Here is a 72,089-nt window from a genome sequence, read left to right on the forward strand (position 1 = left end):
ATTTATAGTCGCAGCACGGTTCGGTTCGTGTGGTCTTCATTTGGAGTTAAAGATTTCTTGTCACGTTTGAGCCGCCTGATTACAACACCATATACGACTTTATTTATACGCGAGAGTGTATGTGTTTTCTTGTACATGACTTCTGCTATTTCACTTTGGCTAATTCAGTTTTGCTTTTGAGCTTGTTTCACATGTATGTATCACTGAGAAATCTCACTAAGACATTTTTCAATGTTCTGAACCTGTGAGTACCAGCAGACACTTCTGTTATGGTATAACACAGTTTATAGCCGTGTTCTATAGAGCTTCAGCTTCATTTAGGTTTTACGCTTTTTTCGTTGATGACATAAACATTGTAACAGGTTTTATACTTCTGGGTATACGCATGTTTAAAAGTGCCTGAGATAATGTATGTTTAACAAATACTGGGGCATATTATCTAGGGATTTATCTCCGCTTTTTTGGCTTTAAAAGCCAAGAAAGTGGAGATAAAATTATCTCCCTATCAGCAACAGGGTGCTAACACGCAAATTCGCATGTTAGCACCCTTTTTCTCTACGCTTCCCCTTGCATCTCTAATGAGATGCAAAGGGGGCCTTCCAGAGAAAAATAATAGGAGAAATGTTGTTAAGCGACATTTCTCCTATTATCAAGGATTTCGCTATCCCTGTTAGTGATAAAAAAGCAGCGCTAACCGCGGTTAGCACTGCTTTTTTTACACCAGGTATTTTCCTGACTTAGGGGGTCATTAGGATCGCGGACTGACTTGAGGTCGTCCGCGACCCCAGAGTAGGAGGGAACATCTGCATGGGCTGCAGCGTTCCCTCCGTGCAGATTAGGATGTGACCGCCAGGGTGGCGGTCACATCCTCTATCTTTAACATTGCGGCGGGTGCAGCTTCAAGCTGCACCCACCGCAGTGTTAAAAATGCATCCACCGCATTTACATGCACAGAGCGGCAGGCACCGCGCGGTGCCTGCCGCGTGCACCCCCCACCCCCCCCTCACCCAGGGGGCCCGCAACGTGCCCCCTAAGTGAAGGTCCGTATGCTTTTCCACGGCGGAAAAGCTGCAGCGGAAATGCATACATTTTACACCATCCTAATATGGCTGGCGGTGTCCGATAGACACCGCCAGCCATGTTAAAGCTTTTCCACCGCGGTCGGAAGGCGACCGCGGCGGAAAGGCTGCGGACGGATTTCAAGACCCACCGCCATCCTAATATGGCAGTGGGCCTTTCGAGGCTCCGCAGCGGTTTTCCTGCATCCTCCGGGCCGGCGGTGTCTTCCGCCGGCCCGGAGGATGCGGGAAAACCGCTATCATAATCGGCCCCTTAGTCATGATATTCTATGGAAGGTGGATATCATGACTAGGTTTGTGAGCCCCTATTATCAAGCTAACACCAAACTTCGAGAGATTATCGTTGGTTTTCCAGCGATAATCTTTCATTTGGCAGTTAGCGTGAGGATTTTTATCACTTCTAAGATAAACCTTGCTAATAGCAAGTTATCTCTGCAATAATTTCCGGCAATGCTTAGCGTTAAAAAATTTGTTGCTAAGCATCGTTAGCGATAAATATCGCTAAACGTTGGTAATATGCCCCATTGTTCTTAGAGAAGGCGGATGGCTGTTATTCGTTTTAATCCTCGTTTACATTTTTTCCAGATTGTTTATCCTCTGACGAAGGGCTATACCAGTCCGAAATTCATTGGGATTGGATGAAAAATTACAATTCAATGTTTCATATTCTGGAAATTTGTGATATGGATAACTTTGAATGCAAATTTGGTGGGATGAAGATTACCCAATACCACCATTGAAAAATAAATACAGATTGATCTTTGATCAATGACTCATGATTTACAGTAATGAACTCAATACAATCCCTTTTATAGGGACACAAGGCAGTGCAATAGGGGACGAACCCCAGTGGGGGAACGCAATTTTCTTCCATGCCATGAGATGGAGATTTCCAGAAAGGATCCAGAAGTAAAGTCGTGGTATAGCGAGGAATGATTAGAATATCTGTGAACATCTTTGAAAGAGACAGAGACAACATTTTGGATGGCCATAACAAAAATGTGCTTGACCACTTGATCTTAGACTGACAATGAGAGATAATTAGGAATGCAGGTAGGGCAGAGGGTGGACACTGGTCTGGGTTGTAGGACATATCTCACAAGAGCTAGTGGGTCAGCTGGAGATTACTGGAAGTTGGTCAGTCACTTTGGAGGCAAAAAGGACCATTGAAAAAAGACCCCATTGCTCCTGTATGGTAGAGAAGACTGACATAAGAGGTTTCCAATCACTGGAATCTGTTTTGTGATGGGAATACCAAACTGTCTCCTTGTTAAGCTCATCATGATGATACTCCCTCACAATGATATCTCATGACAAATGTAATATTCCAGAAATTGCTTGGGTAGATTTTCGAAAACCTTTGGACAAGTATTCTCCCACCCACTTATATAATATTTTTCACCATTATGAGGTTGCCCATTTTTTACTAGCACTGGAAAACAGACACACTTTTGTGAAAATCTGAATCGCAAAAGGGCCTGTGTTAGACCTGGCTTTTCCAGTGGGTTTATCACCAGACTTTTTGCTTTTAGGCCCCCCTCTTTTTGGACCCTGTTTTTGTTGTTGATCAGTGCTAACGTGCTTATGCTCTCCCTGTAAATTGTGTTTATGGATTCAAACTCGCCACCCAAAAACTGATCCACGCCACCAAGAAAACTGCATTCAAGGAACGACTGGACAACAACGCACACAACAGCAAGGAACTCTTCAACATCGTTAAAGAGCTCTCCAACCCCAACGCCGGAAACAACAACATCAACCCTTCACAAGACCTCTGCAATTCACTCGCCTCCTACTTCCACAACAAGATCGCAGACATAGACAACAGCTTCAGCACTCAACCGACGCACGCCACGACTGAACCACCGCCCCCCACCTCCACCCTCCGCGCCTGGACCCCGATCAGCACCGAATACACCGTCCGCACGATGAACTCCATCCACTCCGGATCTCCGACCGACCCCTGCCCCCACCACGTCTTCAACAAGGCCGACGCTGTCATCGCACCCCACCTGCGGGACATCATCAACACCTCCTTCGACACCGCTACCTTCCCGGAGAGCTGGAAGCACGCTGAACTCAGCGCTCTACTAAAGAAGCCATCAGCCGACCCCACCGACCTCAAGAACTACAGCCCCATCTCACTGCTCCCGTATCCTGCAAAAGTCATCGAGAAGACCGTCAACAAGCAGCTGGCCGCCTTCCTCAAGTCGAACGAATCCCTCGACCTCTCGCAGTCTGGCTTCCGGGCCAACCACAGCACCGAGACCGCCCTGATCGCAGCCACCGATGACATCCGAGCCCTGCTCGACAACGGAGAAACAGCGGCCCTCATCCTCCTAGACCTCTCCGCGGCCTTCGACACTGTCTGCCACCGTACCCTAGTGCAGCGCCTCAGCAACGTCAGAATCCAGGAGTAGGCACTGGAATGGATCATCTCGTTTCTCGCCGGAAGGACACAGAGAGTCCGCCTCCCCCCGTTCAGATCAGAAGCCACCGAAGTCATCTGCGGCGTTCCTCAGGGCTCCTCGCTCAGCCCAACCCTCTTTCATTTCATTTCATTTTGGAATTTTGTAAAGCGCTTGGTAACGCACACCGGCGTGTCCCCGCTCTTCAACGTCTACATGAGCCCCCTCGCAGCCATCGCACGCCAGCACAACCTCAACATCATCTCCTATGCCGATGACACCCAGCTGATCCTCTCCCTCACCAACGACCCCGCCACCGCCAGAGCCAACCTACACGAAGGGATGACAGACGTAGCCAAGTGGATGATGAACAGCCGCCTGAAACTGAACTCGGACAAGACGGAAGTCCTCATCCTGGGATACTCACCCTCCGCCTGGGACGACTCCTGGTGGCCCCGCGCCCTGGGCAGCGCACCCAAACCAACAGACCACGCACGCAACCTGGACTTCATCCTGGACTTATCCCTCTCCATGACCAGACAAGTCAACGCCGTCTCCTCGTCGTGCTTCAACATCCTGCGCATGCTACGTAAGATCTTCCGGTGGATCCCCACCGAGACCAGGAAGACGGTCACCCAGGCCCTCGTCACCAGCCGTCTGGACTACGGCAACTCCCTCTACGCCGGAACCACCGCCAAACTCCAGAAGAGACTCCAGCGGATTCAGAACGCCTCAATACGACTCATCCTGGACATCCCCCGTCGCAGCCACATCTCCAGACACCTGAGAGATCTGCACTGGCTCCCGGTCAACAAGAGAATCACCTTCCGTCTCCTCACCCACGCACACAAAGCCCTACACAACCAAGGCCCAGGATACCCCAACAGCTGCCTCAACTTCTACGCTCCCACACGCCAGCTTCGATCGACCAGCCACGCCCTCGCCACCGTCCCCCCCATCCGAAGAGCCACCAAAGGAGGAAGGTCCTTCTCCTACCTGGCAGCCAAGACTTGGAACTCCCTCCCGACCCACCTCCGCCTGACCCAGGTTCACCTTGCCTTCAGGAAACAGCTCAAGACCTGGCTCTTCAAGCAGTAGCAGACCCCCCCTCCCCTAGCGCCTTGAGACCCTCCGGGTGAGTAGTGCGCTATATAAATGCTTTGATTGATTGATTGATTGATGGATTGGTGATTCCATGATTGGCATATTTGTTTTATGGTTAAGTCTCTGATACAGTGCATTGTGTGTGCCTAGGGCCTGTAAACCAAACGCTGCTGGTAGGCTTGCAGCACTGATTGTGCAATGCACACAAGCAGCCTTGCTAAGGGGTCTCGGGCCTGCCATTGCAGTGTCTGTGAGCAAGCTAGTACTGCCATGCCAACCTGGCAAGTGCACCCACTTGCCAGGCCCTAACCTTCCCTTTTCTTACATGTGAGTCATCCATAAGGTGGGCTCAAGGCAACCCTGTGGGCAGGGTGCAGGTTGCAGGGAATGCGAAAGGTAGGACATGCCCTGGTGTGTGTGACATGTCCTGATAGTGAAATTCTGCCAGGTTCGTTTTTCATTATTGAAAGGCTATCTGTCTCATAGGATAGAATGGGGAGTTTACTTATAACATCTTTTAAGTATAACTGCCCAATGGAACAAGATAGGAGATTAAGTTTAGTAGGCCTGAACTCAGAATCTAAAGCTGCATCTTTTAGTAAGGATGATTTTTAATTCTGGGTTTGAAAATACACCTATTAGAAAGTAGGTATTTCCTTGTTACCCATCCAGAGTGCCTCTGATAGGTTTGTTGATTTACTGTCTGGTTGTAGAGTGAAGGAAGCTGGGGATGTGCATTCTGTTCAGACACCCACTTTGGGGGTGGGGGAATGAGGGGTGCCCTGCCTTTCCAAGGTGAGTCAGGGCTGGGCTGAATAGACCAGGACTGCATTTAGATTGGGGGAAGGAGATTTTCTGTACGCCTGAATGGGCCTGGTCTGCCTTGGACAATGCTGTCTCCACCTCCTGCCCGAGAGCTGCACCAGAGAGGACAGAAATGGTTTCTGCTGAGCATAGACACTCTCTGCCTCCAGAGATTAAAGGATTTTGTTCTATAAAAAGTCGGGCTTAGACCGCTGAACTTTAGATTACTTCTGGAATTCAAGAGGAACTTTTGCCAAGGAGAAGAGCTGGAGAAACTGAAGGAGAAGTACTGCCCCTTTGCTCGGTGCTGTCTGGGGTTGGCCTGCAGTGGTTGTTTCTTCCAAGGAAAAGGCAAGGACTTTGCTGTCTGCTGGCTGCTGTGTCCTCGCTTAAGGAAGTAGAGCTTGTCTCATGTTTTGAAGTCTCAAGGATACAAAGGCTTCACCTCCAGCTCCTCTGAACTTCCTTGCAGGGAGTTCTAACCTTCCAGGAGGTGCTTGTTGCTGAATTGGGCCTTTGGAGGTTGTTCCTGATGTTTGGGAGCTGGAAAAGAAACGCAACTTCAAGAAGTGCGACGCATCCGCACCTGTTTCTGATGCATCGGCAAAGAAACCAACACAGCGCCTACCCGCTGTTCAAGAAATCACCGCAGGTCGCATCGAGTGCACCATTCTACAAAGTCCAAGACCATCTCACCAATTCCGATGCAGCCCCTACTGTGCATCTGCAAGAACCAACGCATCATGGGACCGTGGCTGACTAAACCAACATAGCGCCGTTGCTGCCGTCGCGTCAAGAACCAACACATCCCTGATCCTCAAGCATTGCACATGGGTGCCAACTCTATGAGAACACTGGGGTCGCATTAAGAAACCACTGCATCACCACCCCACACAATAAGAAATTGACGTATCACCTCCCCTTGTAGTTCCATAGTTTGAGGGTCTGAGGTTCGGTAGTTCCGAACCAGTTCAATAAAGGTCATCGGAAAATAGACGATTTTGGTGTCAGCGGACCGCAAATCACGAGTGCGGTGTGTACAAGTGTTTTTGTCTTAATCGATCAATGAGAACACTACGTATTCAAGGATTTAGTTTGAACCCTCGGGTTCCATTTTGTGGACGGAAGCCATTTTGTGTGGTTGCCCTGACATAGGCCGATGACTGCGGCCGAGCGAGTCCTTGGGACACGTACACCTTAGCTGACTCCTGAATGACCTGGCCGAACTGACTCCCTTGCCCGAGGCTGACCTTGCTGAGCCAGTTCCTTGTTAAGCAGCTGGTCAGATAAAGATCAAAGAGCAGGACATTGCCGAATTTACAGTACACTGCACCCACCCTTCTATCTTGCTTCCAAACTGTTTCTGCTCCTTGCTTTACGACATAATCACTGATTTGGGTTAAGGTTTTATGATGGGTTTGTCCGGCCTGATCGAACAGGAATTGGAATTTGCTTGGTCATTTCTGGTGGGCTGGACAACGGAAAATGGGATTGTCGTCATGCGCTACTTTTGAAATGTCACATTGTCATTGGTCAGTTTGTGCGTAACCGATGCTACTTTGGAATGTGATTTTTGGCATAAAAGACCATGCTCCGCTCATTGAAATTGTGCAGTCTCTAGCGAACCACCTGTGTTGTGCTTCATAGATCTCTGTTCCTGGTTGCAGCCAATAAACTTTGGTCTTTGACGTCATCGAGAAGTGTCCTGTGTCCCTGTTTGCCGAGGCAGGGGAATGTGAAGACTTTGAGCGTTTTCCCTGGCGCTGCTGGGTTCTAAAACCCGGTTCTTCAGTTGGCGCCCAACCTGGGGCGACTTCAGCGGTACCGGTCCAAGCCCGAAGATCGTGGAGAGCTTTGTGTGGAAATTCTGGAGGAAGGCCTGCCACTTCATCAACCCCTGTATGTCGTCGTGGTCCGAAGAGTCTTTGCTGCGAGGTTCGCCGCCTTCCGACTGCTACGAAGGACTGCTGCCCTGACTGTCTTCCTGTCTTGGAGCCATAGATGATTTGTAGAGCGAGACGATAGACGGGTCTTCTGGTGACGCCATCGACATTTCAGTTAAGTATGAGTAGAGCGTCTCCCAATCCTTAATTTGTTTTGGTATCCCTTCGTGGATCGCTTTGATTTGGTACCTGCAGGCCCCAAAGCCAAGGGACTCGTGTATTCGCGAGACTATCGTTTTTGAGATTTCCCTTGAAGTTTAAATGCTAGGCTAGTGAGCGAAGATGCCTGGTCTTAGCAGACTTGGAAAGATATTTGGTTGTGGTTGTTCTAAGGATTCCCGGTTGGAGGATTCGTGTCCGGTTCCTCCGATTGGAACTCTGGCCTATGAGCTTTACGTAAAACATGGAGTGGGCCCCATTGGTTATAATGACATCTGGGTAAAATATATGAAGAAAGACGGTGTCCTACAGTGGCCCCGTTACGGTAGTTTTGAAACAGAGATTCTAGACAATCTCGAAGTTAAACTGTTTAAAAAGAAAGCCCGGCCGCCAGTGTTTGACTCTTTCCGCATGTGGCGCAAAGAAGCCAAACAGAAAGAAATTAAATTAGCGAAGAAGAATAAACGAGAACGAGGTTTGTCAATGGTGCAAGCTGCTATAGCGTTTAGGGATAATGAGGAAAAGCAAGAGAACAAACAGATGCTTAGGGTTAAGAAGTTAGCGGTAGATAAGTGCTACCCAGCTTTGCCACCTACAGAGCAGGAAGAAAAGAAAGACCTTGGGAAAGATCCTTTAATGTCGCATCTATTGAGTTCGCCACCTCCTTATGCGCAGAATGCTACAGCACCACCGCCACCAGTTGTAGTTGCGCAACCTCCGGTTGCCTTGCCACCTGCGATTCCTCTACAGCCAGCTCCTCTTCCGTTGGCTGCTATTCCTTTGGCGCAGCCTCCTCAGGGGCCGCCAACTTTGCCTCCCCCTTCATCTGCTACTCCTACGCCTATCTATAATACTCCTTCTGTTCTGATTTTCGTTTCTTCTACTATTGTTCTGTCTTCTCTTATTCTGACACCTTCTCCTTCTACTAGACAGAGAATGACTGTTGCAGTTTCTAGTTTCTTTTCTCCTTTGTTGGGACCATTGGGTATGTCTCCTGTTGTAGAGCGTAGGCAATCACGTAGTCAGTTGCCTGATGCTAACGAGCGTACAGTTTTGGATCACATGGCGCGTAAATGGGTTACGTATGCTACACAGAATGATCTTGAGGGTATTATGGATGTTTTCCTTCAATGGGACGCACCAAAGCAACGGTACGTCTTTGAGATGATGTGTGTGTTCCTTCATGAACAGTGGATTGACGTAGCGGGTCAAGCCCCTTCTGAGTTGTATCGAGTACGTTTCGAATTTGCGAAAGGTACCGTTGTGAGTCCTCATGATGTTGAGAAAGCAGTTGCGACCTTATTGTCATTTCGTAGTGACACTCCTTCTGAGCGATTGTTTGAGCCTGATTCGTCAGTTAGGAGAGCAGCGCGTCAGTATCGGATGCGTGAGGTTCCTCCAGTCTGGAGACCTGGCGATGCAGCTGCTAATCCAGCTGTTCCGCCGTACTTTCAGCGTGTTTGGGTACATGTTCCTCGGAAGCGTGTTGAAGTCCTAGCCATTAAGAAGTCTTTGCCTGATCCGCTCAAAAATCCAGCAGGATACTATAAAGAGCTCACTCAGACTGTGGGTTCGTGTATCATGAATTTGGCAGACATTGACATGTTGTTTGGGAATGTTGTTCCACAGCCTCTTTGGAGTTAAATTCTTCATACGGATCACACAGAAGAATTAGGTGACACTTGGGTTAATCTCAGAGATGCCGATAATAGACAAGTAGGTGGCGCTAAGCCTGAGGATATGATTGCTGAACTCCCTGGTAAGATTATTACTTATATGAAGACTTTAATGCCTGAAGTGCGTGTCAATTGGGACAAGTTGTCTGCGTGCAAGCAGAAGAAAGACGAAACGGTGTCTGACTTTTTCACGCGGTTTGAAGAGACTTTTGTAGACCACAGTGGTCAGGATATGGCTACTGAGGGTGGCCAGAGATTGTTCGTTGACAAATTTGTACATAATTTGCTTCCCGAGTTGTGCAATAAATTGAAAGATTCTGAGAGCGCTTGGGCTGTTTCCACGTCAGCGCAGATTTTAGCTACAGCCCAGTACTATGAAAATAGGCACAAAGATAAGGTAGAGAAAGCGGATAAGAAGACTAAGGAATTGAAGACTAAAGTTCTTCTACAACAAGCTTATCCACCCGTACTAATAATCAACGCGATTATCAGCAGAATCAGCAATATTCGAGAAACTCGCAAAGGAACGAATCTTCTCAACAACGTTTTCCGTATGGGCCTAATCAATGTGCGTATTGCAAAGAAGAGGGTCATTTTAAGAATAATTGTCCGGTTTTGTTACAGCGCACGAATGGTACTTCTGGTGTGAGAGGTCGAGGTGCTCAACAAGCGCCTAGAGGTAGAGGTCGTGGACAGAATGGGCGTTCTTTGCCTCCACAGAACTCAATGAATAGCTTTGATCAGCAGAATGGTTCATCTGGTAGGACCACTCAGTACTATACGGACGATTATTACGTCGAAGGTGAGGAAGTGGATGGTAATGATTGCTAGGACAGCCATAGGCAAAAAGAGGGAGTTGTTTCAGTTCCAGTAGATCAGAGTGGACCCTATGTTGAAGTGATTGCATCAGGTATGTCAGAGCCTTTTCTGTTGGATACTGGTGCTGCGAAGAGTTCTATTATGCACTCTAAACTCCCTGGCGCACCTTTGTCTGGCTTTGAGAATGTTTCTGTAAGTTTTTCTGGCGCCCCGGTTACGAATCCGATTTCTACTCCGTTGCCTCTTTCTGTTGGACCTCGTAGATTTGAAGCACCCCTCATTTTGACGACAGGTTGTGGTGAGAACTTGTTGGGATTGGACTTGTTGAAAAGATTGTATGCGACGCTGTATTGTTCTCCGTCAGGAGTACATCTTACGTTGGTGTGAGAGATTGATTTCTCCGATGTATATATCTAAAGATGGACTTCCACCGGAATTGTCTTCTTTACCCGATTCATTGTGGGCTACTAGTCCGAATGATGTAGGCCTCTTGGAGATTCCACCATATGTGGGGACACTGAAGGCGAATGCTACGTTACCGCGTATTCCACAGTACCGTATCTCGAGTGATGGTAAGCGAGCACATTTAGCGATCATTATCTGATCAAAAAGGGTGTGATTGAGGAAACGAGAGGTAATGTGTGCAATAGTCCGGTTTTGCCTGTTTTGAAGAGAACTGATTCTTCACAGCCTCCTGTATGTAGGTTTGTGATTGATCTTCGCGAGGTGAACAAGATTGTTGTTCCTCAATATCCTGTTATATCTGATATCATCGCTTTGTTGACTTTGATCCCGGCTACAGCCACATGGTTTTCGGTGATTGACTTGAAGAATGCTTTCTTCAGCATCCCGATTGCCGTGGAAAGTAGAGATATCTTTGGATTCTCTTTAGGAGGACGAAGTTTCCGCTTTAAGCGCGCTCCTCAAGGCTATTGCGAGAGTCTATCGATCTATAGTCAAGCTTTGAAAACACAACTTGATCTGTTGGTTTTACCAGATGGTGCTGCCCATATTCAATATGTTGACGACGTGCTAGTTGCTGCTGACAATGAAGAAATTTGTAGAGAAGCTACTTTGTCGCTGTTACGCCACTTATCTGATTTTCATCACAAAGTTTCTCTCTCCAAGTTGCAATATTGTCGACAAGAAGTAACCTACTTAGGTCACCTCTTATCGAAGGAGGGAAGGAAACTGACCCCAGAAAGAATTCAAGCTATTGCGAAAATTATTGTTCCTACGACACAGAGAGAAGTGAGTGCGTTTCTGGGTATTACGTCGTACTGTAGACAGTGGATCCCTAATTTTTCTCTGTTAACGAAGCCTTTGATAGCTCTTACTGTTAAGGATACTCCAAATCCTATTCCTTGGACTGACGAATGTCAGAAGAGCTTTTCCGAATTACGCAACGCGTTGTGTTCGGCTCCTGTGTTGGGTACCCCCGACTACAGTAAGCCTTTCACGTTGTATGTCCATGAGAGAGAGGGATGTGCATTGTCAGTGTTGACTCAACAGTTCGGCGATAAGCAACGTCCATGTGCTTATTTTTCGTCGACTTTAGATACGGTAGCTAGAGCGTTGCCGTGTTGTTTAAAAGCTACAGCAGCAGCGGCTGTTTCTATTCGACAGTCTGCTGGTTTAGTTATGGACAATACACTGATTGTAATGGTTCCACATGCAGTGGATACCTTGTTGAATCGTACCAAGACACAGCACTTAACTAGTGCTCGGTTGTCGGGTTACGAATTGACCTTGTTAGCGAGTCACGTGCACATAAAGAGATGCAACACGTTGAATCCAGCCACGTTGTTGCCGATTTCAGCTGAGACAGATAATGTTGAAGAACAGCATGATTGTTTTCTTAGAACTGAGGAAGAAACTAAAGGGAGGATAGACCTTAGGGATACTCCTCTTCCAGAGTGTGATGGTACTTTTGTGGGTTGATGGTTCGTGCTTTAAGCTGCCGAATGGTGATACAACTGCAGCATATGCTGTTAAGACTTTGCATACGATTGTTGAAGCTGCACGTATCCCACATAATTCAGCGCAAGCAGCAGAGTTGATTGCATTAACGAGAGCATGTGTGTTGGCAAAAGGAAAACGAGTGAATGTGTACACTCACAGTTTTGGACGTTTGTGGCGTGAAAGTGGGTTTTTGACTCCGCATGGGACGAAGATCCAGCATGGGCAGTTGGTGAATGAACTTCTTGAATCACTTACATTGCCGTTACAAGTAGCGATTGTGAAATGCAGTGCCCATAAGAAAGTTACAGATGATGTTGGTCGCGGAAATGCGTTTGCGGACGAAGTTGCGAAAGAAACTGCGAGAAATGTGATGAGCCGAATGTATGTTGCAGGTCCGGCGAGATGGGTTCCAGAGAAAAGTATGTGTGAAGATACGATTGAGAGTGTGAAATCCATCCAAGCTGAAGCTACAGAGAAAGAGTTGAATGAATGGAGAGAAAGTAAGGGTAGATTGGATTCGAATGGTTGTTGGACTGATTTGTCTGAGCATCAAAGATGGTTGTTGCCCGACGCGTATGTGCTTCCAGTTGTTACGATGGCTCATGGGATGGCACATATTAGCGTGAAAGGGATTTGCAAGTTGTTGGCTCCAGTTTGGCAGAATGCGGGAATCCCCAAATGTGCAGAGAATCTGGTTAAGAACTGTATGGTGTGTTTGATGTACAATCCTGGTAAGGGAACTCCAACACCAGCTGGTCATTTTGCTCCTCCTACGTAACCGTTCGAGGCTTTGCAGCTAGATTCCATCCACATGGAGAGGTGCAACAACCTGAAATATGTTTTGGTGGTTGGATGCACCTTTTCTAGATGGGTGGAAGCTTACCCTTTGAAGGACAATACTGCCTTGTCCACAGCGAAAGCCCTTACCAAAGAGTTTTTCCCGAGATTTGAATTGCCGAGAATTATCTGGAGTGACAATGGGAGTGAATTTGTGGGTAAGTGATGAAGAGAGTATGTGAGGGATTAGCTATCCGGCAGAAGTTCCATGCTGCAAATCACCCCCAATCAGCTGGTTTAGTCAAGTGCTATAATGGCACCTTGAAATTATAATTGGCCAAGATTCAAGCGAGCTCTGGTTTGCAATGGCCAGATGCTTTGCCTTTAGCACTTTTGTCCACAAGAATGATTATGCATTCACGAATGGGTTTGAGTCCGTATGAGGTTGTGTTTGGTCGCCCGGCGAACATTTGGGGCGTACCAAGACCAACAAAGTTCAGTGAGCTCGAATACCCTGTGTTACTTGATTACTTGTACGAACTGACGGCTAAACTGCGTGTCTTACACCAACAGGTTCACGATAGTCTACCACAGGCTTCTGAAGATCCAGGTCACACCATTAAACCCGGTGATTGATTTTCGTGATGAATTTTCAGCGGAGCAAGAACGAGCAGCCCCGCTGGGCAGGACCGCACCTGGTCCTCCTGTCTACACGTTCTGCAGTTCAAGTGCAAGGCAAAAAACACTGGATCCACGGCGTACACTGTAAACGGGCTCCGTTGCTCTTACCGTACGACCGGTGGGTCCAGAAGGGACTTCCAGACTCTGAAACAGAAACTGTGCCATGTTTTTTGCCATTCAGCGATGCCCGTTTGATTGGAACGAACACTGAGAAAGAAAGTGAGGATCTTCTGCAAGAAGCTGTGCCTCCTTTGAATCGATTGAACACTACTGAGCCTGAACTCCTGTTTAGGGAACAGACATTGCCTGGCAAAGATCGTTATAATTTGCGACCAAGAGTCGTGGGACTAATAAAAAAAAAATGAAGTTTTTATGATTTTTCTGTTTACAGGTTAACTCTCCTCCGAGGAACTACTTATTTTTGTTTTTCGAACCGCCATCCGGGTTCAGCTGTAGGGTCGCGGTAGACAAGTCTTTGGAGTGCAAGCCCGAGACAATAGGTCGATGGTTCTGGTTGGCCTAAGGGAGTTGCCCTGGGTTGACAGAGGCACTCCGTAGCATAGAACACCCTACCACCGCGAGCAGCATATTTAGTGAGGATGGATTTCTTCGAGTTGGAGAGACCTGAAGAGACAATGAGTTTTAAAAATAAGATACACAAACTGATAATACGGAAAAGATTTTTAATACTGTGCTTATTTATGTTACTGAGTTTAATGATATTTTTAATTGGTTATGTGACATTCTCTTTTAAAGTGACGTTTATTCCCACTGTGCAACCTACACCTCCACCTACTATTTCTTCACATTCTTTTCACCCTCTGCCCGAACATGAAGTCGTTAGAAGGCTGGAATTTGCCAATAATTCCTTTATTCAACTTTTGCACTAACACCAGTTAGTTATGAACACAACAAATTGTTGGATTTGTGGCCTAATGCCCCATACGACCGATAAAGGTATTCCTTACTTGGTTTTGCCTTTCAGCTATAATGGTTCTATTTGGGCATACAGAACGATGTTCATTTACGCTCATATTGTCTATCCCCAACGTTCAGCGAGAGATAATCCAAAGAATAGTGCTCTGGTCAAGGGTATAGTCGATATGATTAGGGGAATTAGTTTGTATGAGACTATCCCGAGAGATGAGACACAAGCATACATTGGTTGGAACGTTACTGGATATGGAGTTAGTCTGAGAGTTAACCAGCGAGCGAAAAGTTCTCCACCGATTTGGATAGTGCCCCATCAGGGTCACTATTGTCTGCAGGGTAATGGCAAGAATCCGAAAGCTCAGCTAGGGAAGAGTGTCTGCACTGAGACTTATGTATTCACGTCTCAGACTTCCCCAGCATTTCTAGCCGCTAAGGGTACTTATTTTGTTTGCTATGACAAAGCCTATACATGTTGCCCCCTGACTTTTCAGGCACATATTTTGTTTCTTTCCTGTTGCCCCCCACTTTTACAGCTGCGGCAGATTACCATAAGACGAGAGTTGCTAGAGGTGTCTTCAGTCGGGAGGATTCCGCTGGGCAAGAGTTGGGAGATTTCTTTAAGGGTTTTCTGCCATTCTGGGGACCGATGGCTAACAGCAGGAACATTCGCCAGTTGACGAGAGTGGTTGAGTCCACCATAGTCGAAACTGCTGGTGCCCTTAGTAACTTGACTGCTGAGCTCCAGTCGGATAGACTTATGACACTTCAGAATAGAGTTGCTCTTGACGTCATACTTGCAGACCGAGGTGAAGTATGTAAACTGATTCAATCGAGCTGCTGCGTTTTCATTCCAGACAATACTCCGTCAGTCTTCCAGGCCATTTCCAAGTTACATAAGATATCCGATTCTGTCCATATAGACAAAGGAGATTGGTCGTTAATGGGATGGTTTTGGGGATTGATATCCACTTGGGGATGGAAAATTCTGATGGTCCTTGGAATGATTTTAGCTATCCTTTTCCTGTTCCGTCTCTGTGTACAGTGTGCTCCTGCTATTTGTGGCCTTTGTGCTACTTTGTGTGCGAGGAGACCTGTCCAGAGAGAGGTACTAAGTACTAGGATGATGCTACAGCAACATATCGATGATCTGATGAAAATAGACCTAGATTCAGACTGATATGGGTTTGGGTTTATTGCCTATGTAAGGGCAAAAGGAGGGTCTGTAGTTGCATAGTTTGAGGGTCTGAGGTTCGGTGGTTCCGAACCCGTTCAATAAAGGTCGTCGAAAATAGACGATTTTGGTGTCAGGGGACTGCAAATCACGAGTGCGGTGTGTACGAGTGTTTTCGTCTTAATCGATCAATGAGAACACTACGTATTCAAGGATTTCGTTTGAACCCTCGGGTTCCATTTTGTGGACGGCAGCCATTTTGTGTGGTTGCCCTCACATAGGCCGATGACTGCGGCCGAGCGAGTCCTTGGGACACGTACACCTTAGCTGACTCCTGAATGACCTGGCCGAACTGACTCCCTTGCCCGAGGCTGACCTCGCTGAGCCAGTTCCTTGTTAAAGCGGGAGGGACTAATGATTAGAATCATTATAATCGTGAAGATTGAAAGAACCGGGAGCCAAATACAGCCTTGCCTGACCTTAAAATGGCGCCCAAATCGGACATGATACTCGTGGAATCAACAATATCCCTGATAAGATGAACCAATCGTTCGTTTTACTCAACTCCTGGAGTACAATCAGTAATCAATAAAAGTCATACCCTGACTAGTGCATATAAAGTACACTGGCACTGCCTGGGAACAACCATCAGTGAAATAGAACCAGTCGTCCAGGGAAGAGGGACTAACTCGGAGAAGTGGAAAGAGAGAAAGTCTTCTCTGCCCATGGAAGAACCAGCATAACAGCAGCCATCTTACAATGACTGTTTACTAGAGTGCACAACCCAGAGCCACATCTACTAAGAGACAACCAGAGAACTAAGAGATTTCCAATTGCTACAATCAGGAATCACAACTACTAAAAGTAAGCCGAAGAATATTTAGGTGACAGAGAAAATTACCACTACTCAGCAAATCTTTAGCTATACACGCCTAGATTTGGAAAGGTAGTACAGAACTTGAACAAAGCAACACCAGCAGCCCTTCTACCCTGAGTCAAGCAGAGAAAGAGGCACCTTAAGACATTCTACACGGAGCTAATATGAGCAGGCGATACCTAGAGACGGTAGGCTCGAAAGCCCAGAATATAAAATACCCACCTAATTTATCCAAAAATGCAGCTAAAAAGTTCAAACACGACACCCTGAGAAAAAAACAGGACATACTATTTACGGACCTATATTTCAATATAACTAAAGGCACGTCAATGAATTACCTCATATTCTACACAAATAAAACAGCTAAATGGCGCAATGCCTTCTCAAGGATGCTTGCCATAAAAGCGACGATAAACATCCCTCATGGCACAAAAATGATGACCTCACCATCAAAAAGATGCAGAGCAGAACTAAGTATCACCATATATAAATCTGGAATTGTGCTGATACAAGCAGCAAACCGAGAACTGGAGAAATTTGCCAAGATATTCCAAACAATAAAAGATTCATTAGAAGACCCAAGACACCAACTACACCAGTCCTCACCAGGAGACACTCCCGACTCCAATCATATCACCAGAGGCGCCATGAGAAACAGGGGACACCATGCTCAAAACTCTAAACCGGAAGATAGACTTGGAATAGCAATCTCAGAACCTGTGAACGCGACAGAAAGAACAGAGAGGTCTACCAATCAGGCAAACAAAGAACAAGTCCGGCCCCAAAGAGAAGAGGCGCTCTCGCCTACAAACGAAGAGACCTTCCTTGTAGAGCATACATCGGCTCCGAGAGTAATACTTTATGACATCCAGGAATTGGACGAGGGAGAAGATATCAACCCTCCTATACCTCTCTCGAGTACAACTCCAGCGTCATGCAGACTCTCTCCCACGAACGCTCTCACAGCAACACAGAACTCAGCTAGCACTGACGACATCTCCAATATAAACGGAAGAGACAATCAAACATGGGTTACAAAGGAAAAGGATGCGGAACTAGGAACAGATCCAAAACGGAGAAGAGCAGGATACAAATCCCGGATAAACAGATCAGTCCTCCCTAAGAAATCACGTCAGAACAAGAAAGATATTAATGAGCTTCTGAAGCTAGTGAGCGAGTTGGCACAAGTCGCTATAAATACCCTACAGGCGATTGAAAAAATCCAGGAGAAGACGACGAGCATCCACTCTAAGGTCACGCACATCCAAAACCTCGTACACTCCTCAAAAAGAAAGTGTAACTAGACGGACAGGCAGTTAAGAAATAGAGACAACCGACCGGATAGGACAAAACCATTATCAAAGGAGGAAACTCTGGCACTAATCCGAACATATGAAAATCTGGACCGCGAGAGAGAGGAAAGAATCAAAACAGTACCACTCGACTCGAACAGAACATCGAGGAAGAATGATAGAACTTCCAACCCTTACAATTTAGAACACGTACAACTTACAACAACAGAAGCCAAGAACGGAAATGTTAGTAACAAAGAAAAGCCTCTGACGTGCCTACTACTCAACTGTCGGTCGGCTACCAAACATGCATCGGACATAGCGGACCTCATCATCAACAAGGACATTGATGTGGCAGTCCTTACTGAAACATGGCTTACGGAATCCTCATCGCCAACCATGGATCTCTTAGTACCACCCCAATATAACATTTTGAGACTTGATAGACTCAGAAAGTTAGGGGGAGGTATAGCCTGCATTCACAGATCAGTTATAGAGGTCAAACAAATCCAAGCCGACCCTCTAGAATCCTGCGAATACCTGGATCTTAATATAAGAGCAACTAACAACCAAAGATGCAACCTGCATACTTTTTACCACCCACCAAGAGACAACGCAAAGTTTACAGAGGAGTTAATGGAGATCTTAACGGCCAACTCTAACAACGGCGTCAATAACATATTTCTTGGCGATTTCAACCTACACTGGGAGGACTGCAACGACAAACTGGTCAACTCGCTTAAAGATTTCATCGAGGAACTGAACCTCACCCAAGTGTGCACACAACCCACACACTCGAAAGGAGGGACGTTAGACTGGATTATTTCTCGAAACAAAGATACAACAATCCCCTCCATAACGCCATGTGACTGGTCTGATCATCATGCCATAACATTCGCGATACCCTTAATGGAAAAAGGCAGGACCAGGCAATCCCTCAAGTCTAAAAAATGGATCCGAGACACAAGAGAAGCAAACTTGGAGCTACTGGTTGAAAGCTGTGAAAGAGACCTAAAACCTCCTAACAGCCTGCAGAATGTCAACGAGCTGACCGACCATTACATAACAACGGTCTAAAATATTGTTAATAACACCATGCCACTAAAACTGAAAAGAATCTCGGAGAAGACAAAAAATCCTTGGTTTACTGAAGCATTAAATGAAGAAAGGCGCAAACTGAGAATGGCCGAAAGAAAATGGAGACAACACCCTTCATCCCCTGAGCTGAAAGCCCTCAGAAAAATCAGAAAACAATATAACAAAAAAAGAATTTATAAGATCAGAACTGGATAATGCCAAAAACAGACCTCGTAAACTCTTCGAAATTCTAAAGCAACAATCAAACAAACTAGCCAAGTCCGTTCATGAGAAATCAAAAACACCCCTAAATTGTGAAGAATTTTCCACATTCTTCACAGAGAAGGCGAAATCACTTGAAATAGAGCTCAAAAACGCCATGGCGAACCTTCCCACCGAACCAATGCCTAGGAGCGATACCGTCGCTACAACGGAGAGTACCAAGGCAAAAAATGAGGCAAATTGGGATACGTTCGAACTATATGACCAGCACAATATCGCCAAAACTCTCTCTGAAATCAAACCAAACAACCACTACAAGATCCCCTTCCCGCAAAATGTTTAAAAGAAATCAATCACGTTTTGGTTCCAATATGGACCGAAATTATAAATGCCTCACTTTCACAAGGGACCCTCCCTGACTGCCTAAAAACAGGTCAAGTTGCTCCCATAATCAAAAAACCCTCAGCAGATACATCAGACCCAAACAACTTTCGCCCAGTGACCAACATTCCGGTACTGGCCAAGCTAATTGAGAAATGCGTACAGAACCAACTGAGCCAACACATCACCAGGTTCTCATTGCTTGATGAATGCCAATCAGGATTCAGAGCAGGGCATAGCACCGAAACAGCGATCCTCCATATAGTTGATGATGCACTACAGGCCCTTGACCAAAACCAAGCATGCTTACTGATTCTCCTTGATCTGTCTTCGGCTTTCGACACGGTAAATCACGAAGCATTACTGACTAGGCTGCGGGACAGGATGGGATTGTCAGGAACTGTGCTGAAATGGTTCGACTCTTTTCTACAGAACAGGACGCAGCGATTCCTGGTCAACCAGTCAATCTCACTTCCATCCCCTATTTCAATAGGAGTCCCTCAAGGATCGACGTTATCCCCAGATCTCTTTAACCTATACGTCGAACCGCTTACAGAAATTCTCCAAAAGTCACAGATATCCTATCACATGTACGCAGACGACACGCAAATATACTTAAAGATCGCATCCCTAAAAGACATTGAACTAATGAACAAGTCATTAAAAACGGCTCTACAATAGTTAACTACCAATCAGCTGAAGCTAAATGCTCACAAAACAGAGTTCCTACTAATCGCACCAGCTAGGAGCCATACGGAAATAAAGGAATGGACGAAAGTCGTGACTGCGCTAAACTGCACCCCAACACTAATCAAGTCAGCGAAATCGCTAGGAATCACACTGGACGAGAATCTGGACATGAAAGCCCACATTAACTCAATGGCAAAAAATGCACGATTCCACCTGAATTACTTAAGAAAACTGAAACCTTTCATCTCAGAGGCGGATCTCAAATTGGCAATCCAATCTTTAGTCATCTCGAGGATTGAATATGGCTGCACCACCTTAGCTGGATTACCAAAAACGTCCACAGCGCCACTGAAAGCCTGCCTTAACGCTGCGGCAAGAATTATCACCGGATCTAGGAAATACGATCACATATCCCCACACTTGAAAGCTTTAAACTGGCTACCTTATGAAGCCAGAATCCAAATGAAGATAGCATGTATCACCCATAAAGCGCTACACCACAACACCCCAAGTTACCTAGCGAAGAAAATACAGCTGTCGGGGGGTAATAGACCAGCTAGGAGTGCTGAGGAGTTGCTGTTACGGCCATCCTTTTTTCGTAAGAAGAAAACGTATGACAGAGCGTTCTCAGGAGCTGCCCCCAGAATCTGGAACTCACTCCCTCCTAACATTAGGAAGACCCAGAATGTGGCAACATTCAAACGAGAAGTGAAGAGCTTTCTGATGAAGAAATACTCTACTTAGAGTAGAACTTTCATGAACTTATAACGACCTACCTCATACTTGTCTCCTTATATTACTTGGGATAGAAGTTTAGTCCAACAGACTATTAACGCTAACTACTCATGTGTTTTGAATATATATCATCTATCTCCTTTATGTTATTCGTATTACCGTTTGATATATTTGTTTATCTCCTATGTCTTCTATGTAAAGCGCTCTGATACCCACGGGTCTTGTTCGCGCTATATAAAACTTTATAATAAATAAATAAATAAATAAATAAATAAATAAATAAGCAGCTGGTCAGATAAAGATCAAAGAACAGGACATTGCCGAATTTACAGTACACTGCACCCACCCTTCTATCTTGCTTCCAATATGTTTCTGCTCCTTCCTTTACGACATAATCACTGATTTGGGTTAAGGTTTTATGATGGGTTTGTCCGGCCTGATCGAACAGGAATTGGAATTTGCTTGGTCATTTCTGGTGGGCTGGACAACGGAAAATGGGATTGTCGTCATGCGCTACTTTTGTAATGTCACATTGTCATTGGTCAGTTTGTGTGTAACCGATGCTACTTTGGAATGTGATTTTTGGCATAAAAGACCATGCTCCGCTCATTGAAATTGTGCAGTCTCTAGCGAACCACCTGTGTTGTGCTTCGTAGATCTCTGTTCCTGGTTGCAGCCAATAAACTTTGGTCTTGGACGTCATCGAGAAGTGTCCCGTGTCTCTGTTTGCCGAGGCGGGGGAATCCGAAGACTTCGAGCGTTTTCCCTGGCGCTGCTGGGTTCTAAAACCTGGTTCTTCACCCTGAAGTAAGGAACCGACGAATCACATTCCCTGGGCGTTAGGAACCGATGCATCAACTTCCCTGCGGCTGCTTTTGTTTACGATTTTGACGCATCCAAGGTACTTTGTGATGAAAGTGTCTCAACTATAGTTTGCTATGGACAGACGGTTTCTACCTTGTAACCCGTACCGTGCTCCCGTCGGCCAACGGCCGTCACGAGCACTACCTCGCTGGTGCTGCGCATGTCCGATGCAGCCCCGCCCACTCATTAATTCTCCCGCACTGCAGGAGAATTTTCTTCGGGGTTAAGCGGTTAAAAGTCATATTTTGATTACTGTATTGTGGATTTTTTGATTTTTGTCTTGTTTGGTTTAGATCAAGATGACGTATTTTTCTAAACTGGTGTGGTGTCCATTTGTAGTGTTTTCACTGTGTTACTTTATGCATGCACAAATGCTTTACACACTGCCTCTCAGATAAGCCTGTCTGCTCATGCCAAGCTACAAAGGGGGTGAGCAGGGGCTATTTTAGAAGTGTATCCCCCGCACCCTGACTAGGAAGAAGGGTCCCTACTTGGACAAAGGTGCAAACCATTGCCAACAAGAGACCCCCATTTCTATTAGCCTGCAAAAAGCTCTAAACAGTTTTTGAGGATAGAAGACTCACCACCAGACTCACCACCAGTTGAGAAATTTAGGCAGTAATTACCCCTCCAAACATGCTTCTAACTAACATGGATGTCAGTTAGGGGCTGCCATGGGTCACAGCTGTGGCCCCTGGTGTGCTCCTTGTGACACTTGGCACTACCTTTGCGACCCCGGGCATTGGAGGTGGCAACATTAGTGCCAGGAACATATGTGCAGCTCTTCCTTATGGACCTTAGTTAGGACTCCACTCTCTTTGTTTTCTGTCAATTTCTATGGCACTAATAGTGAGTAATATTGAGATATTCGCTATTAGCGTAATAAAGAATAAATTACAATTAGCTGGAATATGACCCTCCTTGACACCTGATGTAAGTAAAAAATGCTTTTAAATGTATGTTGTGTGAGTACTTGTGGGTGGGTGTTTAAGTGAGAGCAAATGTGTGTATGTGTGGATGTGATACCATGCATCTCTCCGTGAAATTAAAGATTACATGGCATGTGATGTCACTTCCACTCCCCTGACATTTTGGTGAGTTGAAGTTCATGGTGACTAGCTCTGAAAGAGATCAGGGGTGGAACTAAAAATGGATCTTCTGTTCCAGGTGTGGAGGTGATACAACCTACACACAGTGGGCCATATTTATGAGGCTGTGCGTCACTTTTTCGCCGCCGGTGGCCTGAAAAATGCGCCTTGTTGCGCCATATTTACAGAGTGACGCATCTAGGTAGATGCGTCACTTTGTAAACCCCTGCGCAACATTATACCTGCGCCAGGTATAATGTATGCAAGGGGGGCGTATTGACGCAAGGAAGGGTCGTAGAAGTGACGCAGTGAAATCTATGAGATTTTACTGCGTCACTTCTAGGACTCAAATGAGTCCTAGAAGTGGGATTTCTTATATTAGATTGAGCAAAGGTATCAACTGATTTATTACAAAGCCCAAGATCTCCAAACTGGAGGCAGAAGTTTGAAGACAGGTCAAGAGACCAGTTCTGTTTTATTTTTTTGTCTCACTTGTCTTTATTGTTAAGTGTGAACGAAGAACCAAACAACGTGCAGTAGATTAACATATCAAGACAAAATAGATATATGATGCTGAACAGCTTAACGTCAAACACAATGGGGGGAATAGAGGAGGGATGAGGAGGTATTTTGGTGGTGGGTGTACTCACAAGAGTGAATAATGCCCCAAAGGGTGAAGGTAGCACCGAACATCAGTGTAGCGTGACAGAGTCCAGATCTCAAAGAGGTCCCTTGATGAATATAAGCATATATTATCGGTTTTTCATAAAGTTCTTAGTCAAGGGAGAAACATTGAAGAAACTACAGTGCATAAACAAGAAGTATCCACATGAAATGTCAGAAAAGTATGAGTGAGTGTGCCATAGTTTATCTGAACATTAACAGAGAAGGAATAGCAAGCAATTTTCATAACATCCTGATGTAAACTCTGTAAACATCAGTCAGAGGGGCATATGTACAAGAATGCTAGTTAACGGCAGTTTTCTTAACACGGCCTATCACCAAAAACTATTTCCAATACTTCGGTACATGGTGACAGTTTCAGGTAGCTCCGATGAAAACTGATGGTAACACTAGCGTGAAGGCGATACAAATTCTGATGTTAGTGGGCGAAGACTGACGAAAGGCCCATTTGCAGCAAAAAAACTCAGTCAGCCCAACATTAATTTTTTTGCAGCTAGAGGCAAAAATAGCCTATAAGTCCACCTCCAAATGAAAAATTAGAAATAAAACCAATGGCATGCAGAATGGAGCAGCCAGGGACAGTGCAGCACAGATCAACACCCCCTCCAAAGCCCCCCAACAGCCAGGATGACCAGCCAGTCCCATTGGAACTCTGGAATTTCAGGGCTACATCTATGAAAAGAGGCGCATCACTGTGCCAAACCAGTGATGCAACACTCTTCATTGCGCACTCCTTGCATCTAAAATCTTGAAAGCACAGACTGTGCTTGGGGCCCAGAGACCTTGCTGGGTCTGTGTCTCGGACCCGTAGTGGGATGCAGAGGTGCTGTTGAGTCGCTGGGCCATGGCGGTAGACATTGAGGAGCGGTCATCGCCATTACCTGGTGGTGACATCTGGCAGGTCACATGGAGACACGTTGCTGACCTGTGTGAGAAGACCGGCTGCGCCCCTTGGAGCTGCGAACGATAGAGGCGCTCCTATGCACCAATAAATGGAGGTCTGCATCATATACTATGGTCCACCAATACCACAGGGTGTACGGAGGAGATTATCAATAGTGTGCCGTGCATCTCTCCATCACAAGTCATAAGATGTTGTGCTGGGGTATACTGTGGAGGTTGGGACCCCTGAGCAGTACCAAACTTGTGTGGCAGGAGCGCTGCAACTTAGCACCTAAGAGGGCCCTGTTGCCACACCTGCATCGGGAGGTTTCCCAGCAGACTTGGAGGCGACTCCTGTACCCAGGCTTGTGAAATCCTACCTGGCAGAGGCTCCTGCTGGCTGAGTCACAGATTTGGAGGGAGTGCAGCGTATTGAGCCCCCGGTGTCAATGTCCAGGTGAGGAGAAGGTGGAACGTGTAGCATGACGCACACTGCGCCCGGAGCAATCCCTGAGCTGCGGCTGACCTACATCACTGCACAAGACAAGTGGGGGACTCCACTAACTCGCTCAATTTGCTGAGAGCGGCCACTGGTGGCAGTGGATACCATGGGCAAGGGGGCAGGTTCTGGCCCAGGCCCTTGGGTATGCAGCTTGAGCCACTGTTACTGGCTGGAGAACATGGAATCTGGTCGCCACTGTCAGATCGGAAGAGGCAACCCAGTGGTGCTGCCTTTCCTTGCCCCCAGTTAGTCTGCTTTTGGGTGTACGGGGGACTAACCCTTAGTGGACTTCCCCTTTCCACAGCGCTGCGCCGTCTGGTTGCTGCTACTGCTGTTCCCATCTGCTGCTGCTGGTTCCTGACACGGAGGTCGGGTGTTCAAGTCCCTCCTCCACCCACAGGCTCCTGTCTGCGCCTCATCCCTGGTTGTCCAGTGCTAGAGCGTCACACCTCTGCAGCTTGACTGCCCTTCTGTCCCTCTCGTCTGCTGTTCCTGTTCATATTTCTGCTCTTCTCCATTGCTTTCCTACATTTTTCTTTATTTCTTTTCTCTTTGCTGTGTTTGGCTTTGCTTTTCCTGTGCTTTTTTTGCAGTACCTTTTTCCCTATCCTCTCCCTTGCTGCCGCTGCAATCACCCTCGTCCCTCCCCCTCTAGTGTCCTTTCCCACGTTTCCCGCCTCACAGCTGTCCAGCCACCCTGCAGCACTATTTAATGGTGGACAATGTGCGGCCATGCGCAGCGGGCATGCCACTGGTGCGCTAAAGGGAAGCCAAAGGCAAGCCCGTCTTTGTCCGTCCAACCCTGTATCGTGCCCAGCACCAGGGACCCTGCCTCTTGGACACTACACCACTACGACGCCAGCATCCTCCTCGCCCTCAACCGTAGATGCCACGCCACCTGCCAGCTAGCATCACCGAACAATACCCTTGCACCCTGCACCTGTTGAAACTGAAAACGCACTTTCTGCCACATCAGCACACAAGCACCTCTTGCCGCCCAGTCGACCAACAGTGCACCCGACCGGCTCATCTCCATCATCCTCAACGTCTAGTCCTTCCACAAATACGCCACAAACATCTGGGATCTCCTCGACGCCACCTCTCCAGTCATTGCCTTCTTCACAGAAACCTGGACCACCATCTGCTCCGGACCGAACATCGCCATGCCTAACGACTACTAAATCACCCACAAGGACCACCCGACCGTCCAACTGACCACACACTCTAATGATCCAACTGATGCCATTGTAGGCCTCATCGCACCCCAGGCTCTCCCATACACCAACTACATCCTACTGGACGACCTCAAGTTCCATCTGGACAAACCCAGTGACCAGAACACTCCCCTCCTGGGGAACCAGGCCAACATCGGACTCAAGCAGCTAATCACCGCACAAACCCACATAGCCGGACACATGCTCAAGCACGTCTTCTCCCTCAGCACCACCACTCCGCCAACACTTACAGATGCCAACACCACAGCGTGCAGCCTCCACTGATGGATCTCTAACTGCGCTGACACCTAGCACCCCTCAAGAAAAGACCAGGCACCAACACTCTAGGAAGGCAAACTGGTTCACTCCCGCCCTCCACTAGTCCAGACACACTTGCAGACGTCTTGAGAAGTGATGGAGCCACAACATCAATCAACTCCACAACATAGTCTTCTTTTCACCATGGCGCAAGGGTGCCTGCGTTGGCACATGGCAGCCATTGTGCGCCAGCGTAGAAGAAAAAGACAGGGGGGGATTATTCATGAGCCCTTTCTGACAGTTTCACCCTGCCAGTGCCCCATTTCCTTGACGTACTTGCAGCATGATTCTTGCACCACCCTGCACCGTATTTGCAAAGTGGCGCATCTAGCCCTGTGCCACATTATACTAGCATCAGGTATTATGTATGCAGGATCGGCGTTCACACGCAACAAAGCCTCATAGGAGTGGCACAGTGATATCCATCAGATTTCACTGCAACAATTTAAGGGTGCTACTGCATCAGTACCTTACGCCTGCCTCATGGCAGGTGTAAGGGTGACACAGTGCCACAGGGAAAGGCTGGCCACGTGTCATGCTTGTAACACAACTGCACAGAAATATGTGACTTTACCGCTGACAGATACGTCAGGATTCCAGACGTATCTGTCATGAATTGCGACATGGAGCACCGTACAGTGAATACAGCGCATCCATGGTGTCACAAGAAGGGCGTAGTGAAAAGTGTTGCAACACTGTTTTGTCGCTTAGAAACCTTAGAAACTCACTGAAAACAACAAAGGCAAATGTAACATTATAGTTAGGTAAAAATGTCAGTTTAAACATGACATTTTAATTAAAATAACTGCTGAAATTCCCAGCTTCATTAACTGAAGATGGGTGAGTCAATCCCATCTCTAAGATGCCTAACACGGATCTTGCTGATCCTTACAACCTCCGCCCTCTCACCAACATCATGACTCTAGCTAAATTGCTTGAGAAATGCGTCCACACACAGCTCTGCAACCACATCGAGAATTTCAATTCCTTGACCGCTACCAGTCGGGTTTCAGAGCAGGGCACAGTACTGAAGCAGCACTAACTCACATCGTTGATGACACCCTGAGATCCTTGACCTGTCCTCAGCATTTGACACCATCAAGCATGAAAACCTGATTGCTCTTCTTCAACATCGGATGGGTCTTTCTAGCAAGGTCTTAAACTGGTTTGCCTCTTTTTTACAGAACGGCACACAAAGAATCAAAGTTAACCAATCCCTTGCAACCAGTACCCCAGTCACCATTGGAGTTTCTAAAGGCTCCACACTTTCACCCACTCTTTTCAACCTTTATATGGAACCTCTCTCTGATACTCTGAACCCTTCTAACATTTATTACCACTTGTATGCTGATGGCACGCCACTGTACACGAAGATCTCCTCTCTAGAGGACATTAAAATCTAGCCCAGAACCATCTTTTGATCCATACTCTCAAAACTGAATTCCTTCAAATTTCCCCAGCAACCACTCTGCACCTACCCTGGACTGGCTTGAACAACTAACTGCTCTTAACTGCACCCCTCATGTTGTTCATTCTGCTAAATCGTTAGGTATTACCTTGGACAAATACCTAAATATGTAAGCTCACATCAGTGCAACTATTAGGGGAGCCAATCTTCAGCTCAACACCCTTAAGAAAATCAAGCCTTTCCTTCTGCCAGAGGAAATCCGGCCAGCAGTACAATCCCTAGTTATCGCTCGACTGGAATATGCTGTGGTGACCCTTGCTGGGCTTCCTAAAGCTCGTTTGGCTCCGCTCACAGCCACTCTAAAAGCATCGGCCAGGCTTATCAGAGGCTCCAGAAAGCATGACCACATCACGCCAGAACTAATTCATTTAAATTGGCTGTCTATAAAAGCTAGGATACCTTTCAAAATAGCTTGCTTGACGCATACAGCTATCCATTACAACACCCTGGTTTACTTGGCTAAAAAACTTGAACTACCCTGCTCAAGTTGGAACTTAAGAAGCTCGACCACCCTACTTTTGAAACCTCCCAGATTCAAAAAGAAAAGAACTTACAATAGTGCTTTCACTGGACTAGCTCCAAGAATTTGGAACGCTCTTGCTCCCGAGATCAGATCCAACCCATTCACTGCATATTTCAAGAAACATGTTAAATGGATAATCTTGAGTGAACATCAACAGCATTAACCTGGCTTACCTTCCCTGGACTCCTCTCTATCCAGATTTGAAACTTATTTTATATCGTGTGTTTGAACGTTATGCTTTCTGTTTACTTCCTTTCTCGTTCTATAGACCTTCTGAAACTGTACTGGCCCCTCAGTCTGGCTGACTCTCCTGCCCCTTGACCTTGATTGTTACCCCTTTTGTTTGACCGTGTGATTATTTAACTCCCTCATTTGATAAATTGTGGTGTTTTATTCTTGATTTTGCCACTTCGTATAGCGTTCTAGACGTGGGTCCCTTCCTCACTTTGCCACTGGATTCAAGCTAGCCTGGCTGATGAAGGGTGTTACCCAGAAACCGGTCCCAGGATGCTTGTTTTTGATTCAGGGAAGACCTGGCTTGGCAGTTCAGACTGGACTGTTCCCATGAGGCACAGGACCAAGAATGATTTGCATATAGCTGGGTCTGAACTGAGGTGGCAAAGTGAGCTAAAGAATGGATTCAACCCAGATCTGTGACGGGGGGTGAGTGTCTGAAGAGTTTCAGCACTACGTCCATCATATCCTTGTGTTTACTGAGTACCGAACCATCCAGATATCTATACATTTTTAACCCTAATGTCTCAAAAACCACGTAATGGATTTACACCAAATCACAAAAAAATGCCTTTTGGTTAAATATCTAGCTTTCTGCTAAATATGGCGCAATTTCATTCAAGCATTTTGGCTGTAGCGCTGTCTCAAATCCTTACGTAAATTGAATGGGGAAATTGCAATTTACACCCCTCCCCTTCACCTCCCAATCTTATCCGCATTTGCGGACCATACTGAAACCTTAAAAAAAGGGACTGAATTGATTAAACTTTTTTTGTAAAGCTTTGTGAAAATGTGTCAACTGGCACCAAAGTTACTAGCAAATCAAAAAAACTAACTATAACTACTCAGTGGTGACCTCCTATATATCTATATACTTATGTATATATACATATATATTTTTATCTAAATATTTATAAATTATACACCCATATATACACACACACACACATATATATATATATATTACCTACTGGGGGTCGCCAGTGGGTAGCTATAGTTAGGGGCAAGGATTCAATAGGAAAAAGCGTTTTTTGTTTTACCCTTAACTGCGTCGCTTGATGAATCTTCATGAAATGTTCTCAAAACTTCCCCTTTTTGGTTCAGCTGCTGTGTTGAAAGTTTCAGAGTGATCTGTCAAGCGGGGGTAGAGAAAAAAGGGTGGCCCCAAAATGTGTCTTACCAATGTTATTGTAAAGAAGATAACTCCAATCCAAGTTAAATAGTTAAAGAAGTCTTTTATTGGTCAGAAGTGAAGAGACCTCCAGCTCCTTCCACAGCTTCCTCTGTACTGTCTACTATTCACATCATAACATTCCAGTCTCCTAGCAACATCCCCACAATTCCAATAAGCATAGATCCCTACACATCTCCCCCCATTACAATATCAGAAGAAAATATACAAATAAAATATCTAAAGAGAACAAGGAACAAAGCATACAGGAACAAATAAAAGTTATGGAGCATTACACTTTGCAACATTCCCACAGCTCCAAGCAGAACCATCATTTAGAATGAGAACATTTTTCTTTACAACCTTTACTTGTTTAGGTTGAGAATATTTACTTTCCCCTTTAGCTACAATGCCACATTTCTTTGTCACAACCCAATCACCAACACATATATTCGGATCTTTCACCCTCATTCTGAGATTGTATGAATGTGTAGAATCACGCTGCCCACTGACAACATAATCCTTCACGCTTGATCGGTCAACCCACACACATTCCCTGTTCTTGAGCCAACCCGGAACTTCCTTCAGACCTGGCTCACGCCCCTTTAGAGAGACAAATGGAGAAATACCGGTGACCGAATGTGGAGTTATCCTGTAAGACCAGACCATTTTCTTAAGCTCCTCAGACCACATCAAACCATTTGCCAATGACAACTGTATGTTGTCCATCAACAATCTATTGATCCTTTCCACAAGGCCATTGGCCTGTGGCCTAAACAATGCAACCTTCTCATGACAAATTCCCATGCCATCTAAAAATTCTTTCATTTGTCTTGACACTAGCTGCACGCCATTATCTGAAACCAAAGTTTTTGGAATACCTTCATTTAAAAATGTTCTCTCCAAAACATTTATCACTCTCTTTGTGTCAATACTTTCAGTGGACTCCATTACGAACCACTTAGAATGATAGTCCACAAGAACCATTATGAACCTATTCCGAGTACCTAATTTGGAAATAGGTCCCAAGAAATCAATCGCTAATTTCTCCCAAGGCCGTACCGGAAATTCAACACAGGAAAGAGAAGGCTGCCTAACAACTTTCGTTTTATCGCTAGCAGCACACGCATGACAATGCCTAACCAACTCATCAATCTCACCATCCATCCCTGGCCACCAATAGGATTCGCGAATCCTCCTCTTGGTCATGTTCCTTCCCAAATGGCCTTCATGTGCTATATTCATAATCTTTGATCTAAGATTGCACGGTGGCACCAAACGGTTTCTCCTCCACAACTTCCCTTCAGATATACTCAATTCAGCTTCTACATTAGAAAAACTCTTCAGGCGAGTGTCATTGAGGGATTCCCTAGACCATCCTTCAGAAACATATTTCATAACCAAGGGAATTATTTGATCATCTGCCATGCCAGATTCCCAATCACTTTTATCAAAAGTAAGAATCTCATTGCAACTAATTACAGGATCTTCCACATCTATCAGATCTACTAAGTCTATAGGCATTCTGGATAAACAATCCGCAACAACATTTTTCTCTCCTTTCACATATTCCATCTGAAAATTGTACTCAAGCACTGATAAAATCCATTTCGATATCCTAGGGGTGACATTACCCTCCAAACCTCTACCTCCTTTAAATAAATGCACGAGGGGCTTATGGTCTGTGCGCATTTTGAAGGGCAAACCCCAAAGAAAATATCTAAAGTGTTTAATCCCCCACGTGCAAGCGAGAGCCTCCCTCTCAATAACCGAGTAAGATACTTCTGCACCCTGTAATCTTCTAGAGGCGAAACCTATAATCCTTTCCACACCACCAGATATCTGAGAAAGCACAGCCCCAAGTCCCACAGCACTAGCATCAGTGGTAACAAAAGTTTTGGCCTTAATGTCAAAATGACCTAAAGTAGGTGCATGAATAATTCCAACTTTCACACGCTTAAAAGCATCCTCACACACTTGATCCCATTCAAAAACCACACCATTCTTCATCAAGCGCCTTAAAGGCTCGACAACATCTGAAAAATTTCTAATGAATTTTGAACAATACTCAGCTAACCCTAAAAAGGATCTTAGCTGATCTTTAGTCGTTGGCGTAGGAGCATCATTAATTGCAGAAATTATACTTTTTTTTGGCTTAATACCTAAACCTGAAATTTCATGACCCAGATACGTCACACAATCTCTCTTCAGTTGACATTTTTCCTTTTTTATGGTCAAACCATTAGCTTCCATACGCTCCAAAACTTGTGTTAAAATCCTATCATGATGTTGACAATCCTTCCCAACTACCAACACGTCATCCTGAAAACATAATACATTCTCAATCCCCTTCAAAACCCTCTCCATTACTCTCTGAAACACTGCTGACGCAGAAGCCAACCCAAATGGCATCCTGCAATATCGAAATGCCCCCAGTGGTGTTACAAACGAAGTAAGGTGCCTTGATTCTTCGTCTAAGTCAATTTGGTGGTAGGCTGCAGACATATCAATTACACTGAATATCACACCACCACCCATGGCACTTAACATTTCAGAAATATTAGGCAGTGGTTGCCTATCAACCCATATATTCTTATTTAAATCGCGTAAGTCTACACAGAGACGAATTTTGGTTCCACCATCCTTAGGTGCGACTACAATGGGGGCGAGCCATTCAGACGCCTCAATAGGCTCTATAATCTTTAGGTCTAACAACTTGTCCAATTCTATTTTCAGGGGTTCTCTCATCAAGTGTGGTAAATTTCTTACCCTATGAACCACTGCCACCGCATTTTTCTTAAGAATGATTTTATGAGAAAATCCCTTCAATTTTCCTAACTTTTCTGTAAAAACATTAGGAAACTTCTTCATCACATCTGTTTCAAAAGTATCTATACTAAGAACAGAGAATGAAGAAACAGGTTCAGAAGCATTGGGATTCAGTACAATTCCTAGATCTTTCTGGTGACGCCAACCAAGCAGATTAGACCCTTGCTTAGTGAGGTACACTCTTCCAAACACTTTTTTACTTTGAAATGTGATTACCATCCATTTGAGACCTAAAATGTCAATGGTCTTTCCACCATACCCCACTGCTCTTATATCCGGAGAGGTCCAAGAGTTGAGATCCACATCACCATCCCAAATCTCAACATACATATCTTTGGACAACAGGGTATAAAGGCTTCCAGAATCTACCAGCATGTTAACATTTCTGGTTTGAGGATGCATAGGATCCCTAGAATCAAAATTGATTAAACAGTGTGGCTTTTCAAGCTTATCAGTACTCTCAGTAGCCACATCGACAAGACAGATAGGATCTTGTACGCAAGGACAATTTCCACTTAAAACCAGTCCATCTACACAGAGCATCAAATTATCAATATTTTCACAAGAGTCATCAATTTCATTAACATGTTGAGTCTTAGCATTACAAGCTTTAACTACGTGACCCCTCTTTCCACATCCTCTGCAAATAGCATTTCTAGCTGTACAACGAGGACTCGATGCAATGTGTCCTGGAGATCCGCATCTATAACATTTTACAAGACGTGAATTCCCTTGTTGCACAAAATTTGGAGGACGATAAATTGGAGAATGGTAGTTAGATAACTTATTGTTTTTAGAATCAAACCTCTTAACAACTTTAGTTTCATCAACAGATGCTTGTGTTTGAGATTTTGCACTAGACTCCAACTCCTTTGTCACACTATCTTTAGATATAGAACCAGAACATTTATCCATTTCCTTTATCCATAAGTTAGTATTTTCTATAGCTTTAACGATCTCAATAGCTTCTTCTAAGTTACAATCTTTACTAAGTAACTTCTCTCGGACCCTTTTATTATTAGTGCACCTGACGATTTGATCACGGATCAGAGAATCTGTCAAATCTTTAAACTGACAATTAAGTGACAATCCCCGCAAGGCTGCCACATAAGTTGCAACATCTTCATCTGCTTTTTGAACCCTACAAAAGAACTTATGTCTTTCTAAAAGGGTATTAATTTTTGTGATGAACCTTTTTTCTAGCATTAACATACTCATGTCATAGACATTAGCAGCATGACCATCTCCCACACCTAAAGATATCTCAGGCAAATCTTCGTATAATCTTCTACCTTCCACCCCCAAATTATGAAGAAGAATGGCTTGTTTGCGAACAGGACCATATTTGTCTGCACCAGATGCTAAAACATATGTGAGGAACAATTTCTTCCATTCTTTCCAAGGTATTGGGGGTTCACCAGGAGTAGGGAGAAAGGAAGGGGGGGTAGCAAAGCTTTGATCACCCATGGTAAATAAATGATAGTACCCCTGTTAATAATCAATAACACTCTTGTCAATAATCAATAGTATGTCAAAAAAAAAAATAATGCACACAATATTCAATACAGTATTTGAAAATAGAACATCAAAAACGATGTCTACACACAATATTCACCACAGTATTTGAAAATAGAGCATCAAAAACGATGTTTTCACTTTTACATCACCCAGATGACAAAATACTTTTGTTGTCATGAAATATCTTTGGTCCCTGACTCTTCCTTTTTATTGTTCCATGGTAGCTCGAATTTTGCTCATAAATTCAAGTGTTTCCGACGTTACCGACTCTTTGCCGAGAATTTAAGATGGCCGCCACGTTTATTTGGGTTTGCGTGAGAGTAAGACCAAGCAAAAATGGCCGCCGAAGTTGCCTGACGCTGCGTGAAGGTCAAACCAAACCAATCCAATCCAAGATGGCCGCCGTGTTCTTAACGCTGCGTGACACTGCGCAACGTGATGACAGGATGGAAATGCAGCAGAAGGAGGAATGTCGGACGCGAGCAATATCTAATGCTTGGCAACAAGAGCGCGATGCAGACAACGACGGTAGACAGCGCACACAGGTAGGCAGTTGAAGAGTTCAAATGATGCACTAGGAGCGCTGATCGCGTTGAAAAGAAAGTTTGACGATTTTTTCAAGATAAAGGAAAATCGGCAAGTTAAGGGTAAATCCAAATAAATCCAGAAGCACAGCCACGGGCAATTGTCAGAAAATCCAGAAAATGAGGCTTAAGCAGACAGCTTGAAATAGTACAATAAAAATAGTTGTAAGTTCTTGCAGCAATAGAAAGAAGGCTTTTTAAACAAGAGTAGAAGGTTTCTACCAAAGTGCAGAGGTGGCAAGATAATGAAATAAAAATCTTGTCACACAGTTGCCAGTAAAAGAATTAGAAAATTGAATTCAATCTATCTATCCACTCCAGGATTTAGATACCACAGGCTTGCTGCTGCCTTGAGAAGAAAAGCAAGAAACAAAGTTGGAGGAGTAAATTGTATACCACAGTCCAATTCAGTTGTAGTATCATCCAGGGGTGGAGGTCAATTCCAATCTCTGCCCCTGCCAGAGTATAGGGTTCCCTCGTCGCCAATGTAAAGAAGATAACTCCAATCCAAGTTAAATAGTTGAAGAAGTCTTTTATTGGTCAGAAGTGAAGAGACCTCCAGCTCCTTCCACAGCTTCCTCTGTACTGTCTACTATTCACATCATAACATTCCAGTCTCCTAGCAACATCCCCACAATTCCAATAAGCATAGATCCCTACAGTTATGTCTATACAGATTTTGAATTGCTTAGAACATGACTACAGCCCGAACCACTGAACGGAATTACACCAAATATGGCAGAGAGTTAGATGTTGGTCCAGAAAGTGTGCTGTTTGTGATCTAATGTAAATCCATTGAGTAGCTTTAGAGATATTCAAGTTGAACAAATTATAGAAATCAGGGAGCCCAATCGATTCCTGAAATCCTACTGACATTTGTTTGTCTGCCAACACTTCAACCAGGAAGTGTTGGCAGCCATCTTGGGACTCGGTTTAACCGAGTCCCGCAAAAAAGTAAAAAAAAAAAAAGAAAAGGTGACAGGGTAGAAACACTCTGGTCGTCTAGGCCTATTGGAGGGGGGATCTCAGTGGGACCCCCGGGGCCAAAAAACAGCATTATTTTTCTTATTTTCTGCGGGACCCTCAGATCTGGCCGAAATCTAAAAAAAAATGAACTGCTGCCTTCTTCGCTTCATTCATCACTGGCCTCCGGGTGGGCCATTTCCCGGGGCATTGTTTTAATAATGGAGTGGGAGCAATTGCCCCCCCCCCCAATTCTGGGGCTATTGAGGGTCGGGGGACCACAACATCCCCGGAGCTTGTTTCACAACGAATGCGTGGGAGGCCCCTATGGCTTCCCCTGCTGCACCAGGGACCACCACCTCCCAGGGCTTATATTTTTATAAATGGGGGCTCTCGCAGCCCCGGGCACCACCACCTCCATGGGGCTTTATGTATTAAGAAAGCTGGCGGGCTGCATGTACCTCCCTGCAGCCATGGGAACCGCCAGCTCCCCAGAACTTTAACAAAAAAAGAATTAAGAATGAAGGGGATGCGCCTAAACCCCCCCCACACCCCCCCCCCCCTCACCCCCCTCCGCAGCCCCAGGGACCACCACCTCCCCAGGGCAAATATAAAAAGAGAAGGGGGGACGAGTGGCCGCCCTCATGGAGACATACCTAGCCCTGGGGGCCGCGACCCCCTAGGGCCTGTTCCATCAACGTCCCGGGGTGCCCACTGTAAGAAGTTGGCCTGATATGCAGTGCTCACTATTCTAGTGATCACTATGTATCAGTCCAAACAACCCTTATTGATGATTGGTTAAAAGTCAACCGTAGACCAGCTACCCTAGTAGCATGGACAAGAGCAGTCTTTAGGCTAAACTCTAGAGGGCGTGTTAAGCCAGCTGTTTTACCATCACATATACCCCTTGAACACCAAGTAAAAGGACACCACACAAGTTGTTATGAAAATAAAGTATATTTATTTAGAACACAACAGCCCTGGACTCTTTATGAGGACAGGGCGCTAAGCACAATACAAAGCTCTTAGGAAAATACGCAAAGTCGCACAATTTACACAAATGCCCGAGGGGCACGAAAAACCATATACTCTAAAAGTGGAATGCGAAATTACTAGCAGGTAAGTACTACTCAGATTACTAGCAGGAGGCCTAGGGAGATCGGGTGCAGAGTGTGCACTCTCACGCGGGATGCGGGACAAAGTCTATGGATGCTAGATTTCGTAAAGTTAGTGTTATCGGACGAATCCGACTAGGTAGAGCTGAAACGAAAAAGGATCTGGACCTTTGGATAGCAAAGCTATGCTGGAGCACCGAAATGCTGAGTTTACCTAGCCCAGGGGCTGCGGATGCATAGGTCTGGAAAGACGTCGGGAATCCTCGTTGCAGTCTATGGAGCCTGAAAGAAGAAGTTGCTGGCAGGCGACCAGTGAAGAGATTCGGAGGGATCCAAGCCTGGATCGAAGATTTAAGACACCTGTAAGCAGAGGGGACCAAGTTCTGAATCAGTAGCCAGTGATTAGATGGGCACCAGGATGGCACCGGATGGAGTCACCTCGACCAGGTGAGTGGGCGACGCTGGGCTCTGCAGTCTCACGGACCAGGAGGCGTTGTTGGTGACCAGGATGGAGGTGCAAGCTGTCCCACGATGGTATCTGCTGTCGACGTCGCTGGACCCAGGATTGGGGCAACAAGTCTTGGCAAATGCAAGCCCACGCGGTGGACTTAAAATGGCGTCTGGAGTGGACCAGGAGGGTCCGGGGTGCTCCTCCGTTGGAGGGGAGCAAGGGCCAGTCTGGAGCAACCAGACCAGTGGTGTTGTCTTCGTGGAGCGTCGTCAAGAGGGCTACAAGCCAGCAGGCAAGTAGCCGGACAACGCGGTGAGCAGCAAAGAGCAGAAGGGCCCCACGCAGATCCGGTGGATGCTGGGGGGCTGGACTTCGGTGCTGGAGCTGCTCAGGGTTAGGGCTTCTCGAACCATAAAGCACTCACTCGAGGATCCCTCGGCGGTCGTGCTGGACAAGCGTCGTGCAGTCCTGAAGATGGCCGGTCCCTTGAGGTCTCGTCACACCCACGAATCTCAGCTGGGCTGATGATGCAGGTTGAGGTCAGAGGTGCCAGGGAAGCCGGTTCTCGTCGAGCTGGGCAGTCTTGATCCGGAGGAGAGACTTACAGCAGACAGCGATGCTTGGATGGTGCCTGCGGGTGCAGGGTGACTACTCCTTAGTCACAAGGGAGAAATCTTAGGAAAAAGTCTTGAGTTCCTTTCGTAGAAAGTAGTTTCAGGATTCAAAGATGATCTAATTTGGAAGGGTCCCCGCTCCCACCTTTATACTAGGAAAAGGGGCTGGCACGCGACTAGGTCCTGCCCATGGGTGGGACCAGGAAGGGGGGTGGTTACACCCCTCTCCCATGCCGGACTTTCCCCAGCTCAGGGGCTGGTGTGCCCCTGGAACTGGTTCTAGCCGGCAGATGCATAGTGAGCACCGGGGTGCCACTTGCAGTCACCTTCCTCTAAAGCCCTGCCTACCCAGGATACACAAAACCCTGTCTGGGATGGTGCTAGCACCGCCCCTGACAGAAAACCCTTTGTCCAAGCCTCCCTCGCTGGAAGGACTCCCAGCAGCAGGAGGTCAGACTTATGTCTGTGGTGGCAGCATCCATTTTGTGATGCTGAGGCTCGAGTTAACTTTAACCGGGTTTCACAGTTACATACATGTCGTGTCCCTCTAGAAGGGTGGAATGCTAACCCCGTCGCCAGAACTGGCGAGGGGTTAGTATTCCAATTCGTATGACACCTTACTCGACATGTTTTGATAAAGCGATACCAGAGTTGGCATATAACCGCGAGGATTATAATGCACTTAAGAGTATATGGTATGCGTTATCATGGAACAGCTATTAGGACTTGGTTCCGCAAGCTGCAAACGGGCTCAGCTCATGCCAGAGCACCATCTCACACGATTCCAAGCACTCTGCCTTCAGGATTGTCAAGGCCTGCCATAGGAGTGACTGATAGGAATCTGTGTGTCCATTTTAGGGTTAGATATAGGTATCCTATATCTAAAGCAAGGGGTGATTACACCACCTTGCCCCAGCTGTCGTGCAGCCAGTTTTGTCAGATTTAGATGGCCAGCCAGGGGTGGCATAATACATGTTGCAGCCCCTGGTAGGCCCTGGGTACACCTAGGCCCTGAGTTACAGGGTCTGATAAGGTGGCCCAGTACCAATTGGTAAATGCACCTACGGTACACGTGTCAATTTAGTGAGAGAACAGCAAGGCTGTGGGTCTGATTAGCAGGCCCACAGCCAGAGAAGTCGTAAACCAGTGAAGCAAAAAGCAAAAATCTGGGGTGATCATAGGATTGCAGACCCTACTCTCCTACATGACCTCCCTCCAAACTTTGGGACAATAAACTAACCTTGACCAGGTGAGTCTTCTTGCTCTAAGTGGAAATACCTGGAGAGCCCATCTGCATTGCCATGATCAGTGCCAGGTCTATGCTCCACTGTAAAATCCATCCCCTGTAGGGAGATGGACCACCTAAGCAGTTTGGGGTTTTCACCCTTCTTCTGATTTAGCCACAAGAGGGGCTTATGGTCGGTCTGAATCTTGAAATGAGTGCCAAACAAGTATGGCCTCAGTTTCTTCAGGGCCCAAACCACAGCAAAGGCCTCCCTTTCAATAGCTAACCAATTTTTCCCTCTGGGGGTCAGCCTTCTGCTTATAAAAGCAATGGGCTGGTCATGACCATCAAAATTCAGCTGAGATAGAACAGCTCCCACACCCAACTCAGAAGCATCTGTTTGGACAATGAATGGTTTGGAGTAGTCTGGACTCTTTAGGATAGGTGCTGTGCACATGGCCTGCTTTAGGTCATCGAACGCTTTTTGACGGCGTGCTGTCCACTGAACTTTCTTTGGCATCTTTTTACTTGTCAGTTCATTAAGTGGAGTCACAATTGATCCATCATTTCTGACAAATTTCCTGTAATAACCAGTCAGGCCCAAGAAAGCTTGAACCTGAGTCTGGGTGGTTGGAGGAGCCCAGTCCCTGATGGACTGTATCTTGCTCTCCAGTGGCTGAACCTGGCCTCCACCTACAAGGTGGCCCAGGTATACAACCTGTGTCTGCCCTATCTGGCACTCTGTGGCCTTGATAGTGAGACCTGCTGCTTGCAGTGCCTCTAACACTTTCCTCAGGTGGACCAGGTGATCCTCCCAAGTGGAACTAAAGACAGCTATATCATCAAGATATGCTGCACAGAAGTCATCCAGCCCAGTGAGAACGTGATTCACCAGCCTTTGGAAGGTGGCAGGTGCATTTTTCAGAACAAAGGGCATTACCACAAATTGATAATGTCCACCAGGGGTTGAAAATGCTGTCTTGGGCTTGGCATCCTCAGCTAACCTGATTTGCCAATACCCAGCTGTCAGGTCAAATGTGCTTAAGTAATTGGCAGAAGCCAATCTATCTATAAGTTCATCTGCCCTTGGTATTGGGTGGGCATCAGTCTTAGTGACTGCATTGAGGCCTTTGTAGTCTACGCAAAACCTCATCTCTTTCTTACCACCCTGGGTGTGAGGCTTTGGCACTAGAACTACTGGACTAGCCCAAGAACTATCTGAGGGCTCAATGACTCCCAGCTCCAACATTTTCTGCACTTCTGTCTTAATGCAGTCTCTAACATGATCAGGCTGCCTGTAGATTTTACTCTTGACTGGCAGGCTGTCACCAGTGTCAACCTCATGGGTACACCAATTGGTTTGACTGGGTATCAGAGAGAACATATGTCTGAAGGATTGAAGAACTTGTTTGCAATCCTTCTGTTGATGGTCAGAGAGGCTGCCACAAAAGACAACACCATCTACTGATCCATCATCATGATTCTGAGTGAGCAGGTCTGGGAGAGAGTCACTCTCCTCCTCCTGTCCCTCATCTGTGGCCATGAGCAAGCTCATGTCCTTCCTGTCAACATATGCGTTGAGCCTGTTCACATGGAGCACCCTGTGGGGGCTCCTGGGAGTTCCAAGGTCCACCAGGTAGGTGACCTCTCCCTTTTGCTCAAGGATTGTGTGGGGCCCAGACCATTTGTCTTTGAGTGCTGCTGGGGCCACTGGCTCCAACACCCACACCTTCTGTCCAGGCTTGTACACAGTCAGGACAGCCTTTTGGTCATGCCAAGCTTTTTGGAGTTCTTGGCTTGCCTCAAGGTTTTTAAAAGCCTTTTCCATATACTCAGCCATCCTGGAGCGGAGACCAAGTACATAGTCCACTATGTTGGTTGCAGGCTTTTTGAGAGGTCTCTACCATCCTTCCTTCACCAAACATAGGGGTCCTCTCACAGGATGCCCATACAGAAGTTCAAAAGGGCTGAAGCCAACCCCCTTCTGTGGGACCTCTCTGTAAGCAAACAAAAGGCAGAACATCCCATCTACGCCTGAGCTTTTCAGGTAGTCCATGAACCATCCCTTTTAGGGTCCTGTTGAACCTTTCAACAAGCCCATTGCATTGTGGATGATAGGGTGTAGTGAACTTGTAGTTGACACCACATTCCTTCCACATAGCAGTCAAATATCCTGACATGAAGTTTGTACCTCTGTCAGAGACAACCTTCTTAGGGAAGCCCACTCTGGAGAACACTCCAACTAGGGCTCTTGCCACAACAGGTGCTGTAGTGGTCCTAAGGGGAATAGCTTCAGGATACCTGGTGGCATGGTGCACCACCACCAGTATAAACTTGTGCCCTGATGCTGTCTGGGGTTCCATTGGACCAACAATGTCAATACCCACTCTTTCAAAGGGCACCCCCACCACAGGCATTGGTATAAGGGGGGCCTTTGTTGTGCCACCTGACTTACCACTGGCTTGGCAAGTGACACAGGAGCGACACTACTCCTTGGTATCTTCATTCATGTGAGGCCAGTGAAAGTGACAATTCTGTCCCAAGTCTTATTCTGGCCTAAGTGTCCTGCAAGGGGAATCTCATGGGCCAAGGTGAGAAGGAAACCTCTCAGAGACAAGGGGATGACCAGCCTCCTGGTTGCACCAGGCTTGGGGTCTCTTGACTCAGAGTACAGGAGTCCATCTTCCCAGTATACCTTGTGGGCACCTGTGGCGTTCCCTGCAGCCTCAGCAGCAGCCTGCTGTCTGAGGGGTTCAAGGGAAGGGCAGTCTAACTGTGCCTTCCCCGGGTCTTCTCTGGAGGGTCCCCCTGAACCCCGAAACTCAACCTGATCAGGTTCAAGTTCTTTAGGCTCAGTTCCCCTCAGCTCTTTGAGATCAGCCTCCTCTGAGACTTGATCCACAACCTGGGGCAAGGGGGAAGGCAAAGACTTAACCCTACTGCTCTTCTTCTTGGAAGGTGTCTGGTCCATTGTTCCAGGATCCAGCACCTGTTCAGTGGGGCATCTTCTGGCCTGTGACCTAGTCACAGCAAGCACATGTGCTGGCAAACCTAACATTTCCATGTGAGTCCTCTGCTCCACTTCTGACCATAGGGATGACTCCAAATCATTGCCCAACAAACATTCAACTGGGAGGTCTGAACTAACAACAACCTTCTTTTGGCCACTTACCCCTCCCCAGGAGAAATCAGCAATTGCCATACTATGGTGGGTAGTGACATTGCTGGCATTGGTCACTAGGTACTCTGGACCTAGCATGATCTGTCCAGGGTCCACAAAGTTAGGTGTCACCATTGTGACACTAGCACAAGTGTCCCTGTAGGCCTGAGCCATCTTGCCATTGATAAAAGGTGTCTGTCTGTATTTGCCCAAAGTACTGGGACTGGCATTAGGGGATATATCCACATCCCCTGTACAGACAATGACAGCCTGAGTGAGTGTGCCAACTAAGTTGTCATACCCCTCAGAACCGAAGGTTAACCCAACTAATCCCTTGGGAGGTGCACTACCACTGCTGACTCTACTAGGGGGCGCAGGTGCCTTAGGGGCTGCAGTGGCAGGAGTTTGCCCTCCTTTCTTGGTGCACTCACTAAACCAGTGAGTTTTACTTTTACAGTACTGGCACCACCTTTTAGACTGGCCTTCTTGAGTCTTCTTCTTCTGGGAAGCCTGACCCCAACCCTCTTTGGTTTGTTGGGGGCCTGTCGAAGACTTCTGGTCATTTTGTTCACCTTTGGTATTATTACCCTTCTGGTCTGCTTTCTTCTGACCACCCTGGTTCTGGCCCTGGTTCTGCTTAACCCTTGTTCTGACCCATCTGTCTGCCTTCTATCCCAATTCTTGGGGAGAGGTCAGATATGAGTCAACAAGGTGCTGATGCAACAACTGGTTCTGACAATTGTTTAAAATCTGTTCCCTCATGATCAGATTGTACAATCCTGTATAATCAGTAACTTTACTGCCCAGCAACCAGCCCTCCAAAGCCTTAGTGGCACAATCCACAAAATCAGACCAATCCTGAGACTGAGTTTTCTGGGTATCCCTGAACAGCAACCTGTACTGCTCAGTGGTTAGGCCAAACCCATCTATCAGTGTACTTTTCAGGACTTGGTAATTGTTAGCATCCTCAGCTCTAGTAGTGAGGAGCTTATCTCTACCTTTGCCTTCAAAGGAGAGCCACAAGACAGCTGCCCACTGACTCTGGGGGACGCACTGGACAGTGCAGGCCCTCTCCAAAGCAGTTATCCATTTGTGGATATCATCCCCTTGTTTAAAGGGGGGCACTATCTTACTCAGGTGTCTAGTGTCTAAACTACTGTCCTTTTCTCTAGGTAAAATGCTGCCACCAGTGGGATCTAGCCCACTTAACTTCTGCTCTCTAGCAAAGGCAAGCCTCTCTTTGGCCAGGGCAAGTTCTTCCCTTTCAATCCTCAGATTGGCTTCCCTCATCTTTGCTTCATGCTCTCTCCTCTTAGGGGATGACATCCCTCTATGAGAAGAGGTCTGAGAGCCATTGGTTCAAATGGATCTGTTAGAGCCTCTGGATAGAGACCTAACTCGTCCATTCCCAATGTTAAGTCCGCCTGAGAGTGGCCCTGGAGGTCCCCCAAGTCCATTCTCATGCCTACTTAAGTTGGTCCTGGTGAGTCTACTGACTTCTACCTGACCCTTGTCTGCCTCATCCTCTGACAACTCCTGATCCTCCTCCTCACCTTCACTCACTGTTCCATTGTTTTGGAGGTCAGGGTCCCCAAGGGTTCCCTCTAAGGGGGGCATGTTCCCATCTGGATGAGAAGGATCTGTGTTGGCAGTCCTCCTGGCATCATAAGTCTCTAAGAGACCAATCAGAAAGGGAATGGTAGGGTTAGAACCCTGTTTTAGCTTCCTGGATGTACAGATTTGTCTCATCTCCTGGAAGCTAAGAGCAGCATATCGTGAAGTGACATGTGGAGGGTCCACTGACACAAGGGGGGCTTCTGAGTTCCCTCCTTTGTCCGACATGCTTCTAGTGTGGTGTAAGTGATGCACCTACCTACACTATTTGTTGGCCTACTGATCCCTTGCTAAGAGTTGTAGTCAGGGTGTGCTAGGCCCTGTTGAACTACAACAGCTGGTTCAGTAGAACTCAGAGTATTCTAAGCTAAGTTATATGTACCTGGGTACTTATGTGATCTTTCACAATGATATTCTTAGGATACGTGTGGTAAAACAACAGCAAGCTCAAATCCCAACCGCTGCTCACCAATGTGAGAAGTTGGCCTGATATGCAGTGCTCACTATTCTAGTGATCACTATGTATCAGTCCAAACAACCCTTATTGATGATTGGTTGTAAGTCAACCGTAGACCAGCTATTCTAGTAGCATGGACAAGAGCAGTCTTTAGGCTAGACTCTAGAGGGCGTGTTAAGCCAGCTGTTATACCATCACATATACCCCTTGAACACCAAGTGAAAGGACACCACACAAGTTGGTATGAAAATAAAGTATATTTATTTAGAACACAACAGCCCTGGACTCTTTATGAGGACAGGGCGCTAAGCACAATACAAAGCTCTTAGGAAAATACGCAAAGTCGCACAATTTACACAAATGCCCGAGGGACACGAAAAACCATATACTCTAAAAGAGGAATGCGAAATTACTAGCAGATAAGTACTACTCTAATAGGCTTTGGGATCGCTAGGACTTGACTACTGAACCTTCAGATTACTAGCAGGAGGCCTAGGGAGATCGGGTGCAGAGTGTGCACTCTCACGCGGGATGCGGGACAAAGTCTATGGATGCTAGATTTCGTAAAGTTAGTGTTATCGGACGAATCCGACTAGGTAGAGCTGAAACGAAAAAGGATCTGGACCTTTGGATAGCAAAGCTATGCTGGAGCACCAAAATGCTGAGTTTACTTAGCCCAGGGGCTGCTGATGCATAGGTCTGGAAAGACGTCGGGAATTCTCGTTGCAGTCTATGGAGCCTGAAAGAAGAAGTTGCTGGCAGGCGACCAGTGAAGAGATTCGGAGGGATCCAAGCCTGGATCGAAGATGGAAGACACCTGTAAGCAGAGGGGACCAAGTTCTGAATCACTAGCCAGTGATTAGATGGGCACCAGGATGGCACCGGATGGAGTCACCTCGACCAGGTGAGTGGGCGACGCTGGGCTCTGCAGTCTCACGGACCAGGAGGCGTTGTCAGCGACCAGGATGGAGGTGCGAGCTGTCCCACGATGGTATCTGCTGTCGACGTCGCTGGACCCAGGATTGGGGCAACAAGTCTTGCCAAATGCAAGCCCACTCGGTGGACTTAAAATGGCATCTGGAGTGGACCAGGAGGGTCCGGGGTGCTCTCCCGTTGGAGGGGAGCAAGGGCCAGTCTGGAGCAACCAGACCAGCGGTGTTGTCGTCGTGGAGCGTCGTCTAGAGGGCCACAAGCCAGCAGGCAAGTAGCCGGACAACGCGGCGAGCAGGAAAGAGCAGAAGGGCCCCACGCAGATCTGGTGGATGCTGGGGGGCTGGACTTCGGTGCTGGAGCTGCTCAGGGTTAGGGCTTCTCGAACCCCAAAGCACTCACTCGAGGATCCCTCGGCGGTCGTGCTGGACAAGCGTCGTGCAGTCCTGAAGATGGCCGGTCGCTCGAGGTCTCGTCACACCCACGAATCTCAGCTGGGCTGATGATGCAGGTTGAGGTCAGAGGTGCCAGGGAAGCCGGTTCTCGTCGAGCTGGGCAGTCTTGATCCGGAGGAGAGACTTACAGCAGACCGCGATGCTTGTATGGTGCCTGCGGGTGCAGGGTGACTACTCCTTAGTCACAAGGGAGAAATCTTAGGAAGAAGTCTTGAGTTCCTTTCGTAGAAAGTAGTTTCAGGATTCAAAGATGATCTAATTTGGAAGGTTTCCCGCTCCCACCTTTATACTAGGAAAAGGGGCTGGCACGCGACTAGGTCCTGCCCATGGGTGAGATCAGGAAGGGGGGTGGTTACACCCCTCTCCCATGCCGGACTTTCCCCAGCTCAGGGGTTGGTGTGCCCCTGGAACTGGTTCTAGCCGGCAGATGCATAGTGAGCACCGGGGTGCCACTTGCAGTCACCTTCCTCTAAAGCCCTGCCTACCCAGGATACACAAAACCCTGTTTGGGATGGTGCTAGCACCGTCCCTGACAGGAAACCCTTTGTCCAAGCCTCTCTCGCTGGAAGGACTCCCAGCAGCAGGAGGTCAGACTTGTGTCTGTGGTGGCAGCATCCATTTTGTGATGCTGAGGCTCGAGTTAACTTTAACCGGGGTTCACAGTTACATACATGTCGTGTCCCTCTAGAAGGGTGGAATGCTAACCCCGTCACCAGAACTGGCGAGGGGTTAGTATTCCAATTCGTATGACACCTTACTCGACATGTTTTGATAAAGCGATACCAGAGTTGGCATATAACCGCGAGGATTATAATGCACTTAAGAGTATATGGTATGCGTTATCATGGAACAGCTATTAGGACTTGGTTCCGCAAGCTGCAAACGGGCTCAGCTCATGCCAGAGCACCATCTCACACGATTCCAAGCACTCTGCCTTCAGGATTGTCAAGGCCTGCCATAGGAGTGACTGATAGGAATCTGTGTGTCCATTTTAGGGTTAGATATAGGTATCCTATATCTAAAGCAAGGGGTGATTACACCACCTTGCCCCAGCTGTCGTGCAGCCAGTTGTGTCAGATTTAGATGGCCAGCCAGGGGTGGCATAATACATGCTGCAGCCCCTGGTAGGCCCTGAGTTACAGGGTCTGATAAGGTGGCCCAGTACCAATTGGTAAATGCACCTAAGGTACACGTGTCAATTTAGTGAGAGAACAGCAAGGCTGTGGGTCTGATTAGCAGGCCCACAGCCAGAGAAGTCGTAAACCAGTGAAGCAAAAAGCAAAAATCTGGGGTGATCATAGGATTGCAGACCCTACTCTCCTACATGACCCCCCTCCAAACTTTAGGACAATAAACTAACCTTGACCAGGTGAGTCTTCTTGCTCTAAGTGGAAATACCTGGAGAGCCCATCTGCATTGCCATGATCAGTGCCAGGTCTATGCTCCACTGTAAAATCCATCCCCTGTAGGGAAATGGACCACCTAAGCAGTTTGGGGTTTTCACCCTTCTTCTGATTTAGCCACAAGAGGGGCTTATGGTCGGTCTGAATCTTGAAATGAGTGCCAAACAAGTATGGCCTCAGTTTCTTCAGGGCCCAAACCACAGCAAAGGCCTCCCTCTCAATAGCTAACCAATTTTTCTCTCTGGGGGTCAGCCTTCTGCTTATAAAAGCAATGGGCTGGTCATGACCATCAAAATTCAGCTGAGATAAAACAGCTCCCACACCCAACTCAGAAGCATCTGTTTGGACAATGAATGGTTTGGATCAGTCTGGACTCTTTAGGATAGGTGCTGTGCACATGGCCTGCTTTAGGTCATCGAATGCTTTTTGACTGCCTGCTGTCCACTGAACTTTCTTTGGCATCTTTTTACTTGTCAGTTCATTAAGTGGAGTCACAATTGATCCATAATTTCTGACAAATTTCCTGTAATAACCAGTCAGGCCCAAGAAAGCTCGAACCTGAGTCTGGGTGGTTGGAGGAGCCCAGTCCCTGATGGACTGTATCTTGCTCTCCAGTGGCTGAACCTGGCCTCCACCTACAAGGTGGCCCAGGTATACAACCTGTGTCTGCCCTATCTGGCACTTTGTGGCCTTGATAGTGAGACCTGCTGCTTGCAGTGCCTCTAACACTTTCCTCAGGTGGACCAGGTGATCCTCCCAGGTGGAACTAAAGACAGCTATATCATCAAGATATGCTGCACTGAAGTCATCCAGCCCAGTGAGAACGTGATTCACCAGCCTTTGGAAGGTGGCAGGTGCATTTTTCAGAACAAAGGGCATTACCACAAATTGATAATGTCCACCAGGGGTTGAAAATGCTGTCTTGGGCTTGGCATCCTCAGCTAACCTGATTTGCCAATACCCAGCTGTCAGGTCAAATGTGCTTAAGTAGTTGGCAGAAGCTAATCTATCTATAAGTTCATCTTCCCTTGGTATTGGGTGGGCATCAGTCTTAGTGACTGCATTGAGGCCTCTGTAGTCTAAGCAAAACCTCATCTCTTTCTTACCACCCTGGGAGTGAGGCTTTGGCACTAGAACTACTGGACTAGCCCAAGGGCTATCTGAGGGCTCAATGACTCCCAGCTCCAACATTTTCTGCACTTCTGTCTTAATGCAGTCTCTAACATGATCAGGCTGCCTGTAGATTTTACTCTTGACTGGCAGGCTGTCACCAGTGTCAACCTCATGGGTACACCAATTGGTTTGACTGGGTGTCAGAGGGAACATATGTCTGTAGGATTGAAGAACTTGTTTGCAATCCTTCTGTTGATGGTCATAGAGGCTGCCACAAAAGACAACACCATCTACTGATCTATCATCATGATTCTGAGTGAGCAGGTCTGGGAGAGGGTCACTCTCCTCCTCCTGTCCCTCAACTGTGGCCATGAGCAAGCTCATGTCCTTCCTGTCAACATATGCGTTGAGCCTTTTCACATGGAGCACCCTGTGGGGGCTCCTGGGAGTTCCAAGGTCCACCAGGTAGGTGACCTCTCCCTTTTGCTCAAGGATTGTGTGGGGCCCAGACCATTTGTCTTTGAGTGCTGCTGGGGCCACTGGCTCCAACACCCACACCTTCTGTCCAGGCTTGTACACAGTCAGGACAGCCTTTTGGTCATGCCAAGCTTTTTGGAGTTCTTGGCTTGCCTCAAGGTTTTTAGAAGCCTTTTCCATATACTCAGCCATCCTGGAGCGGAGACCAAGTACATAGTCCACTATGTTGGTTGCAGGCTTTTTGAGAGGTCTCTACCATCCTTCCTTCACCAAACATAGGGGTCCTCTCACAGGATGCCCATACAGAAGTTCAAAAGGGCTGAAGCCAACCCCCTTCTGTGGGACCTCTCTGTAAGCAAACAAAAGGCAGGGTATCAGAACATCCCATCTACGCCTGAGCTTTTCAGGTAGTCCATGAATCATCCCTTTTAGAGTCCTGTTGAACCTTTCAACAAGCCCATTGCATTGTGGATGATAGGGTGTAGTGAACTTGTAGTTGACACCACATTCCTTCCACATAGCAGTCAAATATCCTGACATGAAGTTTGCACCTCAGTCATGGAACAACCTACTTAGGGAAGCCCACTCTGGAGAACACTCCAACTAGGGCTCTTGCCACAACAGGTGCTGTAGTGGTCCTAAGGGGAATAGCTTCAGGATACCTGGTGGCATGGTGCACCACCACCAGTATAAACTTGTGCCCTGATGCTGTCTGGGGTTCCATTGGACCAACAATGTCAATACCCACTCTTTCAAAGGGCACCCCCACCACAGGCATTGGTATAAGGGGGGCCTTTGTTGTGCCACCTGACTTACCACTGGCTTGGCAAGTGACACAGGAGCGACACAACTCCTTGGTATCTTCATTCATGTGAGGCCAGTGAAAGTGACAATTCTGTCCCAAGTCTTATTCTGGCCTAAGTGTCCTGCAAGGGGAATCTCATGGGCCAAGGTGAGAAGGAAACCTCTCAGAGACAAGGGGATGACCAGCCTCCTGGTTGCACCAGGCTTGGGGTCTCTTGACTCAGAGTACAGGAGTCCATCTTCCCAGTATACCTTGTGGGCACCTGTGGCGTTCCCTGCAGCCTCAGCAGCAGCCTGCTGTCTGAGGGGTTCAAGGGAAGGGCAGTCTATGTCAGGGCCCGTCTACGCGCCTGCATTACTGTGTCAAGAGGATGACATAACAGTAATTGAAAATCGGGCGCCGAACAAACTACATTACCCAGAAGTCTCAGTGGAGGCTACTTTAGTTCCTGTGACACGCTTCCTGTTGCGTGTTATTCCGTTTCCTAATGCAGAGAGGAGGAAGGAGGTTCGTTTCGGGGGTCCCTCTTCACCGAGAAGGAAGCTGCCGAGGCGAAGGGTTCCGCCTTCAGGTAGGAGCGGTTCCCCGCCCTTCCGAGACCGCCATTGAGCGGAGCGCTGTGGGGGCTCCCACGCGTTGCCGTGTCTGTAGCGCGCAGTGAAGGAACTGCGGCGCCTAGTACTCTGATTTCAAGACTGCAGCGGAGCGCAGTGGTTTTCCGCTGCTCGCTGCCGATTTATAAGCTGATCGCACTTTTGTTTATTTAGCGTGTTGTTTGTTTGGACTTAAGAGCGGAGCGTAGTGGTGGAAGGAGCCACGCGCTGCCGTCTTTTCTGGCAATTACATTTTGGCTCTTACTACCTTGGGTAGGTGGTGCACGGTGGCAGCAGCTGCTCCGTGTATTCAGTACAAGCGCTTGTAAGTGTGAAACTATTGTTTACTGTAACGCTTGCGGAGCACGGTGGTGGTCGCAACTGCGTGTTGCCGAACAAGCAAATATTCATGTCTTGAGAAGGTTGTGCTCTTACAGTGTCAGACGTTCTTTTACTGTTCAACAACATGCTATGATTGTGGAATTCGTATTTCTCGTGCCTGTGATTCCTTCAAAGACTTCGTGTGAAACTACCAAGCAGAGCGGAGTGCTGTGGTTTTTGCTTCCCACGCATTACCGTATCTGTTGGTCAACACTACATTTTCTAAACATTATTTCCCTTGTGTTCCGTTATTCTTTTGAACAAGCTTCCTCCAGAACTCCTTATTTCGGATAGCTTAAGTTCTCACTAAGGTATAAGGAAGGGCCATGCTGGTTCATTTGTGTGGGCTTTATGTATGAGATCGATTCTTAACCTATGCATATTCCCTATAGGGCTCAAGCGTATATCATCAGAGGGGGAATCAGAGAACACCATTTTACCAAGTTCTGCTTTATCTCACAGGTACCTAGTTTCAGGGGGTAATAGCTGGATATTGGTTGTGTTGGTTGTATGGTGTACTTACCTCTGTATGTTCTGTTGTTTCAGGTACTTCCCTTTCCCAGCAGACCCCTTCCTTCCCTTCCCTGTTTATTATTTTGCATTTACCCCTCGCCTAATGGCTCAAATCCTCTGTTGATATTAATCAGAGTGTTTGTGACGTTTGGAGGTGGGCTTTATACTCATCATCCGGATCCTGTGGAGCGTACCTGACAGTCTAACTGTGCCTTCCCCAGGTCTTCTCTGGAGGGTCCCCCTGAACCCAGAAACGCAACCTGATCAGGTTCAAGTTCTTTAGGCTCAGTTTCCCTCAGCTCTTTGAGGTCAGCCTCCTCTGAGACTTGATCCACAACCTGGGGCAAGGGGGAAGGCAAAGCCTTAACCCTACTGCTCTTCTTCTTGGAAGGTGTCCGGTCCATTGTTCCAGGATCCAGCACCTGTTCAGTGGGGCTTCTTCTGGCCTGTGACCTAGTCACAGCAAGCACATGTGCTGGCAAGCCTAACATTTCCATGTGAGTCCTCTGCTCCACTTCTGACCATAGGGATGACTCAAAATCATTGCCCAACAAACATTCAACTGGGAGGTCTGAACTAACAACAACCTTCTTTTGGCCACTTATCCCTCCCCAGGAGAAATCAACAATTGCCATACTATGGTGGGTAGTGACATTGCTGGCATTGGTCACTAGGTACTCTGGACCTAGCATGATCTGTCCAGGGTCCACAAAGTTAGGTGTCACCATTGTGACACTGGCACAAGTGTCCCTGTAGGCCTGAGCCATCTTGCCATTGATAAAAGGTGTCTGTCTGTATTTGCCCAAAGTACTGGGACTGGCATCAGGGGACATATCCACATCCCCTGTACAGACAAGGACAGCCTGAGTGAGTGTGCCAACTAAGTTGTCATACCCCTCAGAACCCAAGGTTAACCCAACTAATCCCTTGGGAGGTGCACTACCACTGCTGACTGTACTAGGGGGTGCAGGTGCCTTAGGGTCTGCAGTGGCAGGAGTTTGCCCTCCTTTCTTGGTGCACTCACTAAAGTGAGTTTTACTTTTACAGTACTGGCACCACCTTTTAGACTGGCCTTTTTGACTCTTCTTCTTCTGGGAAGCCAGACCCCAACCCTCTTTGGTTTGTTGGGGGCCTGTCGAAGACTTCTGGTCATTTTGTTCACCTTTGGTATTATTACCCTTCTGGTCTGCTTTCTTCTGACCACCCTGGTCCTGGCCCTTGTTCTGCTTATCCCTTGTTCTGACCCATCTGTCTGCCTTCTATCCCAATTCTTGGGGAGAGGTCAGATCTGAGTCCACAAGGTGCTGATGCAACAACTGGTTCTGACAATTGTTTAAAATCTGTTCCCTCATGATCAGATTGTACAATCCTGTATAATCAGTAACCTTACTGCCCAGCAACCAGCCCTCCAAAGCCTTAGTGGCACAATCCACAAAATCAGACCAATCCTGAGACTGAGTTTTCTAGGTATCCCTGAACAGCAACCTGTACTGCTCAGTGGTTAGGCCAAACCCATCTATCAGTGTACTTTTCAGGACTTGGTAATTGTTAGCATCCTCAACTCTAGTAGTGAGGAGCTTATCTCTACCTTTGCCTTCAAAGGAGAGCCACAAGACAGCTGCCCACTGACTCTGGGGGACGCACTGGACAGTGCAGGCCCTCTCCAAAGCAGTTATCCATTTGTGGATATCATCCCCTTGTTTAAAGGGGGGCACTATCTTACTCAGGTGTTTAGTGTCTAAATTCCTGTCCTTTTCTCTAGGTAAAATGCTGCCACCAGTGGGATCTAGCCCACTTAACTTCTGCTCTCTAGCAAAGGCAAGCCTCTCTTTGGCCAGGGCAAGTTCTTCCCTTTCGATCCTCATATTGGCTTCCCTCATCTTTGCTTCATGCTCTCTCCTCTTAGGGGACGACATCCCTCTATAAGAAGAGGTCTGAGAGCCATTGGTTCGAATGGATCTGTTAGAGCCTCTGGATAGACACCTAACTCGTCCATTCCCAATGTTAAGTCCGCCTGAGAGTGGCCCTGGGGGTCCCCCAAGTCCATTCTCATGCCTACTTAAGTTGATCCTGGTGAGTCTACTGACTTCTACCTGACCCTTGTCTGCCTCATCCTCTGACAACTCCTGATCCTCCTCCTCACCTTGACTCACTGTTCCATTGTTTTGGAGGTCAGGGTCCCCAAGGGTTCCCTCTAAGGGGGGCATGTTCCCATCTGGATGAGAAGGGTCTGTGTTGGCAGTCCTCCTGGCATCATAAGTCTCTAAGAGACCAATCAGAAAGGGAATGGTAGGGTTAGAACCCTGTTTTAGCTTCCTGGATGTACAGATTTGTCAAATCTCCTGGAAGCTAAGAGCAGCATATCGTGAAGTGACATGTGGAGGGTCCACTGACACAAGGGGGGCTTCTGAGTTCCCTCCTTTGTCCGACATGCTTCTAGTGTGGTGTAAGTGATGCACCTACCTACACTATTTGTTTGCCTACTGATCCCTTGCTAAGAGTTGTAGTCAGGGTGTGCTAGGCCCTGTTGAACTACAACAGCTGGTTCAGTAGAACTCAGAGTATTCTAAGCTAAGTTATATGTACCTGGGTACTTATGTGATCTTTCACAATGATATTCTTAGGATACGTGTGGTAAAACAACAGCAAGCTCAAATTCCAACCGCTACTCACCAATGTGAGAAGTTGGCCTGATATGCAGTGCTCACTATTCTAGTGATCACTATGTATCAGTCCAAACAACCCTTATTGATGATTGGTTGTAAGTCAACCGTAGACCAGCTATCCTAGTAGCATGGACAAGAGCAGTCTTTAGGCTAGACTCTAGAGGGCGTGTTAAGCCAGCTGTTATACCATCACATATACCCCTTGAACACCAAGTGAAAGGACACCACACAAGTTGGTATGAAAATAAAGTATATTTATTTAGAACACAACAGCCCTGGACTCTTTATGAGGACAGGGCGCTAAGCACAATACAAAGCTCTTAGGAAAATACGCAAAGTCGGACAATTTACACAAATGCCCGAGGGACACGAAAAACCATATACTCTAAAAGAGGAATGCGAAATTACTAGCAGGTAAGTACTACTCTAATAGGCTTTGGGATCGCTAGGACTTGACTACTGAACCTTCAGATTACTAGCAGGAGGCCTAGGGAGATCGGGTGCAGAGTGTGCACTCTCACGCGGGATGCGGGACAAAGTCTATGGATGCTAGATTTCGTAAAGTTAGTGTTATCGGACGAATCCGACTAGGTAGAGCTGAAACGAAAAAGGATCTGGACCTTTAGATAGCAAAGGTATGCTGGAGCACCAAAATGCTGAGTTTACCTAGCCCAGGGGCTGCGGATGCATAGGTCTGGAAAGACGTCGGGAATCCTCGTTGCAGTCTATGGAGCCTGAAAGAAGAAGTTGCTGGCAGGCGACCAGTGAAGAGATTCGGAGGGATCCAAGCCTGGATCGAAGATGGAAGACACCTGTAAGCAGAGGGGACCAAGTTCTGAATCACTAGCCAGTGATTAGATGGGCACCAGGATGGCACCGGATGGAGTCACCTCGACCAGGTGAGTGGGCGACGCTGGGCTCTGCAGTCTCACGGACCAGGAGGCGTTGTTGGCGACCAGGATGGAGGTGCGAGCTGTCCCACGATGGTATCTGCTGTCGACGTCGCTGGACCCAGGATTGGGGCAACGAGTCTTGCCAAATGCAAGCCCACGCGGTGGACTTAAAATGGCATCTGGAGTGGACCAGGAGGGTCCAGGGTGCTCCTCCGTTGGAGGGGAGCAAGGGCCAGTCTGGAGCAACCAGACCAGCGGTGTTGTCGTCGTGGAGCGTCGTCAAGAGGGCCACAAGCCAGCAGGCAAGTAGCCGGACAACGCGGTGAGCAGCAAAGAGCAGAAGGGCCCCACGCAGATCTGGTGGATGCTGGGGGGCTGGACTTCGGTGCTGGAGCTGCTCAGGGTTAGGGCTTCTCGAACCCCAAAGCACTCACTCGAGGATCCCTCGGCGGTCGTGCTGGGCAAGCGTCGTGCAGTCCTGAAGATGGCCGGTCCCTCGAGGTCTCGTCAACACCCACGAATCTCAGCTGGGCTGATGATGCAGGGTGAGGTCAGAGGTGCCAGGGAAGCCGGCTCTCGTCGAGTTGGGCAGTCTTGATCCGGAGGAGAGACTTACAGCAGACCGCGATGCTTGGATGGTGCCTGCTGGTGCAGGGTGACTACTCCTTAATCACAAGGGAGAAATCTTAGGAAGAAGTCTTGAGTTCCTTTCGTAGAAAGTAGTTTCAGGATTCAAAGATGATCTAATTTGGAAGGGTCCCCGCTCCCACCTTTATACTAGGAAAAGGGGCTGGCACGTGACTAGGTCCTGCCCATCGGTGGGACCAGGAAGGGGGGTGGTTACACCCCTCTCCCATGCCAGACTTTCCCCAGCTCAGGGGCTGGTTTGCCCCTGGAACTGGTTCTAGCCGGCAGATGCATAGTGAGCACCGGGGTGCCACTTGCAGTCACCTTCCTCTAAAGCCCTGCCTACCCAGGATACACAAAACCCTGTCTGGGATGGTGCTAGCACCGCCCCTGACAGGAAACCCTTTGTCCAAGCCTCTCTCGCTGGAAGGACTCCCAGCAGCAGGAGGTCAGACTCGTGTCTGTGGTGGCAGCATCCATTTTGTGATGCTGAGGCTCGAGTTAACTTTAACCGGGGTTCACAGTTACATACATGTCGTGTCCCTCTAGAAGGGTGGAATGCTAACCCAGTCGCCAGAACTGGCGAGGGGTTAGTATTCCAATTCGTATGACACCTTACTCGACATGTTTTGATAAAGCGATACCAGAGTTGGCATATAACCGCGAGGATTATAATGCACTTAAGATTATATGGTATGCGTTATCATGGAACAGCTATTAGGACTTGGTTCCGCAAACTGCAAACGGGCTCAGCTCATGCCAGAGCACCATCTCACACGATTCCAAGCACTCTGCCTTCAGGATTGTCAAGGCCTGCCATAGGAGTGACTGATAGGAATCTGTGTGTCCATTTTAGGGTTAGATATAGGTATACTATATCTAAAGCAAGGGGTGATTACACCACCTTGCCCCAGCTGTCGTGCAGCCAGTTGTGTCAGATTTAGATGGCCAGCCAGGGGAGGCATAATACATGCTGCAGCCCCTGGTAGGCCCTGGGTACACCTAGGCCCTGAGTTACAGGGTCTGATAAGGTGGCCCAGTACCAATTGGTAAATGCACCTAAGGTACACGTGTCAATTTAGTGAGAGAACAGCAAGGCTGTGGGTCTGATTAGCAGGCCCACAGCCAGAGAAGTCGTAAACCAGTGAAGCAAAAAGCAAAAATCTGGGGTGATCATAGGATTGCAGACCCTACTCTCCTACACCCACCACCCGGGACTTTGCATTTTGCCATGGCCTGGCGAGAGCACTACTCCCGCCAAGCTATAGCAAACTCTGCTCCGCTTTGTGCAGGCAATAGCAAAAAATGCTCTTGCTTGCACGAAGCAGAGCACAATTGCTTTTGGACAGAGGATGCTGCATGTTGTAAATGTAAATGTATGTAAATGTAAATGTATAGGCATTTATATAGCGCACTACTTACCCGTAGGGTCCCAAGGGGCTTCGACCGCTGCGAAACCCTTCCTGGCTTCCCTGAGAGATGGTCCCTTAATGGGTATCTCCAGGGTGAGACCAGGCATCCCCGGCGGTCTGGTGGGGCCGTTAGTGAAGATGAGGCAAGCTAATGCCCAGAGTTGCCGAGTGTGATTGCTGATCAGAGTGGGCACCGAGGCGAGAGAATTATCGAGTCCGCTGACCCTGGTCTAGAAACCTGCCGCGCCGGGAATCGAACCCTGGTCCCGGGCCGTCCTCTGCTCTCGGGTCTGCCGCCTCTAACCAGTGAGCCACACTACTTCACTTCTGCCAAGGGGCTCAACCAGAACCATTTTATCAGAGTGAAATCAAACAATATGAATCATTAATTTGTACTGACTTGCAAACTATACACAGTGTGAATGCTTTTCACAGATCTTTGCAGAGAATGAAATTCACCCCCTGTACCTTCACCACCCCATATGGCTTCGCCTTGTTTTACCTGTTCTACTGACCCTCACCCCGGAACCCACTACAGCCGTCGCCGACCCACAACCATGGGCCGCATCTGAGAAGAAGCGGTCAGAGTAGGGACAGTGTCTTTGGTCTTGGAAAAAAGTTAGGACTCTCTTGTGAAAGGTGAGCAGTTGGTGATGCTGGGGCGTGGGACAGAGGTAGCAGGGTGTGGTGTTGTAGTGCACAATGTGCCCACAACTGAAGCAGCCACAGAGACCTGATTTTTGCTGCATGGAACGGGGGCCCAGCTGCGGGGTCAGACGAGGGCATTGTGCTTTGGATGAATAGTGTGGGTTAGCAGGCTTTGTACAGTGTTAGCAGCTCCCTCTGTCCAAAAGCAATGCTGGCTCCCGCAGGACCCAGGGTTCCGGCATGGACCACAGGGGCCTTCAAGCTCCCCTGTGGTCCCCTTTTCTAGGCCCGCACTTGGCGGATTACCACCAAACTTTCAAGAGAGCAGCTGAAGTAAGTGTAATATTAGTTTTGAAGATTTCACGAAGATTCATCAAACACCAAAGTTATCTGCAAAATAAATGCTTTTCCTAAGGAAACTTGGTCCAAACCATAACTACCTACTGGTGACTGCCAATAGGTAGTACATATACATTTGTTTTCTCTGTCTGATCATTTCTTTTACTGAACTACTTTAATATTTTCAACGAAGTCAGCACGTTTTAAACAACCTTTGCTATTTGACAAGTGCAGTGTAAGCTGCTTTCACTAAGTCAGCCACTGTAAACAGTATATGCACTCATTCACCCATTCACCCATTATACCGCACTACAACTCAATGACTTAATCAGTCACACTGTCATCCCACAACTCACTCACTCCTCCCACTACTTATTAATTAATTCAGTTACTTGTCGAGGTACTTCCTTATTAATTTGCTCCATCACTATTCTTACTACTCACTCACACCTTCACCCACACAGTCACAAATTAATTTATGAGCTTACTTCACTCATCTCACTACTCAGTTCACTCATAACATACCCACTTAAAAGATAATTTCCCCATGTCCTACTCATTCATCTTACAACTCTATCACACTGGAACAAGAACATTCATATAATAATTCAAACCACTGCTCACCCACTACTTCACTCACCCAGTAACTTGTCACCCAACGTTTACTTACTCATATACCCTGCCAGTCACTTGCTCAAACTTTCACTCACTCATTCACCAACTAATTCCTCTAAATACTTATTAACTCACCCATTTCATCTCTAGTCTCATTTATTCACTCACGTAGACAATCAATAGCTTCTCCCTCCTGTCAAAATTCACACATCCATACACTAGCTCCCATGCTGATGCCTTCAGCATGGCACGGTACAAAGCCTGCTAACCCATACTATTCATCCAAAGCACAATGCCCTCATCTGACCCCGCAGCTGGGCCCCCGTTCCATGCAGCAAAAATCAGGTCTCTGTGGCTGCTTCAGTTGTGGGCACATTGTGCACTACAACACCACACCCTGCTACCTCTGTCCCACGTCCCAGCATCACCAACTGCTCACCTTTCACAAGAGAGTCCTAACTTTTTTCCAAGACCAAAGACACTGTCCCTACTCTGACCGCTTCTTCTCAGATGCGGCCCATGGTTGTGGGTCGGTGAGGGCTGTAGTGGGTTCCTGGGGGAGGGTCAGTAGAACAGGTAAAACAAGGCGAAGCCATATGGGGTGGTGAAGGTACAGGGGGTGAATTTCATTCTCTGCAAAGATCTGTGAAAAGCATCCACACTGTGTATAGTTTGCAAGTCAGTACAAATTAATGATTCATATTGTTTGATTTCACTCTGATAAAATGGTTCTGTTTGAGGCCCTTGGCAGAAAGCAGTGTTCGTCTTCTGAGCAATGCAAAAAAAGATGTGCTTGAGGAAGTCCAGGGAAGAAATCATTAATGTATCTATTTATCAAGTTTTGTATCGCGTGAAGGTGTTCCAAAGGCGTCTGAGTGTTTTACAGAGTTAGCACAGCACAATTAATTGAGCTACATAAAAGCTAATAACAGTACATAGTAACATTATAAAAAGTATTATAGCAGGATATGTTTACAAACAAGCATCCTTTCTTGAGTACCCTGTCCACCAAACATTAAGGCCCTTGGGCTCATCAGCAAGCAAAAAGAATGGACAACCCCAGAGGAAAAAGAAAGCACTGCAAATACCTGAGGGTGATGGTTGGCTCCTTTGAGATTTTGATTATTATATACCCTCAGCACAGATAATATGCAATTTTGTCTGCCAGTAAATAACACAGACAGGTTTGCTCCTTTTTTTAGGTCGAGCCTGGGCAGCGCATGCGCTGCTCTGCGAGGCATGCAGTATTCAGGAACAGACTTGAAGTTACCCCCATTTTCCGTCCATCTTTTTAATTTGTTCCTGTTACTGTCCTCTCTAAATGGTTGCTTTTGATTCTGGACTAGGCTTACTAGTCCCTCCCAAGTAGCGCCTTGCCTACATTAGTAACCTCCCATAAGGACTGGCCTTTTATCTTGTGTTGTTTCTCTGTATGTTTTATTTAGTCTGTGAGCACTATTTTCTTTAATGATTTCCCCTATTTCCACCCACGACATGCTTTCCTACAATGAAGCACACCCCTGACTTTTATATTTTTATTAGTAATTGCGGGTGCATCATATTTACAAAATGCGCGGCTCACCCAACTTGCACCTTTTCATCGACATGATTTTTTTTCTTTGCCAGCGCCGTCCGCTTCAAATATAACACCTGAGATTCTTTCCTTATTTTGTTTGCCAGAGCGGTCCACTTTAACTATAGCCGCTGCATGCTGGTAGCGTTTATTTAAATGAGCGTTGTTTTTGTTTCACAAACGAATGGTCTTTTTTTCTAAAAGCGCCCCATGCCGTGCTTTCACTTTAGACGTGGCTCATTGTAACCTGAAAGCAGCGAGCAGCGTCTAAAGAAAGGGGTGCGGCCACCATTAAAGTAGTCTTGCATTTGCTATAGTTTGAGCTATTGCCATTATAAATGACAATGCCTTTTATTTATGTGTTCGTTTTCAAAACATATAAATAAAGGCATTGTAATTTTCGGTACACAGACAAAATATCGAGTTTTAAATTTCGATATACAATTATATCGAAGTTTAAATATCGATGGGACATAACATAGAAGGTAAGTAATATCGACAGTCTTAATATCGATATTAGTATGATATTAGTAATATCGAAGTTTTAAATATCGATGTCTATAATATCGAAATAAATAATTTCGATGTTACTAATATCAATTTTTAAATACATTTTGTGTATATTATATTGTATTTATTAAGTTTTATTTTTTATTTTTAATGTAATGTAATTAAATATTGTCTTTTAGTACTGTAGCGGGTTGTGGATTTATAGGGGAATAGGGTGGGAAGTAATTTAATTATGTTAAATTAATTATTAATTAGTAGGAATTATTAATTAGTTAATTGAGAATTAATTTTTAATTAATTTTAATTAATTGATTAATTGATAAATATGTTCTGTAGCGGGTTATGGGTTTATAGGGGAATAGGGTCGAAAGTAATTTAATAATAATTAATTAATTAATATATGTTTGTAAATATTTTAAATTAATAATTAATTGGTAATTAATTAATATTAATTAGTTAATTAATTAATATAATTTTGTACATATTTTTAATTATTAATTAGTTGGTAATTAATTAATATTAATTAGTTAATTACATTAATTAGAGTAATTCTTTTATATATATAAATTTTTGTTATTCTTAATTATTTAATTGGGAAAAAATAATATTATTTATTAAATTTAATTAATTACAGCTAATGTGCTAATATATTTACTTTATTGTTATTGTTAATTAATAATTAATTGGTAATTAAATAATAATAATTAATTTTGGGTAAAGGAGTATTTTTAGGGTTCAGGGTCAGTTTTCAGTTTTTGAGTAAAGGGGTATTTTTAGGGTTCAGGGTCAGTTTTCAGTTCTTGCGTAAAGGGGTATTTTTTGGGTTCAGGATCAGTTTTCAGTTCTTGGGTAAAGGGGTATTTTTAGGTTCAGGGTCAGTTTTCAGTTTTTGGGTAAAGGGGTATTTTTAGGGTTCAGGGTCAGTTTTCAGTTTTTGGGTAAAGGGGTATTTTTAGGGTTCAGGGTCAGTTTTCAGTTCTTGGGTAAAGGGGTATTTTTTGGGTTCAGGGTCAGTTTTCAGTTCTTGGGTAAAGGGGTATTTTTTGGGTTCAGGGTCAGTTTTCAGTTTTTGGGTAAAGGGGTATTTTTAGGGTTCAGGGTCAGTTTTTGTTTTTTGGGTAAAGGAGTATTTTTAGGGTTCAGGGTCAGTTTTGGGTTTTTGGGGTACAGGGATATTTTTAGGGTTCAGGGTCAGTTTTGGGTTTTTGGGGTACAGGCGTAGAGGGTAAAAATAAAATAAATTTAAATTAAATCAATTAAATGAAATTAAAAAAATAAAATTACATTAAATTATTAAGTGTTTAATTTATTTTAAATGTATATGTATTAGTTTTAATTTTTTAATTATGTTTTAATATTTTTATTTAATATTTGTAAAATTATATGTATTTTAAAATTATTTTTACATTATTATTAATACATTAAAAAACGATATTTTTAATTTCGATATTTTTGTACTACGATATTAATTTTTCGATATTTTTGTACTTACCTTTATGAAGATATGACTTCGATATTTTTGATTTCGATATTTTTGTCCCGATATTTTTGTATGTAGATATTTTGTCTGTCGATATTATGTCAGACATTCGTAATTTTCAATGCCAATAGCTCAAACTCTCGCGAATGTGAAACCTTTTGGAGTGCAAATGGTTGTATTATCTATTATGAAATCAGCAGGATGCATCTGCACAAGTGTGTCAGCCTGGCTGGCTGGAATCAAAGGGAAAATAATTTTACTTTGTGCAGAAAAACCTCAGTGAGGTGCAGATGAACCATTGCACGTCACGAAAGGAGAGAACAGCTAGCGGTCACGATCAGCGGGGATGCGGATGTGGATGCCCCCAGATTCCAGAACGGACTACGGGCGGTCGCCAGCTGGATGACGGCCAACTGTCTCCAGCTGAATGCCAGCAAAACGGAGGTGATGGTTTTTGGCAAAAGAACGGAACTCTGGGGCGACAGGTGGTGGCCGGCAGACCTGGGACCTACGCCAACCCCGGTCGTCGAGCTAAAAAAAAAATCTTGGGGTCTGGCTCGATCCAACGCTTTCCTTTGTCTGTCACACCAAACGCACGGCGGCCTGCTGTTTTGGTATTCTACGCGGACTGCGGCCCATACTCAAATTTTTTGACGCCACCACCAGGCAACTAGTGATTCAAGCAACTGTGATCTCAAGGCTTGACTATGCCAGTTCCTTGTTAGCGGGCCTTAATCAATCGGAGATCACCCGCTTACAGCGGGTTCAGAACGCTGCAGCGAGAGCCGTGGTGGGGCTTCCTAAATTCTGCCCTACTGCTAATACCTTGCGCACGCTGCATTGGCTCCCGATTGCACAAAGGATCCAGTTTAAGGTCCTTTGTTTAGCCTATAAGATCCTCAAGGGATCCCCTGCAATGACTAAGCAAATTAGGCACAAAGTTCCCCGAAAGGCTGAGATGGATGTGTGTGATAGTGTATAGGGAGACAAAGAGGGGGAGAGGGAGGTGGGGGAAACCCCTCTTGGGAACTAGAACCCTCACACACCCAGCAAGCTAGGTGTCATGCTTCATCATATGGGTCCTGCTCCTCGTCGGACTGGCGCTGCAATGTCCGACGGGCACCCGCGAAGGGGCTCTTTAGCGGAGATCTTTTGTTCCTGCCATATGGTGCATGCGTATGAGAGGGCAAAAAGAGTGTAGTCGTGAGAAGGTGGTGATGATAAAAAAAAAAAATCCCCTGCAATGATCCTTACTAATCTTTTGTCCCGCTATGTTCCGACCCGGGCTTTAAGATCGTCGGACTTAGAACTTGCGTTTGTCCCCCGCTTCCAGCGCTGCAGGGCAGGTGGCCGTTCATTTCAAGTCCGTGCCGCAACGCTGTGGAATTTTTTCCCCCAGGCGATTCGTGCCCTTAGGGATCTGTTCTCCTTCCGTCGTGCTTTAAAAACTTTTCTGTTTCCCTGAATCTTTCCCTCCTCTGTTTTAATCAGTTAAGTTGTGTTGCTACCTTGTCGGGCGCCAGGACGCTCCTTCGCTGGAGCATCCGTGCGCCTTATAAATAAACCTAACATAACATAACATAACATAACATAACAGGAACGTCCCAAAACTTCACCAGTGAAAGGAAAAAACATTGTGCTCCCCTAAACCTCAATCCCCGCCACTGCCTCCAGGTGAGAACTCTGGCTGGTGACCACCCTAGGGTCACCACCTGAGAACAGGGGGCGCCCTTTGTCCCTTCATGACCTGCTGTGCCCCAGGTACAGGATAAGGAGATGTGTTGGCAAGCATAAGCCGTAGGCAGAGGACGCTCACATTGTCAGATGGGCCGTCTGATGGGTGTGTGTAGAGGAGTGATGGAGTTGGGTAGCATTTCTAAGGAGTGGTGTGGTTAAAATGAGGAGTTATTAGGAGGATTGTGAACAGACAAAAGATTGGTAGGTAAAATCTTAAATAACTCTTTGCAATAGTAGGTACTCAGGACAGTACCCCAGACCTTCTTTTTTGCCCACTTTTTCAGCTTTCCCCACTAGGCCGCTCCCGTCAAAAAACGACCATAGGCAGATGAGTCTTGGTCCTACTGCAGTAGGAAGAGTTAATCCCAGACTGACAGCATCTTCACCAATGAAACCTACAATAGATAAATACAAGTCCTTTGCAACACCAATGTAAACACATAAGACACTATAAAATGTTCAAAGATCGCACTCAGGTCACCTGCACAAAAATCAACAAACTTCTAAACTAAGGGGCCTATTAGGATGACGGGCGGACTTTGTCCGCCCGTCATCCTAGCGGGGAATGGGACCGTCCGCCATAAGGGCGGGGGTCCCGGGGGTGGCATTAGGATGTGCCCGCCACTGTGGCGGGCACATCCTGCATTTCTAGCATTGTGGCGGCGGTGCGCTCAGCACCGCCCGCCACAATGCTAGAAATGCATGTCAGCATTTGCATATACAAAGCGGCAGGCACCGCGCGGTGCCTGCCGCTTTGTATATGCAAATGAAGGGGGGTACCATAGGTACCCCCCCATGTGCACCCCCCACCTGTACTTCACTCTTGGGGCCCACAGGGGGCCCCCCAGAGTGAACACCGCATGCCTTTCCGTGGCGGCATTGCCGCCACGGAAAGGCATTGAGACCAGACCATTGTAATATGGCGGGCGGTGTCTAACAGACACCGCCACCATGTTACTGGTGTTCCGCCCCGGCCGCAAGGCGACCGGGGCAGAAAACATGCGGGCGGTGTTTGTCACCGCTGCGGTCCCCTCCGCCATCGTAATATGGCAGGGGGGAATGCAGGGAAGGATGGCGGGCGGATTGCCTCCGCCAGGGTGGCGGTGGCCACCGCTACCCTGGAGGAGGCAATCCGCCCGCCATCCTAATGGGCCCCTAAGCGTTGAACAAAGTCTCTGCTGACCACACACAACTAGCAAACCACACCAGCAAACATCATAGGGCTAGATGTAGGTGGCTTAATACAGGTCGGTAATGCCGAAATTCAGTAAATTTCAGCGTTACCGACCGGTATTTAGCCATGTGCGATGTAGGTATTATGAATGCCATCGGTAATAACAAATCGGTAAAATTAAGGGAAACCAGTAACCGATTCCTTATTTACCGATGGGCAGACACCGAAACACCAAAATACCGCTTCGGTAAATAAGAAATCGGTAACAAATCGCAAATGCGATGTACATAAAATCGGTAATACCGAATTTGTCAACAATCGGTATTTAAGAATCAGTAATTACCACTGACCCAGAGCAGGTGGTAATCAGGTGCAGTGCATAAAAACAGCCAGAAAATGCAACAGTGTGAACACAATGACGGCCCTCAACGTCACAGCAAGGCGGCTACGTTTGCGAGCAGCAGGACTAAGGGTTTGGAGACAGGAAGAGCGTGTGTACAGATTGCATGTCACACTGTTCCAATTAAGAAAAACAAAAGGAAATGATGGACGGAGCGTTGACAATACAAGCACTCACCCCCAGTTTGGATGCTTGTCTCCGGTCCAGGGAAGACATGGCTTGGCAGTTCGGGCTGGACTGTTCCCATGAGGCACAGGGTCAGACTGATTTGCATATGGCCATGTCTGAACTGGGGTGGCTGAGTGGGCTAAAGAATGGTGATGGATAAAACCCAGATCAGTTGACTGGGGGTGAGTGTTTGATTTGCTCAAACGCTCCGTCCATCATCCCCTTTTGTTTCACACCGTTCCAATTGACTGAGGCAGAAATACATGAGAGGTACAGGCTGCACCCACAAACCATCCTAGACCTGATACGGGACCTGCACTCATACCAAGAGCATCAGACACCAAGGGTGCATGCCATACCAACACATGTGCACGTGCTCTGTAGCCTGCACCTACTCGCATCAGGAAATTACCAGGGAGTGATAGCTACGGCAGGTGGTGGAGTTGCTTGTCCCGTTTCTTCAACTCCTTTTTGGATGCCATGATGCATATAATGCATCACTACATACGCTTACCCAGCACACAGGCAGAACTGCAGAAGACAAAGCTCGATCTCTACCAAAAGGCACAGTTCCTACATGTAATAGGGTGCATTGATGGGACCCAATCTGCCTACCTGCAGCTACAGAATACATATATCGCAACCGCAAATATACTCATTCCATCAACTTGCAGGTGATATGTGATGCAGACTACATCATTACTGACACTGTGGCCAAATTTCCAGGGAGTACCCATGACTCCTACATATTCAGGAACAGTGGGATCTACACACGTCTGGCTGCTGGTGAATTCTGAAAAGGATACTTGCTAGGTAAATCAATGTGACACACCCTGATGTATACCTTGGATGAATGTATTGGTGACTCAAATTAATGGTACTTTCTTTACCATTTAGGTGACAGCGCATATGCCGTGCGGACATTTATCCTAACTCCATACCTCAACCCATCCACCCCAAGTGAGAGGAGATACAATGTGGCACATAAAAGCATGTGCAATGTTGTGGAGCGCACCTTTGGACTACTAAAAAGCAGGTTCCGTTGCCTCCACAAAAGTGGAGGTGTACGTCAGTACCGCCCCATCATCTGCTGCAAAAAAATAGCAACATGTGAAATGCTGTATAACCTTGCCACAAAGAAAGGAACAGCAGTGGAACTAACTGACTCTGAGGACGAGGGTGAGGACTGTCCACAACCAGAGCACAGTGCAGCAGGTGTGACAGCAGCATCGGATGGGAGACACAGACGGGCTGATATAACACACAACTATTTCTAAGTGAGTAAGGAGATATAGTCAGTTACTGTACTTGAGTGATGGTGTTTAATGATCAGAGTACACCATCAAGATCAAAAGCAGTGTCCATACAAACATGGGTTACATCACCCATTTCAGTACAACCATATCATGGCTGGCTTTACTTCTTGCGCCCACGCGCTGCGCTGCCACGTTCCTTTGCCCCACTGGCCGCACTGCCAGTCTGTCCAGGGCCAGCGCTGTGGCGTTCGCTGCGCCTACTGGTCTCTTTGGGAGAGGGCGTGGTGCTACTACAGCTAGTAGTCTCCTCACTTTCGCCCCCATCAGTTGTAGCGTCCACCTTGACTGTTTGGAGCACTTCAAGTGCAGTGGTCACTGTGACCAGCCCCCTAGCCACATCACGACTGCAGTGTGCCTTCTCCTCCTGCATGGCCACAGAGCGTCTGCACATGAGAGAGGTTGCAGTGGAAAGGCGGTTCACTGCCTTGGTGTAATTATCCAGTTTCTGCCTCTCCCTGCGCTTAGACAGACGGTCCTCGTCTAACTTACTGCAGAACAGCCTCGGCCACGTCACTCATGCCCTCAGCCATGGTGGGGTTCATGGTACTGATGCCCTTCTCTATACGGTGCATGTGGGCATTCATGTATGCCATCTCCCGCTGCACTGACCTGATTGCTCTCACCTTGCAGGCGCTGGACCTTCAGCATGTAGCATGTTACCTTCAAGCCTAGCAAACACACTGTCATCTTTGCCCTGGAACTGAGGACTGGCTGTCCTTGCCCTGCGGCGTCTGGAAGATGTGTGGGGGCGCTCTGTGGGGGCGCTTTGTGGGGGACTGTGATCCTGCCCTGTTGGCATCCTCAGCCACTGTTGACTGTTGTCCCCCTGTGCTATCCTCCTCAGACACCTCCATCTGCTAGAGGGTGGCCACTTCATGCCTCCTGCCTGTCGGTCGTGGTGGCGTTGATAATGGTGGTGGTGATGGCGTTGATGGTAGCTGTGGTGATGGTGATGGTGGTGGCATTGATGGTGGTGGTGGGGTGGTGTGCCCTGCAGGCGACGGGTCCTCCTCCTCTTGTCTCCTCTCTGGCCTGGTTGCCTTTCCTCTGCTCCCCTCTGCTGCCCTGCTAGATGGCTCGACCATGAAGACAGAATGTAGATATGCTCACTTATCTTGCAGCATTTTCATTGTAATTCATTTAATGCCTGCCAATCACACTGACTGTCCTCTGCTTGCTAATTGCTAATTGGTGTACCATGCATTTGGGTTTGCTGGACTGACTGTTCTGACATGTGTTACTTCTGACTACATCTCCCATAATGCATTGCAGGTTATGAGTAAAACATGTACTGGAGTGGGAGTCTCTATGCCTCTCTGGGGATTGGGGGTAGGGAGGGGGGTGCACAGCATGCTGTGAATGCATCTTACCTTGTTTGTTGGCAGCTATGGCTGAGCTGTCTGCATCGCCAACCCCACTCACACTCTCCGGCTGGAGGGTGGACTCAACCAGGAGATCCAGAGCAGTTGGTGCAGGTGCTGTGCACCTCTCTCCACCAGTTTTACTGGCCTGCTTCTGCCTCTCTGCCAACCTCGCCTTAGCAGTCTTCCTCAGATAGTACCATCTTTTTTTAAGATCCTCAATGGAGCGCTGGGTGACTCCAATGGCATTGATTTTATTCTGTATTGCAAGCCAGATCTCCCTTTTTTTTTAACTCTGGCACGTGCAAGGACTGCTTTCCAAATAACTTATCATGGTCCTCTCGCTGAATTTTTGTTTACTTTTCCTTTCACCTCCCTCCTTCTCCCTCTCCTGGTTTACCATTTTGCTTGGTTTTGGTTGCAAAATAAAGCTGTGTTGCTCCTGGCATCTCTGCTCTGCTCCCCGCCTCACAGTCAGCTCCAGGTTCAGTGCAGCATCTTAGGTGTGGCCACTTCCTGTTTGGGAGGTAATGGGGATGCACAGGATTGGCTGATTCCACACTGAATCAGTATTTACCCATTCGGTATTGGGGATTAGGTATTAACGAATCGGTAGTGGGTATTCAGTAATTTTTTCGAATCGCTATTTTTTAGCGATTTATACTGATTTGGTAATTTTTACTGATTCATTACTTACATCGGAAATACCGAATCCTTAATAACAAATCAGTAAAATTCGCTATTAAGGACTCTGTATTCTGGATTACCTACATCTGGCCCATAGTCTGATGGCAGTGCCAAGTCAACATGAATTGGCCTCCCATTGAGAATGTGCTTCAAAACCATTACATTGTTGGTGGGGGCTATGCCAGTGCTACTGGGCTCTTATAATCAAGATGCTGTGTTATGGAACTCCCCAGTATAGTGTCCCCAAGGCCCGTTGAAAGTTTCTGCATCAAATTCTGCTGAACAGCGATAAGGTAAAGAACTATAAGGAAACACTCCTCTAGATAAGTGACCACACAATGTCGAAACGTTTCAGCTTGCAAATACCGTGTCATAATGCACAGAAGTTGCAGCCAATACACCCCTAAACCTCCCGGACCCTACAATATTTATTTATTTAGAAATGATATAGTGCACAACCCCCAACGGGGGTACAACCCTATCCTGGGGTAAGCGTACCCCTCAGCCTAAGAGAACCTGCGAGGGTGCCCAGTACAGGTGTGATGGGGGTTGTTGGTGCTCATTATACATGTTTGCATCAGTACTAGTATAGAAGCGGTGCTGAGAGGCAGGACTGAGCCATGCTTGAAAATGTTCTAGCCTAACCTAGTATTGAAATAAGGCAAGCTGGCGGAGGAAAGAATGGCAGTTCCAGGGCACATAAGACACTGAAGACATATAAGCAATGGACCATCAGGCTGCAGGCACATTCTTCCTCACCATGTAACACACACACTGGACAAATACCCCTCACAAGAAGACAAAACAGAAGCTGGGTGTAAGGGACGGAGCCGACGGCCGTAGCTTTGCTCCAATGACAGAAATAGGTACTGTAGCTAAATAAATGAGAGAAAGTATTACAAAGGTGAGAAGGGGTTAAAAAGTGTGCACTTCACCAACAGAACGACTAAAACAACCAGGGATTGGGGCATACATTTAACATGTTACTTGCCTTTGCTCATCAGCACAGCACCATGAAAACCTGTTGTCATTCTTTGAATGTGAAATAACACAGATTTGACTGAAGACAAAATCCACATCTATAAAATTTCCCCCATAATACTAGTCCCCTTTGGTTCTCTCGTTTCCACATTGGAATCTTGGAGGAACACAGGAGGTCAGAGAGTGAGCCGACAAAAACAAGACATGGACCTGCCATGGACGGGGTCCAATCAGAACAGGGGCTCCCGCGTCAGCCGTAAGGATGGTCTCAGACTGCCAGCTTTGGGGCTTGCTGATAGCACCAATTCTGTTCCACATACAAGTGTGCCACTGGCCCAGGTGATCTGACACCACCACCTATGGGTCTAGGTGTACACTGACACCCCTCAGGTTTACCTCCATTTTGCATGGAGTGATGTGAACCTAATAACATCAGAGACCCTAAGAGGACAATCACTGTCCTGGGGAAAATTTCTACTGACACAGAAAGGATTTTCTGTAACTAGGCAGGGCTAAAGACAAAGCAACTCTACTTTAATGACTTCCAACCAGGAGGACAGCCGCAGCCGAACACTAAGTGGAACATTTACTAAGATTTCACCCAAGGCAGGGCAGCAAGCAAAGCTACTGTCCTGTGTATCATGAAGTGGAGAGAGCAGGAATGTGCCATATGTACTGAGATATGGTGCCCTTCTGCGCCCTCCTTGCGCTGGTGCACTCTGCGCAGCCTAGCGCCAATGCAGGCACTCTTCCTCCGTGGAGCTAGCATGCCTGCGTTACAAGCAAGACTGTTTTTGTGCAGTAAGGGATACCTGCCTACACAATAACAATCCTTAAAGGAGTTTTCCTTTTTGTGTGTGATGTCGAGTGCATCACTCCGAGCAAAGGGGAGTAACGAGGAGATATAAAGGTATTACTCCAAGTTAAGCCTTTGAGGAGCACCATTTTGATGCAAACCCAGGTTTACTGACCTTAGTATTACGTAAACATCCATGGGTGGATGCACGGGGCGCCCGTGCTCCATCCATGGAATGCCTCCCAGACACAAAGAACACAAGGCAGCGGTATGCTCTGCTTTGCGTTACTTTATATTTACTAAACCACGCAAACTGGCTTTGTGCGGCTTGGTAAATCCCTGACAAGGACTTCTGTTGCCTTGCGACAGATTGCGTCACACAAGGACAATGCAAGTCCTTAGAGTATCTGAGTTTAACTTTGAGGGACATCGGTACATTATTTGATTCAGATTTTTTATTCAGGTATCAATTAAATCCCACGGTGGAAAGAACCCGTTTCCAATCATCCTTTCATTACAAGGTCTTACAACACATTCAGACAGACAACAGAATGGACCTGGGGATACCAAGGAAAGACCGGGCTGGGCACTGCAAACTGGTCTACCGGGTTCTAGCCGAGAAACTCATTAAAAATGCCAAAATCAAGTAATAATCTTAATCCTCAATACGAAGAACCATGTCAAAATTACCGCCACATTCCACGCAGTCTTTTGCCCCTCAGGTGCAAGCCGGGATTAGATTCAGAGTACTCTGTACCATCCATGTGGTCTAGGAGAAGTACACAAGGTTTCTGCTGTAACTGCCGTCCTCTGTGAGCCAAAGAGCGCTTTACAGTGTTGGAAAAGCAGCAGTTACAGGAGTTACATATGGAGTGAAAAAAATACATGGAGTAAAACTGAGGCAGCTCCAAAAACTAACACCTTTCAAAAGGAGGCATTAATGTGGTGCAACGAGGAGAAATACTTTTATTTCTACTTGTTTTTGCTCTTTCTAGGTGTGCTACATACTGCGGCACACATAGAAGGAGCAAAATACCATTAATGATTGTTTTTGTGCATGAAGTTGTTCCTTCCTGCACAAACACAAACATCCCTGGAATGCAGGCACCCTTGCACCATGGTGCAAGCGTGCCTGCACCGGCTCTAGGTAGTGTTTTTAAAGCATGGGGGAGGAGAGAGCACAAGGGTGTGCCTTATTCTTGTGCATACAGCACTTTTAAATGTTGCAGCTCGGTGCAGCTAAATTGCTTGCAGTGCCATGCCATGTCATTGCAAATATACTCCATAGAAAGAGCAAAAAACAAGGAGAATTAAAAGTATTTCTCATTGTTGAGCCACATTAACTTCTCCGTTTAAAAGGTGTTCATTTTTGGCCCTGCCTCAGATTTACTCCATGTATTTCTTTTCACTCCATATGTAACTCATGTAACTGCTGCTTTTCCAACTCTGTAAAGCGCTCACTGGGTCAATTTCACGCTATTCAAAAGTCGACAAATAAAGTAAATAAATATATTTACAGATCCTTATAAATCTGGGGCAGTGTAAAAAAACAATGAGCGTTGCATGGGAATGCCCACAGCAACACTCATTTTATGCCCCTTTGCCGGAGAAAACTGCGTTGAGGAGGGCAATTTTTATAAGGCAGCGTTAAGCCACGCAAAGTAGCTTAACTCCGCCTTGTAAATATGGAGTAGTGCACCGTGCCACAGGGTTTTGAAAAAACGCAAGTCATTGTGTAGAATTTGGACAATATATATGCTAACCTTTT

The sequence above is a fragment of the Lissotriton vulgaris genome, chromosome 4_1 (genome assembly GCF_964263255.1).
Source record: "Lissotriton vulgaris chromosome 4_1, aLisVul1.2, whole genome shotgun sequence".
NCBI lineage: Eukaryota > Metazoa > Chordata > Amphibia > Caudata > Salamandridae > Lissotriton > Lissotriton vulgaris.